The 72089-nt window shown below is 35.9% G+C and overlaps 2 protein-coding genes and 3 long non-coding RNA genes across 10 annotated transcripts; 3 read left to right on the top strand and 2 right to left on the bottom strand.

Moving 5' to 3' along the window:
• Positions 1-10990: 10990 nt before the first annotated feature.
• Positions 10991-12002, top strand: LOC145114452 (uncharacterized). The gene is made up of 3 exons (XR_013711019.1): positions 10991-11150; positions 11773-11825; positions 11966-12002. It is a non-coding gene; the product is annotated as an uncharacterized LOC145114452 (long non-coding RNA).
• A 164-nt stretch (positions 12003-12166) lies between these two features.
• Positions 12167-17843, top strand: LOC145117182 (uncharacterized). 3 transcript variants are annotated; one of them, XR_013712540.1, is made up of 12 exons: positions 12167-12213; positions 12287-12444; positions 12565-12622; positions 13709-13817; positions 13908-13984; positions 14056-14163; positions 14237-14368; positions 16129-16202; positions 16329-16419; positions 16498-16561; positions 16659-16704; positions 17759-17843. It is a non-coding gene; the product is annotated as an uncharacterized LOC145117182 (long non-coding RNA). The 3 variants fall into 3 exon arrangements; XR_013712539.1 differs by lacking the exons at positions 12167-12213; positions 12287-12444; positions 12565-12622 and adding an exon at positions 13264-13630; XR_013712541.1 differs by lacking the exons at positions 12167-12213; positions 12287-12444; positions 12565-12622; positions 16129-16202 and adding an exon at positions 13264-13630.
• Positions 17844-26324: 8481 nt separating this feature from the next.
• On the top strand, positions 26325-27917 carry LOC145112870 (uncharacterized). Its single transcript, XR_013710670.1, has 4 exons — positions 26325-26383; positions 27093-27252; positions 27544-27646; positions 27729-27917. It is a non-coding gene; the product is annotated as an uncharacterized LOC145112870 (long non-coding RNA).
• A 3011-nt stretch (positions 27918-30928) lies between these two features.
• Positions 30929-33337, bottom strand: LOC145114096 (GTP cyclohydrolase 1-like). Its single transcript, XM_079050103.1, has 2 exons — positions 32452-33337; positions 30929-32311 (listed from the first exon to the last, which is right to left on the bottom strand). Exons 1-2 carry the CDS (start codon positions 32657-32659, stop codon positions 31167-31169), a joined length of 1353 nt encoding a protein of 450 aa, XP_078906229.1. The 5' UTR covers positions 32660-33337; the 3' UTR covers positions 30929-31166.
• A 22543-nt stretch (positions 33338-55880) lies between these two features.
• On the bottom strand, positions 55881-58897 carry LOC145114101 (cyclin-C1-2-like). Of its 4 annotated transcripts, none has more exons than XM_079050110.1 (10): positions 58737-58897; positions 58465-58571; positions 57899-57938; positions 57634-57678; positions 57405-57523; positions 57172-57280; positions 57053-57097; positions 56819-56966; positions 56630-56738; positions 55881-56197 (listed from the first exon to the last, which is right to left on the bottom strand). In XM_079050110.1, the coding sequence occupies exons 1-9, from the start codon at positions 58766-58768 to the stop codon at positions 56634-56636; spliced, it is 750 nt and encodes a 249-aa protein (XP_078906236.1). In that variant the 5' UTR covers positions 58769-58897; the 3' UTR covers positions 55881-56197; positions 56630-56633. The 4 variants fall into 4 exon arrangements, with proteins under 4 accessions (XP_078906236.1, XP_078906234.1, XP_078906237.1 ...); XM_079050108.1 differs by having other exon boundaries at positions 57172-57286; XM_079050109.1 differs by lacking the exon at positions 55881-56197 and adding an exon at positions 56300-56357 and having other exon boundaries at positions 57172-57286.
• Between the last annotated feature and the right edge of the window lie 13192 nt (positions 58898-72089).

The raw sequence follows: 72089 nt of genomic DNA on the forward strand, positions 1-72089 counted from the left end.
CAGCATTGTCTTTGTCGACCAAGATTTTTAACTCTGCAGTTTGTTTTGCAGTGACACCGGTAACTGCATAGACCTGATTCGGCACAGTTTGAACCTTTTGATAAACCATAGCTTTTTCTTTGAGTTTATGTGGCTTGTCTTTTGACAGGCGAGCGAATTCAACTGAATTTTCAGATATGAGGGGTTTCTCATTTTCAGTTTCGCTCTTCATAAACTCTGAGCAATCAACTACGACTTCTACTGAGATTTCGCTCATCTCACTTTCCTCATCAAATTCAGACGTATTATCTAAGTTCATTTTATTTTCTGAAATTAATTTGGCGTTTGACGAATCAAATGATTGAATAGTTTCGGACTTAATTTTTAACCTATCATTTTCATCTAAAAGATTTTTAAGCATACATTTATGTTCCTTAGAGTCAATGAAGGTCTCTATCTTGTCCAGTCCAATTTTGTAAGAGATGGATGTCTCTTCTGAGGACACTATTGATTCACACTCAGCAATGACCTCATCCTCCTTAAATTCAAGGAAGGGTAAGATCATCTTATGAATCTTCTTCCCTATCTCACAACTTAAATGCAATTGAGCAATATTGGTATATAAGCGCTTAGCAATTAAACAAAAAACATTTCTTTGTTTTAAAAAATTTAAATTGTCTCTTTGCAAATAAATACTTTCATCCCTAGCCCTATTTAATTCTGCCTCCTTTAGCTCAATCCACATCCTTCTCTCCTCACTTTTTGAAGACACCCTGCTGAGTTGGTCAGTTAGGTTAGAATTCGCTAAGCGAGTTTGCATGAGACTACCACTTAAGTTAGAAAATTTAAATTTTAATTCATTTAATTCTTCTTCAAAATCTGTTACTGGAATTTTAAGTGATTCAAGGATTGATTGTACTTTTTTGATCAGCCGATCACAGTCGTTGATCTTCTCGCTCACGGGCTTGGCTGCAAAGCATTTGTCCTCAGTTAGGTTCGGCTCCTTACTTTCACTTTCGGTTGATGCACCAGCTGTGACCATCAAACATCTTCCAGCCGAACCTACATCCTTTGCCACATAAGCTCTTCCATGAGTGGGCTTTCTCACCTCTTCATCTTCAGAATCGGTTGACCAAACTTCAACGCCACCGAACTCATCTTCATCTGCATTCTCCTGCACAATCAAGGCATTCATAGAACTGTTAGTTGCCTTCTTTTTCTTGATCTCTTCCAACTTGCGTATGTAGTACGCCTCATCGTCTTCACCATCTCTTTTCTCAGCCATTTTCCTCAGCATGCAATCTTTGGCAAGGTGGTTCTTGCCGTGACAGTAATTGCAGTCGAACCCAGAGTCTCCTGCAAGCTTGCTCTCTTTCTTGTCTTCATCCTTTTGAGAAGAATTTTTCGCTTCATCCTTCACCTTCTGAGAACTGTAACTTCCCTGCCAGTTTCGATTCTTGTTGACAGGAAATTTTCTTCGTGCAAACTTCTTTGGATTGGTGACCATCATAGCATACTCCTCGCTTGTAAGGTCACACTCAGACATATCCGAATCTTCTTCTTCTTCTGCAATGCTTTTTCCTTTTGAGACAAGGGCCAGCGATCCCACACCAGAAACTACCTTCGCCTCTTTGGTTACTACACTTTCATGGGACTTCAGTCTTTCCACAAGTTTCGCTAGTGAGTAAGATTTAAACTGTTCATGTGCTTTCACTGTTGAAACCACAACCATCCATTATGGTCTCAGACCGTTCATGAAGGTTACCTTCTGCTCGATCAACTTTCTTTCTATTCCATGCTTGATCATCTTACTTAGGAGATGATTGAACCGATCGAAAGTTTGTATTAGTTTTTCTTCTGGTTTATGTTCGAAAACTCCAAATTCTGACAACAACAAGGTTTGAATGGAGTGTTCTAGATCTTCATCGGTTGAATAGAGTTCTTTCAACCTATCCCAGATTTCTTTGGCCGTCATGCATGAACCAACTAACCGAAAAGTGTCAGATTGCAAGGCGAATCTGATCATTCTCATCGCCTTCACATTACACAGCAACTTGTCCTTCTCATCCTGTGGCATCTTGTCTACATCCGCCACCAGCTTATTATATTCCTTTTGGGACTTAACTGTAGTGTTCGTTCCTGAGTGAACAAACGGCCCAAGCGTGATAGCTTCCCAGATGAGATAGCCATTTTCTTCAGATCCAACCACGTAATCTTCAAAGTGATGCGCCCATACTTCATAGTCTTGAGTGTAAAGAATGGGAATCCTGGTAGTGGATCCAATGCTGTTTGAGATGTTGATGGGATTTGTTTGCGAATCTTAGTGAGACATGGTGAGCTGCTAGAATCAGACCTGTAAACTTGAGATTAGGGTTTTATCAGAAACAGAGTTGCCGTCGATAAGAAGAAGACGACTTCTATTTATACGATAAAAGCGGAAACCCTAAAGAATTCTGAATACAGAAGGAATGTGTATTGATCACACAGTCTCCTGCTCTGATACCAATTGTTGAAACAAAGTTCAATTAGGATCGATAGATTCTATGCAGACAAACAATTAAGAACGTAATTATGAACACAAGAATGGCTTTGAATGTGTCGTATGATTAATGAGCTCGATTAAGAACTTCGACTGTAGAGGTGTTTAGGGTTACAAAACAATAAACGATAATAATCACGAACGTCTCTAATGCATACATGCATGCACTATTTATAGTATAACCCTATTAGATAATCACGAATGGACAGGCCCAATCCGGACACAAAACACAAGCCCATGACGCAACACAATAAGACCCAACAAGCCTATAGATAGAGGTGTCGGGTTCCCTCATTCTTCACACCATCCAAACTCTTCTCTCTCTCTAATTTCTCTCTCTAAAGCCCCACACCCCCCCCCCCCCTAAAGTCTAGGTAAACCCCCTAGCACCCGAAGGAAGCCCCGAGTCTCCCAAAGCCCTGATAAAAGAGACTTTCTGCTCGGGAACGCTGCTCCAGCAAAGCCCGGTTTTGCGAAAACCCGCTGTAAGTGAGCTACGCCTACCCTATCTTTAGTATAACTTATGTTTTAATATAGTAATGTTATTAGGACCTTATAATGAGTATTTGGGCTATTATTATGAGTTATATAAGTGTCGTTATAATATATTTTTAATCACTCGCGGTACGTGGAATCTGGTTTGGAGGGCCGCTTGGGTTGCTGGATTCAGAAGTGCTATATGCCAAAATGATCCTGCCCTCCGGTGTATCATGTCTGGCCCCTATCTGTACATAGTGGGTGAAGAGTATTGTTTAACGCTTATATAATAGTAATTAAGCAAGACTATTAATTAGTCTCGTCAAACATTAGACTAAACTCTAGTGGTAATGATACTAGGTTTTGTCTGAGGGAAATTGTTTTAAGATTAACGAAGCGTTGTCCGAGTACCAAGTCACCACCTTTCAAGTGAGTGCATAGTTACTTTCATCTTACACATACATATGAAGTACTTTAATATAAATTACGTGTTATGTGTGTATATTGCCTGAATGCTTGTTGTCTATGTTGGGTGAAAGATTTTTTATACATGTTTTAAATGATTTAAACTGTATATGTATTTTATATCTACAAAATGTGTTGGGTAAAACATGGGTAGATGAAATAGTTGGTGTGTGACAAAAATAAAATGATGAGAGATGATATAGACCATGAGATAAGGGTGATAGGTGAACCATGAGAGAAGCCTTTTACCCAAGTGTTGGCCCCGTCATCTAGCAGAGTATGGATGACAACCACGGACTATTCTAGACAGTCCAGTGGAACACTAGCAGGCTCGCAACCTGTAGGTGTTTATTTGAACTGTGTATTCACCAGCTGTACTCTAAAAACCCATTGACATGTATTGCGAGTGGATTCTCGAAAACGATACTGTTGATAAACGAGATAAACCTTGGCGACTATAAGACTTAGTGCCTAAACCCTAGCGACTATGCGACTTAGTGTCTGTTGTATAAACCCTGGCAACTATGAGACTTAGTGCATAAACCCTGGCGACTATGCGACTTAGTGCCTGTTGTATAAACCCTGGCGACTATGAGACTTAGTGCCTAAGCCATGGCGACTATGCGACGTAGTGTCTGTTGAGTAAACTCTGGCAACGATGGATTTTGTGTCGATTCCTTAGGATGATCCTTAGGAATGAATGAACAAGGGATAGCTAATTCTTAGGGTAGACCCTTAAGAGTAAGGAAGATAATGGGGATGGGTAATTGGGTTAACTGTTTGATGATTAAACATAATAATTATATTATTGTAGGTTGAAAACCCTATGTACTCACCAGGTTTCCCAACCTGACCCACTCAGGCTTATTTGTATCACATGTGTCGATATGAAGTTACATTACATTGAGAGATTAAAGAGATGTAGATCACTAGTGTAAACGATTGTAAGTTCTGTTTATGCTTATGTTTCTGTATTGACGATGACATCCCAAATGCTTTAAAATGAATAAAAAGTACGTTTCTTCGGAAATGATTTAATAACGTATTTACCATGTTTTTTTCTGGGAACAAATTCCGCAACATTTTTATTAAAAGAGATACTATGATTTTTATAAAGCATAAACAAAATCGGTCTTTTCTGGCCGTGAAAATGGGGATGTCACACACGGGGCGGTAAACGATGACCGGAGCAGCAACGCTACAGCGGCGCACATCATCGGAATAGAAACCGGGGGGGGGGGGGGGATGGGAGAGGTTCGCTCTCCATTAGCCACGAACGGCAGCAGCGACAACCACTCGTCGAGTAGACCCTAAGTCCCGCGTCCAAAATCGATCTCTACTCGTCGAGTTGGGCTCCCCAACTCGTCGAGTCCTAGTACAAAACCCTAAAAACTTAGAAAATTAAATGATACCTGAAACAGGCGTTACATAAACAGTTTTTTAAGTTTCGCGATTAATTGGCTAAGATTCGACAGATTTTTATGAATCTGATTTTGGTCGAGATTAAAAATATCATAAAAATGAAATAAAATAATAGACCATAGTCTGAGTTCAAAAACATACTCATAAATAATTTACGAGGCTTGTAGCTATCCCAAACGAAGCAGTGCACGGTTCGTTTCAGAAAAATCAGATAAATACTGATTTTTATAACTTTAAAGAGGTGTAACTTCTTCATACGATCTCCATTTCAGACGTTCTTTATATCCACAGAATCAGGAGAACGTAATATATTCTCATTTCTTATCCATAATTCTCAAATATAATTAATGTAAAATTTTATTTTTTTTAAGTCTCAAATAAATTTAATTTTTGGTGATTTTCGATTCAATCTTCAACGATAGATGGCTTGAGATGTTCTAAAAGAAATTATGAATATAATATATTTAATATGCATTATAAGCATAAAATTACACACAATTGGTCCTTAATACATAGCGGTTCGTGATGGTTTGACCGCCAAACTCTGACAATTTTTTACCAGTTGTTACACCAAATGTCCAAAGCCCAACCGATATCCAAAAGCCCACTGAGAGGCGTACGCTCGGCATACGCATGGTGTACACAACTGATCACCGGTATGCGCAGCGTACCACTCGGTACGCCCAACGTATTGGGCTGCTTGTCACCCTAAGCCATTTAGTGCTTAATCCTTTCAGCCATTAGGTCCAACTTTCAGATCTCGACCAAAATAGGGTTCTAATACATAAAGTTGATAACTTTAACCCTTGGCATAACTTAATGGAACCCAACATCCATTTTTGTCCAATAATACTCATAATAAGGACTCAATCTCTTGCATGGGCCATTAACAACAATCAAGATGACATTTTTATGCATCTATTACATCAAAGGGACCAAGTCTAACACCCCTAACTACTGGAGTTGCCCAAACTCACAAAGAGAACCCATGGGACCAAATAAAGCTCATAAACAAGCCTCTAACTCAAACTATTAAAATGAATCATCAAGATAAGAGTTTTATACCTTCTCAAGCTCCTAAAGTTGATGAAGACTTTGGATCTAGAAGCTCAATCCTAAACAATGCTTGGTCACCAATTTTTGCTTCTTGAATACACACCAAAAATGCGACATAATCACTTCTAATGCTCAAAATGCTCAAAGGATGAACTAGGGTTTCAATAGGACGTAATGAATAGTGGAGGCTGATGAGGGTAAGTGTTCAAAGGCCATAATGATGATTAAATAGGGTGCAAACCCTAAAAATTAGGGTTTGACCCAGGCAGACGTACGCCCCACATACACCACGTATGCCCAACGTACGTGGTTAAGTTCCCCAACTCCATGTGTGTATGTATGCTAAGCGTACCAAACGTACGCCCAGCGTACGAGGGACCATTTTCGCAAAAATTATAAAACTTAAAGGACCAAACAAGAAATACCTAAAATCGAATGTTACATTTATTCCTGAATCATGTTGATATATTGTTGGGGTTTTAAATGGTGTTTTTTCAATTATTATGTCTATGTTTCTTCCTACGAACAAATTTTGTGTATTGATTTGTCAGCAATTGTAATTTTTAACGGTTTTTCAAAATTTTCCAATGTTTTAATATCGTTTTTCTTCCAAAACATAAAGTAGCTCATGTATCTATATATGAGATTAATTCTTTATTTTGTAGATTAGTTGTAATAAATATGCTATTAGGATTAATATTCGTTTTTCTTCTATTCATTCGTTTGTATTTGTTTCAAGATTAGAGTCGGTTGTGTATGCATATATTTCTATTCTTTATTTTATATATGTTTCTATAAGTTCATATCCTAAATCATAAGCGATTTTTAATAAATTAGTTTCCTGTTCCTTTTTATTCTTTCTTGGGCATTCAAAAGCTTTGTGTCCGTCTTCCTGACATATCCAACATTTACAATTTTTCTTTTTAGACGGACAATAATTTGTTTTAGGTTTATATTTTTGCTTATACTATTTTCTATTATGAAAATATTTTCGTTCACCCTGTTTGTAATATTGTTTATATTTAGGTTTATAAGTTTGTTTTTTCCAAATCTTCTTTTTATATCGTGGTCGCTTACTGCTTTTTACAACCATATTGATTAACTTTGTTAGAAAGATTTTCACAGCATAAATTAATTTTTGCATCTTGCTTTGTTTTTTGTTTTAACCATTTCTTTTGCATCCATGCTTTTAGTATACTAATTTGTGCTCCCAAAGTACATGCTATTTTATTTTCTTATAAAGCTTCTTGAAAATCTTTTAGTACACTTTCACTTAGTAATGATGATAATTTTTTATAAAACATATCTAATGCTATCTTTTTCCTAGCGGAATCTAGATTGTAGTCATGTTCATAATATTTACATATGAAAGGGTCTAAATAGCACATGTTACAAATTCGTAAATTAGTTAATGTCATAATGATTCTAATTGAATGGCTTCTTGGGATGCTTTATCTTCTATTTGTTTTCCTATAAATTCTTGAATAAGGCGCTTTAGCACATTTTTAAATGTTTCTATAGCGTCAGTAGTAGTTATCATAATTGTTTCATTTCATTGAGAGATGAGAGGAAACGATACACATTTCCTTGTGTTTTAAGAATAATATAATTAAGAAAACTTTTTGGATGTAAATTTCTTAATTCATCAGTTAATTAGATTTGAATTTCCATTTTATTACTCCATTCTTGAATTTTGGCTTTGGGATTTTGATCACAATCAATAAAAAGAATATCTAAATTTGTCGAGAATGTAAATAATTTAGGTACGTATTGGGGTGGTACTTTCTCCCATTTATCGTATTTATTTTTAACCATTCATTGGCGATATAAAAAAATTTCTTCTAAGGAGGGTGGTCCATAAATATATTGATTTTGATAATCATCTTCTACATAAGATTGTTTTCTTTTTAGTCTCAAATTATTATGTGAATTTTTATATGGGTTGGAGTAGGGATTTTCTTCATCAGATGAAAAATCATAAACTACTTCAGCATCAGTTTCCGTATAATTTTCTATATCGGTATTTATTTCGTTATCCCGTATTTCAGACTGGATTTCTAATGCAGCGAATAATTTAGTTAATGTTTCTACTTCTTTTTGTAAAGTTTCCATTTTAAGAAGTTATGTTTGTTAGGATAGTTGAAACATTATTTATTGTTTCTAAATTACGATTTTGTGATTTTTTATATATCTTAATTCCTTTTGTTAATCTAGAGACCTTTTTTTATTTGGTTATTATACTCATCACTTTATGGTTGTAATTTTAATAAATAGTTTTCTTCGTATAATAGAGTATCTTCTAAATGTTGAATATTTCTAGATATGTTAGAGTTTGTTTTCCAATGTCTTTTTAATATACTAGTCCAAAGTCTATTATCTTTGGAAAAATTAATATGTACTTTTGAGCTCATTTAACAAATTAATAAAGTATTTGAAACAAAGTTAATTGCAGTATTAAGATTTTTTATTACTATTCTTAAATGATTAATTTCAATTCTTAGTTTTCTGATTTTAATTAGTTGATATGCGGTACAGTTTAGATTTTTAGACATTAATTCTTTTACTTTGGATTCATTTTCTTTTAAGTGTTGTGTTAATCTGTCTAAATCTTTCCATAATTTTTGAAGTAAATTAACTTTATAATTGTTATTGGAATTACAATATATTTGAGTTTTATTATTCATAATTATTATTTATTTTTTTCGTTTTACCATGTTAAAGGCGATTTAATAGTAGGTGGCTCTTCTTTGTTAGTTTTTATTTTTAGATATTTTTCAAGTAATTTTTTCTGTTGAGTTATATTTTGTAATAATTCATGAATTTGTTTGAGCAAAAGTAAACTATCTATTTCTATAATATTGTTTAGTATTTGACTAATTATATTTAATTTATCTCCTACTGGTTTATCTTCTTCAGAACTAAGACTAATATTATATAATTTTCCTTGTGGTAAATTTTGTGGTATTTCTATAATCATTTCTTTATCTGATATGCATGGTTTTGAATTTTGATATGGACCTTCAAGTGTTTTAAAATATTTTAAAGAATTATTAGACGATTCCATCATATTCGTAGACTTAAAGATCTAATCATTTCTTTGATATCTTCTAATTTTTCATCTTTATTTTCAGAAGATGTTGAGAGTTGGGTTTCCGAAATGGAAGATCTGCCAATTATGGTTGAAATTAGAGGTTCTATAATTGTATTTCTTTTTATTAAAGGAGTGGTTATTATTGGTTGAAAATTAGCTTCATTAAATATTCGATTATTTGTCATTTTTGGTGATTCAAGGGATAATAAAAGGGTAAATAGTTTATCTATGTAGATTCTATCTTCTGTTTTAAATGTAATACTATGATGAGAATTTGTTAATATATAATTTATTTGATATGTAATAGTAAACGGATGATTACCTTTTAGCATACAATTTTGTCTTAATAATTTGTATCATACAGTAATATTGTTACTTAAATTTTTATCTTTAAGACTTAATCCTAAATGAATATTAATATTAAATTTTATTTTTTCTTCGATTAAATTACCTTTTCCTTTTACAATAATACTTTCTTGATTATTAATTGTACGATCGTCTCTTATTTCTAATTCTAGTGGAGTATCTAAATCCCTAAAAGTACTTTTTAAAATTACTTGAATTGTTGATATATGAATATAGACGATTTTAATCTATCTATTTCTTTAATATTAGATAATCGATTTCTTATTTGTTGTTCATTTCTTATAGGTACGATAATATTTACTTGAGTTTATTCTATAGGTATAGGTTATTCTCTTATAATTTTTCCATAATATATAATATTTTTTCTAAAAAATAAGTTCTTTAAACTGTTATATTTAAAATTATGTTTTTCTGATAATGTAAAAATTTGTTTTTCGTATAGCATCTTTATTAATATTGTTTTTATTAATGAGGGCATCAAAAGTATATCCAGATTCATTTTATTCATTATTAATAATTATTGGTGAAATTTCTATTTCCTAAGATATATTTAACAAATTAAATTTGTTATTTTATCCTCAAGACTTATTATTTGTTCTTGTTGCCAATTTATAGTATTGTTTACTATACGTATTGCTTCAATATTATATATGCTATTAGGTATTGATGTGTTATAATATGTTTTTAAAGAAAAAAGAAGATTTTTAGCTTCTTTTATTACTTTACGAAAAAAGTTTAATTCTTGTTTACATATTTCTAGACTAGAAAAACTCATAATTCTAGCCTTGAAACCAAAATGAAATCAGTATAAATTATGTAAATTAAACAAAATGAAATTAGTATAAAATATGTATAATAATAATAATAATAATAATAATAATAATAATAATAAATATGATAATACATAGAATGTCTAACCTGAATGTTGCGTTTATAATTGATGATATAAATTTGAATACGAACTCTGTTATTCAGAAATATAAATTTCAACAGAGGAAAGCTTTGAGAATACTCAAGTCTTACACAAAATAACTCTGATTTATTCATAATGGGCAACACTCTATTTATATACATATAGACTCTTCGAGAGTCTGGCATACAATATGATTATAAATGACAAACGACAAACGTAGATTATTACAATCTATTATTGCAAGATACGACAAAATTACATTATTAGAATCTATTATTGTAAGATATTATTCTAAGATGACAAACACAATTATTCTTCTCACATATTACGACAAAATGACTCACATTGAAATTAATAGAGAAAATAGAAAAAACAAATGAAATTAATAGATAAAATATATAAAAAACAAATGAAAATGATAAAAACAAATGAAAATAATAAAAGAGTCATTTCATATTGGTCATGGACCAAATCCACCAAAAATTTATGATTTAGAACCAATGATGCAAGTAAAAAAACCTTTTGGACCGTTACACTTTTTTCTAACCGACCAAACTTTTTGGACCCGTTACTCATTTTACAAAACTCACAATCCGGAGACGTGCAAGTTAGAATGTTTTTAATTTTGGAAAGGTTTTATAAAAGACCGTTGGAATTGGGAAGCCAAAAGGTTTGGGTCGGTGTATTGGCGCATAAAATATACATTCTCCACTCTTCCTTCTTCACTTCACTTATCCCGCTTCGCTCTCCAAACACTGTCGGAGACGACTCATCGCGACCTCTGTAACTCAGCTCACCGGAGACACAAGCACCCCCACCCTTTGTAGGACACTCACAACCATGTCGGTAATCCTAAGAAGTTATCTGTAACTTTTCATTCTTATCATTTTTCTCTTTTCCCTTTTATTTTAGTTCTCTAGGGTTTTCTGTATTTCAGATGTTGTAATCTTCTCTGTATGTATGCATAAGAGAAAAATCAAAGCATAGTTGCGTTTTTTTTTTCAGTAAACTCTGGTTTTCTAATTGCACAAGTTGTATTGCAAGTTAAAAACATAAGGAAACCACATAGTTTTTCTGTAGTTTTGTTGATCGTTTCGTTAGGGTTTTCTCCTTTATCTTTTTATTGATTTTTTTTCTCTGTGAAATCTGATTTAGCGTGTTTGGTACGCTTGTTTCAGAATGTGTTCTTATGAATAACCAATTTTATCAGATCAGATCACGAATGTGTTACTCAAATCTCTTTTTGTGAATAACCAATTTTGGCTAACAACAACATTGTCATCATGGGTTATTATTAGGGTTACATAATCTGCCACATTTATCAACACATAGATTGACTCCCCATGGTACATAAATTTCTGAAGCTTAAGAAACCAATTTGTACTTTGCTAATTACTTAATATTAATATACATGCAAAATGTCTATTAGGGTAATAATGAAAAGCCTTTCCATATTGTTTATAGGCTTCAAATTGCAAATGTTGTATGCATCAGATGTTGGACAACCAAATGTTGAGGTATAAATTAATTTATTTGTTTACATATTCACAACATTCATCACATGTTACAATGATTTCCTATTAAGTAACTTGTTTACTAGCCAATTTACCCTTGTAGTATAAGTTGTTTGATTTAAAACTGGTTATTGCTGATGCAGGAAACAATGAGGATTCAGACTTGTACTTAGAACCATACATCACCTATATATATATATATATAAACTATACCCATCTGTAAGTTTTTACACACAATTCTAAGAGTTTAAATTTTATCATTTTAAAATTATTTTTAGTCCCTGCAGCTTCTCAACCTGATTTTGTATCAACATGGCTCCAATTTTTCAATAAAGAATTTGTATGCAATGTATCCTTTGCAGACCATGAAGCCTTTGATCATCTATTACATGTAAGTTTTTAAAGTGCATTGTTGCTCATTCTCCCATTTAAATTACACGGCTTTAATAGTAATGAATATGCAGGCCTTTTGGTTGTTTCTTCAAATGACACGGATCCTATCAACAGGTTTGTGGATCTTTTTAACATGAACCAAATTACCCCTGCTTCTTAATGATGGTGCAATGGATCCAAAGATTCCATTTTTTTTGGTCCACGACAACAAAGATGGATCAACAGAGAGGTTTTTTTCACTCCTTACATATCAACTTTATTATGATGTAAAAAGTATTGAATATATATGTGTGAATTTCATAATTGCATGTGATAAAGTGAAACTTGAATGACATGGATTTTTTGACAGATGTCTAATGCTTCTCCTGGTCAGCATCTTGGCTTTTTGCTCAGCAGAGAGGATGTGGGTGAGGTTCTTTCTGAAAAAAAAACAATTTTATATAATAGAATAACTATCCATAAATATAAACTTTTTAACCTTTCTCAATTGCATTAGTTGAAGGACATTATTCCTAACATGACCTGTTCTAAATCAGCATGTTGTTTTTCTTTCCTACGTTTTCTATTTTAATCCTAAGTGCAACTTAGGGCATGTGTGGTTCATGGGTTTCATAGAAATTTGAAGGAATTGGAATGGAAGATTCCTTAAGTTACACACTTGGTTGACAAAATGGATGGAATTGGATCCCATTAAACTCCCCCAAAATCTGTAATCAAAGGATTTTCCATATCTAGGGAAGAATTGGAATTCCTTTATTTATTTCTTCATTAAAAAGACTAAATTTGTCCTTACAACCCAAATATTGTTTTTTCAAATCTTGCGCCTTCTTTTTTCTCACCCCTAATTTATCTTAATATACAACTCTGTAAATGTAGATATTTATATTCAATTATTATATTATTAGTTATTTATTTTTCTTCATAAGTCATTTGTAATATCATATTACTTTTTCTTTTAATGTTTATGAAATTAGTGTATGCATGTTTGATGTGTATATAATTTGTGTTTAATAATTGTCTTATAAGTAAATCTTTTCCAGTAAATAGCAATTCTATTATTTTATAAAAAAAAAGTCACTAAATGGTGTTTTGGTCATTTAACATAATTTTCACTTCAAGATTTACAAACCAAACGCAAAACAAAACATGAATGGAATTGAAATCCTTTCCATTTCCTTTCAACCATACACATGACATATTCCAATTCCTTTGACAAATTCCATTCATTTCAAAATTATTTTGCGAACCACAAGTTACCTTACATTACTCTGAGATTAATTGCTATTCTTAATTCCAATCCCTTTGAGAAATTCCATTCATTACTCTGCAACAAGAAAGGGCTTTAGAAACCAATTACAAAATTTGGGGTTTAGAAAAGGAAAAGAAGATGCCCCCGAGAATCAAAGTGTTAACATGTATGTTTTTACCCTTAACACTAGAAAAAACTTCATACTTTTTATGTTCTTATTTAGTTTTTCTGTTAATGCTTAAAGGTACACTTTTAGTTCCATTGAATCTCAAATACCTTGCTTTATCAAATTACTGCCTTCAATCCACTGGTTACAACCTGACAAAGCATGGAAATGATATACAGGTGTACAGGTAGCTATAGCTATGAGTCTATGACCCTGTTTGTGTATTTCCAGAAATACCCCTCTGTTCCTAAAACTTGTGCTTATTTATTATCCTCAGGAAATGATGTGCTTATTTATTTAAAAGATGCTAAATATTGCATGGAAAATGTCTTCAGCACTTATTTAGTACGCCTGGTAATTCTTTACAGTTTATATTTGTTATTTGGTCAAGATTTTACTTATCTAAAAAGTGTACTTTCTTTTAGCAAATTGAGACATCAGGGAAGGGAAGGGAAATGGCACATGGTGTGGTCTTTGGTGGGATGAAATGTTAGAAACAAGTGGTCAATATAAAGAGGGTGCTGGTGTTTAAGGTAATAATCAATTCTCTTTTGTGAATAAAAATATAAATATGAGAATTTTGTGAACAACTTCAATCTTTTGCAGGAACCTCTTCGTTTAGCTGTGATGCTTGAACAAACATCTTATTGCTGTTACCTTTTAGCCAAACCAATTATATTTAGGAAGTATGGATTTCATCTCAATCTTTCTGATGATCTATACAAGAAATGTGATCAGGTATTGCAAATTTTGTTAATATTTTAATTGATAATTTTGTTTTACTATTAGTATTTAATAGATAATTTTCTTTAATATTTACTCATAATAGCAATGTATTTATAGCTTTTCATCCAAAAACAACAATCATTAACTTGAAAAAACACTAACAGGTTATTATTATTATTATTATTATTATTATTATTATTATTATTATTATTATTATTATTACTATACGAATTTCCGCGCGTTGCGCAGCGAAGATTAAAAATATATTGTTAAAATATTGAAAAATATATGTTTAAAATGGTTATGTAATTGACATTAACTTTGAGATAATATTTTTACACTAATTTATATATATATATATATATATATATATATATATATATATATATATATATATATATATATATATATATATAATCTCAATTATTTTGAACAATAATATTCATTGAAATCAACCCACATTCATCATTAATAGAATTAAATATAATTATCTATTTAGTATTATTTTTAACAATTATTATTATTGATTAATTATATTTTTACTGATGCAATCATTTTCTAATTTTAATAATGATGTTCATTTAAAATACAATTTATTTTATAGCTAAATGTAATTTATAATTTGATGTTATTATCATTTAAAATTGTTATTCATTAATTTTAAACCACTTATTATTAATAATAAGTTAAAGAAGACTTTTAAGAAACAATTAATATTATTATTAAAATGTGAAACATACACTAAATAATAAAGTGATAAGATAGACAATTTGCATTTTAAAAGAGACTTGCATGGATAATATAACATATCCATGTAATTTGATTTTATTATTTATAATTATTGCTTATTAATTTTAAAACCACTTATTATTATTAATAAGTGAAAGAAACATTTAAAAAACACTTATTATTATAATTAAAATGTTAAACATATACTAAAATATAAAGTGATAAGATTGACAATTTGCATTTTAAAAAAGGCTTACATGGATAATATAGATAATATGACATATCCATGATTTTTAATTAATTATTGTTTTGAAGCAACATGAACATACAAACATGTATACAATAGTTAATTAAATATTATATATATCACCTTCCATAACATATGATCGATAACATGAATCTAATCTAATTTACATTAAAATTTCAACCACAACATACAATGATTTTCTTAAAAGAATACTTAAATCAAGAAAATACAAAAAAGAATTAGTATATAACAAACTTACAAATTAAAAAATTTAACATAGTAACATGGCTCAAAAAATTGTTCAAAGCCCTCAAACCAACACAAAAAACTTTAGACTTGTTTTCTTTGTGAATTTTGTATGTGATTTGTATTTGTGTGTCTACTCAAAAAGATTGACCTTTTTATAGTAGAGTATCCATTAATTGTTTATTAAATATATTATATAAGTTATAAAACCTTTGAATTGTTAACCATTATTAAGAGACTTTTGAGTGGTATTCATTAACATAGGAGGTTTCCAAATGCATGAGGTGTTTGCAAATTTTTATTGGGGTTTCAAATGCATGAGGTTCAAGGAAAAATACTAGCTTTATAAGTATGTATGATTATTATTATTATTTTTAGCGGACGACAAGGGTTTTTCAAGAAGAGCATATTAGAAAACATCATATGCCAAGTGCAGTTGTGGTTGTGAATGTTTTATGTATGGGATGACTATGATAGATTGTTTTTCTTTTTACATTTGTTGGCAAGCAACTTAAGGCATAGTAATAGTGTATATGTATCTGGATTATAGGTCAAATCTTGGATACATACGTTTCACACATGGGGTTAATTTTGGGGATTATGTTTTAAAGGACCCTCACGAAGGTTAGGATTTGATACAAGTGGCATACCTTGGTATATAAGGTTTTAAAGGACCCTCCAAGGAAAATTAAGTTCATGACAAAACTGCTCTTTCTTTTTGGCTTACTTACTATATTTTCATTTGTGTAGGTCAACAACTTGAAATTGTTGGATGACATGGCAGAATTGAGTTCAGCCTACTGTGTTCCACAACTATATAACAGAGTATATGATGGATGGGGTATAAATGATTACTTTATGTATCTTTCAATCAGCAAGGCATATTGATGCTCAGTTACATGTGTGGTTGTTATTGTAGTGTTATAAATGCAGTGAAGAGGCAAGCATTATTTAATGAGGAGGCAAAAAGCAGTTTTTTAAAGGTAAAAATTTACAAAACTTCCTTCAGCACAAGGGAAGGAGGGTGCCTTGTAGTATTTAACAAAATAAAAGACAACTTACTTTCATTTATGCTTTCAGGTGCATCACCCTCCCCTTGTCTCCTGATGTCATGGATTTACTTAAGGTGTAAGTTATTTTTAGGGCTAAATGCAATATATAACAACTTGCTTTCATTCATTTGTGTTTTATTTCAGCATCCTAGTTTCATTTCTTTCTATTACAGTATTCTACTTTCAACTTTTTCATATGAAGACATTATACTTTAAAAAATTTACCCAATTATATAGCATACTACTTTTAGCTATTTTATTATTAGGACATTATACTTTTATAGATGTTTATAGCATTGTACTTTCATCTTTCTTTTTATTAGGGCATTTTGCTTTGAAAATTATACCCAATTATAGCATTTTCTTATTGTGACATTTTAGTATTGTACTTCCATTGTAATTTCAACTTTTTTATTATTATTGTTATAAAGGTGTTGCATTATGAAAGTTCTATGCATTTATAGCGTTGTACTTGTAATATTTCTTGTTAGGACATCATACTTTCAAAAATCTATCCAATCATAGCAATGAAAATTGCTCTGCTTTGTATTTTGATGGCATTGGTATAATTGGGTGGATTTTTACAAGTGCAATGCTATATATATAATAGAAATAAATGAAAGTAGGATGCTACAATACACAAATCAATGAAAGTACACATTTTTATTTCTTGCATTTAAACAAATATTGATGTATATATATAGTATTCATGTTTCAGAAGTAAAGTTTGTGGATCTCCCTGAGATATTAATAGTTACTTAAGTAATTCTTGAAAGATACCATTATTATTGAAGAAAGAAATTGCAATTAATGTTTTTTCTCGTTTCTCTTTCACTGATTTGCAATTTTGCTAGCAAAATAACTCTGGTCAAAATCTTGGATTAATCATTTGGTCCGAATGTGTTAGGTCTAACATATTGTAGTTGGTTTGTTTATGAGGTTTAACATATTGTAGTGTTGGCTGGCTAACAACAACACTGTCATCACAGGTTAATATTAAGGTCACATAATCTGCCTGCCACACACTTATCAACACATAGATTGATTCCCCATGTTATATAAATTTCTGAAGGTTGTAAGTAAAGCTTTATTTATGTATTTAATTTCTAATTTGTGGTTATTTGATAGGAAAAGATGGAGAAAAAGCTAAATGACCATATACGATGCCAAGGTAAATATATTGTCTCATACGTTTGTATGCTGTAGTTGAATGTTATTTAGATGCTAAGCTATAAAATCTTATATTAAAATATTATACTTTCATAATCTAACCTATGATATGAAGACATTGTCATTTTATTATTTTTCCTATTAAGTCACTGTACTTTGAAAAACTAAACATGTTTGGTTTTGGATACCATTTATAACATTATAAATTCAAATTTTTTATTATTAAGATAGTTTACTATCAAAATCTAACCAATTGCATGCAACATTATACTCCAAATCGTAACATTATATTTTCAAAATCCACCCTTTTAAGACATTGTAGTTTTAATACATTCTACTTTAGAATCTAAACTTGTTTAACCATGGTTACCAATTATAACGTTATACTTTATTTTTATTTTATTTTTCATATTAAGACACCATAGGTATTCATTAACAATCAATTTTTTAGTTTTTAACAGGCTTTGAGTAATTATAGTTCTCGTGTGTTAGTGAGTAATAAATACACTGTTAAATTTTTCATTTCTCTTATAGGAAGTTGCATGTTTCCATAGAATTGAATCTCACTCAAAAAAATGTTTAAGTGAATGAAATATATTTACGATGGTTTTTTTTTTTGGGTAATTATCATCCTAACGTTCTCTGGAAGGGATCCAAGAAGGTAACCATCATTTTGTAATTACTATGAAGCTTCATTGATTTAAATTTAGTCATGTAATGTTTTCTGTGTTGATTTTCATATTAAAAACATTAATTCTTTTTGAATAATGGCAACAAGAGAGGCAAAGATGAATCTATTAGACTAGTCTGTTTTTGTAATTATGTTATATTATGAGGTGGTCAAATGTAATGTTGTTTTGTATATATATACACCGATATCAATGAGAGGGGGATTGATTTTGGCCTTATCACATATTCTATTATGGTATCAGAGTATTACGTTCCTTCCTAATTAGCGCTAACCCTAATCGCCTCTCTCCCTCTCTTCTCGTTCTTCTTCTTTTGATCACCTCCACCACTCTCTAATGACAGGACCGACAGCCCCTCTTCACCCTGCACTCACTGTCACGAACATCAAGAATTACATACCAATCCTCCTTGATACGGATGACAGCCAATACACATCTTGGGCCGAACTTTTCAAGATACACTGTCGTGCGTTCCAGGTTCTTGATCATATCATACCACCTGCTTCATCTACTTCTGCCAAAGAAAAAGATCCTAAAGTCGATGAACAGTGGTCACACCTGGATGCCATTGTGTTACAATGGATATACGGGACGATTTCTAAAGATCTCCTCATAACCATTCTCTCGCTAGGAACCACCGCTGCCGCCGCCTGGAAGGCCATTGAAAACATCTTTATAGACAGTAAACCAGCCCGTGCTCTCCAGCTTCACCAGAAATTCGCAAATGTCAAGCTCGAAAACTTTCCTAACATGGCGGCATATTGCCAAGAAGTTAAAAATCTATCTGATCAGCTAACTAATGTCGAGGCTCCTGTAGAAAATCAGTGGCTTGTTCTACAGCTTATCTTCGGGCTCTCGGATCAATACGACAGCATCGCCACTCTTCTCCAACAATCCACTCCGTTACCCGACTTCTACACCGCCCGCTCTAAACTTTGTCTCGAGGAAACCAGAAAATCGCTGCATAACCCACCCGTCACCGCCCTCATTACCTCCATCACCGCACCAGCAACGAACGTCGTCGGCACAACCTCCTCTGATCAGCGGGACAACGGAACATATTCTCAGTCGCAGCAGCCCCGGTCCTCTGGTCGGGGCCATTCGGATGGATCTTATCGTGGGCGGGGTCGAGGTGGACGGGGCAGAGGACGGGGACGCGGACGTGGGCGCGGTTTCTCCTACTCCCAACAACCTCCATGGTATTTCTGGAATGCACCAACATGGACCACTCCACCGGTTCCTTATCCCACTGCACCACAACAGCGATACCCGATGACACGCCCTCCTGCCGCCGACATTCTCGGACCTTCTCCGGCACATGCTTACACCTCAGAAGCTTCGTACACCCCTACCAACATTGAGCAAGCCATGCATACCATGACACTCAACCCCGACCCCAACTGGTACGCTGACACGGGCGCGACAAATCACATGGCAAACACGACAGGTAAAATCTCAACTTACTTCAATAATAGCGGACCAAATCGTATCGTTGTTGGCAACGGCTCTTACATTCCGATACATGGCTCCGGACACACCACACTTCCACCTCCCTTCCCTCCTCTCAAACTCTATAATATCTTACATGCTCCTCATCTTATTAAAAACTTGTTATCTATTCGTCGCCTTACAACAGATAATTCCGTTGCCGTTGAATTTGACCCTTTTGGTTTAATTGTGAAGGATTACCGGACGCAGATTCCTATCCTGCGATGTGATAGCACCGGAGATCTTTACCCTCTCACACAACTAAATGCACAAGTTACTAGTCCGTTTGCTTTTGCTGCTCTGTCTCAAGACCTTTGGCATCGTCGTTTGGGACATCCCGGCTCCTCTTCTTTATGCATTTTGAATAAAAACAACTTTATTTCTGTTCGTGATTTTTCTGATAAAAACATATGTCAGTCTTGTGTGTTTGGAAAACAAATAAAATTACCTTTTTATGCTTCTACATCTTTTACCTGTTTACCTTTTGATATTGTCCATAGTGATCTTTGGACCTCCCCCGTGCTTAGTTCGGGAGGTCACCGCTATTATGTCTTGTTTATTGATGATTTCACAAATTACCTATGGACTTTCCCCCTGTCTAACAAATCACAAGTTTTCTCCATCTTTCTTGCTTTTCACAAACATATCACCACTCAATTTGAACGCCCAATAAAAACCTTTCAATGTGATAACGGCACGGAATACAACAACCAATTCTTTCACAATTTTTGTACATCCAACGGCATGGCTTTCCGATTCTCTTGCCCTCACACATCACCTCAAAATGGAAAAGCCGAAAGAACCGTTCGCACAATTAACAACATGGTTCGCACCCTCCTTTCTCATGCATCTTTGCCCACCTCCTTTTGGCACCATGCCCTTCAAATGGCCACATACATTCTCAACATACTTTCACACAAAACTAAACACTACTCCACCCCTACTTTTCTTCTTTTTAGCAAACACCCCACATACAATCACCTTAAAGTCTTCGGCTGCTTATGCTTCCCTTTAACACCTTCCACTTCCATCAACAAACTTCAAAACCGGTCCTCCCCCTGTGTGTTTCTCGGATACCCCTCCGGGTACAAATGCTATGATCTTTCTTCCCGTAAAATCATTATCTCTCGACATGTCATTTTTGACGAACATGTCTTCCCATTCGCCAAACTTCATTCGTCTCCACCAACATATAACTTTCTCCATTCTGACTTACATCCTACTGTCTGGGATTCAGTTTCTTATCCCACCGCCCAAACTACATCGTCCCCTCCTACTCTTTCTCACACCTCTCCTTACAGCAGCCCACCACCCTCTTCCTCCAAACCTACAACCCCACCTCCTTCCACCACAGTCGGCGCACCACCCTTACTCCACACCTACTCACGACGCCGACCATCTCACACTCATTCGACTACTACCCAAACACATGTCGAGCCTTCTCCTGCCTCCCCTCCTCCTCTACCCACTCGCACCATGACCACCCGCAGCATGTCTGGGATCACCAAAACAAAACAACCCACTTCTCTTCACACCTCCACTACCACCGCCATAGCTCCCTTACCCAGCAATCCAACCGAAGCCATCTCCGTACCGGAATGGAACCATGCCATGACTGACGAGTTTAACGCTCTTATCGATAATAATACTTGGGATTTGGTACCTCGGCGTCCAAATATGAATATTATTCGCTGCATGTGGATTTTTAAGCACAAAACTAAAGCTGATGGGTCACTAGAGCGCTACAAAGCGCGTTTGGTCTGTGATGGCAGGTCACAACAAGTGGGGATTGATTGCGATGAAACTTTTAGTCCGGTAGTAAAACCGGCTTCCATTCGCACGGTGCTTAGCATTGCTTTACATAAACGGTGGGTCATAAACCAACTCGATGTAAAGAATGCATTTCTTCACGGACACCTTTCTGAGACAGTTTTCATGCACCAACCTCTTGGGTTTCGGGACTCTACGCACCCTAATCATGTTTGCAGGTTGAAGCGCTCACTTTACGGTCTAAAACAAGCACCCCGTGCGTGGTACCAGCGCTTCACTGACTATGTTACCACTATTGGTTTTCAACATAGCACATGCGATCACTCCCTCTTTATTTACCGCCACGGCCCGGATACAGCATACCTTCTCCTTTATGTGGACGATATCATCTTCACCGCCTCTTCTACGTTATTGTACACCCGGCTATTTTCATGTCTGTCATCTGAGTTCGCTATGAAAGACCTCGGGCCCTTACACTATTTTCTTGGCATTTCTGTCAAGCGAGACGTTGCCGGCATGTTCCTCTCTCAGGAAAAATATGCCTCGGATATCATTTCTAGGGCCAAAATGGAGAACTGCAATCCAGTACAAACCCCGGTCAATATAGCAGGAAAACTAAGCAATGACGCAGGCAGTCTTATCGATAATCCCTCCACCTATCGTAGCCTTGCTGGGGCTCTTCAATACCTGACTTTCACCAGGCCCAACATTTCTTATGCTGTCCAGCAAGTGTGCATGCACATGCACGCCCCAAAACATGCTCATTGGGATGCTCTCAAACGCATTATCCGTTATGTTAAAGGCACCGTTCGCATGGGCTTACACATGTCTACGAGCTCCCCAGCCAACCTCGTCTCCTACACCGATGCAGACTGGGCAGGTTGCCCAGACACCAGGCGCTCCACTTCTGGCTATTACGTTTATTTAGGGGACAACTTGGTCTCCTGGTCTTCCAAACGCCAAACAATTATCTCTCGCTCCAGCGCCGAGGCAGAATACCGAGGGGTCGCTAATGTCGTAGCTGAAATCTATTGGCTGCGTAACCTATTACTTAAGCTTGTTATGCCACCAAAACACGCGTCACTGGTTTATTGTGACAATGTCAGCGCCATTTATCTCTCTCAAAACCCGATTCAACATCAACGTACAAAGCACATTGAAATCGACATTCATTTCGTTCGTGAAAAAGTGCAACGTGGCCAGATTCGGGTGTTACATGTGCCCTCCCGGTACCAGTTCGCTGACATTTTCACGAAGGGCCTCCCACGAGTTTTGTTTAACGATTTTCGGTCCAGTCTAAGCATTTGTGAACCTCCACCTTAGACTGAGGGGGTATATTAGACTAGTCTGTTTTTGTAATTATGTTATATTATGAGGTGGTCAAATGTAATGTTGTTTTGTATATATATACACTGATATCAATGAGAGGGGGATTGATTTTGGCCTTATCACATATTCTATTAGAATCCTCAGATGATGCATCAAGTTTCTTTACCAATGATGATGGATATCACCAAATTGGTTATGATAACAACAAGCCTCAAAACTTATGTTAAATTTTTAAGGGAAATTGTGGGAAATAACAAATAAGGGTGTTATCATTGAATCTCAAATAAGGTTAATTATGCCTTCATGTTAGGAAATTGTGAACTTGCTTTATCAACCTACCACCTTTTATCCACTGATTACTAGCTCACAAAGCATGGAAGCGATATGCAGGTAGCTACAAGTCTATGACCCTGTTTGTGTATTTCCAGAAATACCCCTCATTTTCCTAAAACATGTGCTTATTTATTACTTCGGGAAATGGTGTGGTCTGTGGTGGGTTGAAATGTTAAAAACAAGTGAGTAATATAAAGAGGTAATAAACAATTCTCTTTTGTGAATAAAAATATTTTATACGAGAATTTTGTTAAAAAAACTTCATTTTTTTGCAGGAACCTTATCATTCAGCTATGATGCTTAAACAAGCATTTTATTATTGTTACTTTTTATCCAAACCAAACCAGTTATGTTAAGTACGGATTTCATTTTTAAAATCAACCATATTACGACATTGTTTTAATTTCTTTTTTCTAGTAAGACAATGTAATTCAAATTTCTTTACTGTTTTGATTTTTTTTTTTTTTTTTGAAAATCTAACTACTTTTAATATTATACTTTCAAAATCCAACCTATTAAGAAGTTGTATATTTTTCATGTTAATCTAAAGGCTAAACTTGATTAGCATTATACCTTCACTTATTTTCTATTAAGATTGTACTTTCAGTTTTAACATCATACTATTCTATATGGCATTATACCTTCGAAATCTAATATATTAACACACACTTGACCCAATGTACCTTTTTTTTATCTTCTATTATGACTTTTTATTTTGAATGTTAACCTTTTAAAGATATTATACAGTACTTCTATAAATCTAAATTTCTTTTATTTTGGTCATTTCTGTTGCGTTTCTCCCCGTTTCATGACTCTGTAACCCAATACCAATGAAACTCTAGGAACTTGGTATGGTTGAGATGATTATGTCTGCTAAAACCGGGACTTTAACTTGTGACAAAATGGAGTTCATGAAATACTCCATGAAGAGGATGCTAAAGCAGCTATTGCTATCTCTGTATCAGAAGCTACACAGATGGATTGAACTTACCTAATTTTTCCTTATACATGTTCATATCAGTTTATCTTTCTAATGTTCTGATTTGTTAAATGTGCAGACAACTGAGATTCTTCATTTGTTAAAGCAGATCAAGGAGAAGCTGATCAAATGGTAAATAATTAACAAATTTAAACAGTATAAAATGCAACTTTATAATTTAAACTAAGACAATAGTACAGTTCCTTTATGATATTTGGCATGCCATAAAATATTACATATATTAAAATGGAAAAAATGCCATAGGAACGAAATACATATATGTATTTCCATCCAGGTTTTTGACTCTTTACTTTTAAGTCCAACTGAATTTTGGAGAAAAAAAAGATTATATCAGATTGTGTATTTTTCCAGATATGAAGCACGTAACCTTTTTATTTTTTTTCTCAAGAAGTGTTGGCACTGATAATGTGCTACCTGGATTTGTGTCTATATCTATGTTTGACCTAATAAAAATGCTTTTATTTAGCGAAGAGTTCAATCTATTTTTTATGTTAAAAGTTAACTTAATTTAAAAGTTATTGATGTGCAATTGGTAGTTAAGTGATGCTTTCTTGTGTGTGGGTTTTGAAGTGTATAAATCTTTGCTAATTAATGTGAATATGTAATTGTAGTTCGGTAGTTGAAATTCATGCAACTTTGTTGCAATTCGCATGCTATTCTTTTCACTAACCGAAAATTATGCATACAGAAATGGAGATTATAAGTAATAACAGATAGTAGTATGTTACTTAATCAGTTCATGTTGCTTTACCTTGACTTTATTTCATGGTTTCTCAACCACTTTTGGTACCTGGCTCATCACCTAGATGTTAAATTTATGATGAAGTTTAAACAAAATTTCATCATAAATTTATGACTTAAAGTAAATATTTAAGAACCTGGATGGAAATCTATAAAGTCAATGAGATTAAGAACACTGGTTTCTTTGATATAGAGGCAAACTTTGACATTTTTTGATTTTAATTCAGCCGAATATTAAATGTACAAAGACCCTTTTCAACACCACCAACTCTACAAATCCCATCACCTACCCCCACCCCTCGTTGGTACTACTTTTCTGAATGGTGTTGGTGCTTAAATCTTGAAATGTCAAACTGTGTGCATCTTGTAGCTTTTCAATGGTGATGAAGAATTGAAATATATTTTTTTTATAATAAGCACAAGTAACTTGTTTCAATTTTGGTAACTGATTGTAATTGTTTTTTTTCTTCAATTTTGCTCCTTATTTGAGGTTTGTAACATTTTTTTTATCCTTTTTCCAAGTAAAATGACAATAAATTGCAAAAATCAGCTATACTTGACCAAAATTAGCCACAATACTAGGAACAAGGACCGGAAATGTTACAAGAATCTCAAATAAGGACCCAAATTTATAAATTTGTTTTAAATAGGGGCCAAAAGTGTATTTTTCTCTTTTTTCTAAGTTTGTGTGCTTTATGTTCTTCTGACAAGTTTTGCCTTTTTGTATCAGATAAAATATGCAATTTGTGCATACAAGAAATGCACTTTCTTTTTTTGTATAAAAGGAACAACATGGAATCATATCTAAATGAGTTATTAAAGTCTTGATATAATACGCCAAATTGGTTGAAAATTACGTTATTTCAGGTTTCCACTAAAAGCTGTGAAAGTTATGCATGTTGTGGCGTTAAGAAGCGAATAAAGTTCCACGATCAACACCAACCCCCCCCCCCCCCCCCCTCCCTCTTGTGCAAGGTATGCGCTAATCAATGGTATCTCTCATTAAGGCATAAGAATAAAAAAAAAAATTATGCGAATATACATGATATTATATATTATTACAATGTATGTATACTATACTATTATACCATGTATATTTTGTATTTTGCCAGCCTTATTTGATTTTCTGATTTGAAACAGCTCATGTGCTACTTTGAGAATAGATTGATCGAAAGTGTTCATGAGATACTATTTCACAGAAGGCATGAATGATTAAGGAAATTTGAAGCTTTGGTAAGTTGTTATATTTAAGCCTTATTTCATGGTTTCTCAACCGCTTTTGGTACCTGGGTTGTCACCTAGATGTTAAATTTATGAAAATGACCATTTTGTCTCTGTCTTCTTCGTCTCTTTCATTTCCATTTTCAAGGAGCATGATGAAATTTCAACAAAATTTCTCTCTTTCCTTAGAAACTATTGTCATATATGTTGAAGGAGCATAACTAAACCCTAAATCCTTAAAAGTAGAATCTTTTTGAAAATATGGTTCTCATTTCATGTTGTGATAATCTTGTGTTTGGTCTCTGGGTCTCAACTTTAGCAGCCCATCTGTTAAATTTATGATAATGACCATTTTGCCAATGTCTTCTTCTTGTTTTCTATTTCCATGTTCAAGGAGCATAGCTTAACCCCCAACAAAATTCATCATTTTTCTTAAAAAGTATCTGTCATATACGTTTAAGGAGCATAACTATATCCTATAATCCCTGAAAAGTTTCTCTAAAAAGGAATATTTTTTGGTACTCATTTCCATGGGTCGTCAACTTTAACAAAACAGATATTAAATATTTCAACATGACCATTTTGCCCTTGTCTTCTTCATCTCTCTCGTTTCCATGTTCAAGCAGCATGATTAGCACCCCAACAAAATTCATCTCTTTCCTTAAAAAAAGTTGCATATGATATCTGATATGCTTAAAAATTATTGTTGTTTTTGTTTCAGATCATCAGAAGACACGAATGTATTTCCTGTGAATAACTTTCATCTTCAAAACAACTTTGTCTTCATTGGAGCTTCCAAGATCTCTCTCTTGCGAATGGAACACCTTCATCTTCATTCAGAGGCTCTCCCTATGATAACAATTAGAAGATACTTCCTTAAAGTATGTTTTTGTAACACTTTTACTCCTTGTCAAACATGAAATGACTATAGTACCCTTATCAATTCTTTTTGAATTGTTTTTATTATTTTTAATAAAAAAGAGTGAAACGGTTAAAAAAGAAATTGCTAAGGTTATTACAGTCAATTGATGTCTGATAAGGACTAAAAGTGCTACAAAAACATAAAATAAGGACTGTTTGTATCCAAATTGAAAAGTCAGGACTTGATTCAAAAAAATTATATAACCACATGGACCAATTTTGTAATTTACCCCGTTATTTTTGTTATACAGTGGTCAAATTTTTTGGTATATGAAGGCCGGGTCATGGGTCATGGATCCAGATGCTTTAGAAAAGAGAATATTCTACGGGGGAGTGGAACACTTGCAAAAAGAGGTTTTCTTATTTGGTACAATTTATGCGTTTACCCTTTTGGCTAATTTTAACGAAATTTATTAATAATGACTTGTAATTCCAGTTTTTTGGCACTTTTAACGGGATCTTATTCATACGATTCAACATACGGAGAGATGAAGTATATATGTTGTCTCACATGACTATATATCAAAACCAATGGCAGGCAAGGCAAATGACTATTTCACCCCCATCCTTGAAGTCCAAAATTCCTCAATCTCCATCTTAAACTCTTATCAAACCACAACTAAAACAAAATTAGGATCAGCAAACTAAAATTATTATTAGGTTGGATTGTTTATTTATTTATTTTGTTTTAATTTTTGAGTTTTTATTGAGTTTCGTTTGGTTTTTATGATTTAAAATGAAGGAGATTGAGAAGATGAAGATAAGGGCAAAAAAGTCATTTTACTTAAAACTAATCAGTCATTTTTTTGAACACCATCAAGTGACATAGACGAACCTTGCAACAAAGTTAAATTTGTTTGTACAATATTTAATATATATATATATATATATATATATATATATATATATATATATATATATATATATATTTTTGTCACAGGGCATGAGTGACCTTCTCTCTCCAATATCATTAATCATGAAAGATGAATTATAATCTTTCTGGTGTTTTGTTTCTTTAATAGAAAGATTAGGTCCAAATTTCAACCATGATCAACACGGCATGCACTCAACTCTTTGCACCATCGAAGGTCCTCGATTACTCCCTCTATCAGAATATATACCAAGGGTATTTTGGTCATTTAATAAAAAAGAAAGAAAGAAACTGAATTCCTTCCACCTGCCCTATGAAATGGTTGAAGTCCATCAAATATGAAATTCGAAGTAATTTGACAATGTTGAATTCCGTCCAATTTACAACCAAATGCACCATTGAACGGAATGTCGAATTCCAATTCCACAGGAATCCATAATTCCAATTCTTAGCTGCAATTATTAAACATGGATTTCAAGAAATCCGACAGAATTGAATTTCATCTAAATTGGCAACCAAACACGTCGTGAAATGGAATCTCGAAATCCAACCCTGTCGGAATCTGCGATTCCATTAAACAACTAGTTCAAACAATATGACTGCTTGAATTACTTCTGTTTCCGTTGGATTCTGATCCAATTCAAAAGGCAAGTAAATTTACTCTTCTATCTTAACAGCATGATTAACACCCCAACAAAATTCATCTCTTTCCTTAAAAAAAAGTTGCATGTGATATCTGATATGCTTAAAAATTATTGTTGTTTTTGTTTCAGATCATCAGAAGACACAAATGTATTTCTTGTGAATAACTTTCTTCAAAGAACTTTGTCTTCATTGAAGCTCCTTCCAAAACCTCTTGCAAGTTGCAAATGGAACACCTTCATCTTCATTCAGAGGCTCTCCCTCTGATAACAATCAGAAGATACTTACTTGATACAGTTACTACTTCATAAGACAATCATTCGGGCAGCGGGCAGCAAAACAACTACCCAAGATCCTTCCATTAAAGTTTCTCTCTTATGACAAGGTTTGCCTGGGAAACAACTTCCCAACTCTTCTAAGACAACATTGTTGATGGTCAAAGTCAAAGTAAGAGTCAAAATGAAATAAGGAGAAATAATTGGGCTTCCAAAGACCACCAGCCTCTTGAAATGGCCCTCCAAGGAGAAATAATTGAGGTAATTTGATAAGGATTAACAAATTAGGGATGAAGCAATGTAAAGGAAATGAGACACAATAACAATGGAGGAAGGAATATCTTGATAACAAAATGCAAAATAAGAACATAACCAGGGAAAACGTCCCTCTCTCACACACACACAAGAATGTGGAGCCAGCACAATCATGCACACAAAATAACAGAATGACCACTAACAAAATCCTCCTGCTCTATTTATTCTTACATTCTCACTCCTCCAACTAATCAGCCACTTTTCTCACTTGACCCTTTTACCCTTCTGGAATATACTTTCCAGATCCTTGGTTTATTAACATCGTGACTACCCAAGTATGAATTTGCATCATAATTCATATCAGAAAATAAATTAAGAAAAGCTGCTTTTGTATCAAAAATAATTAGGCTGTCTCATATAATTATTATTTTTCATTTATTTTTGGAAGTTTGATAAATTATCACTGGTCTTATGAAGAGGTAACACACATTTGTTTTTAATTTATTTATACAGGAAATTTCAGGAAATAGCAATATACTTACTTCATTCTTTTTACCAATGTAGGGAATATACTTTATGTTATACCCATGTTAGCGATGTGTAACCCATAATAGCTACATACTTGCATTTTTTTACAGATAAAAGCATTGTACTTGCAGTTATGGCAACATACTTAGATCTCCTTACCAATAATTGCAATATGCCAATATGTAACAAATAAACTACATTGCCCACATCAGTAGGGAAATCAAATTATATTGTTATTGCAGGTAAAAGTTTAAGTATGCTTGCTAATATGGATAAAGAATAATGTACATTGCCTATATTGGTAAAAAGAGTAAAGTATGTTACAATTTTGTCCTTGTGATATTTCAAAATACAGTTATGGTTTTGATCTAGACATTTCATTTGTTGCACAAGTGGTCCTTAAAGTATAGTTTTGTTGCAAGGTTTGTCCCTGGTACTAGTACTGATAGTGTTACAAAATGTCCTTCAAGTCCAAGTAAAATAACTATGTCTTAAACTCCTCAATTTCCATCTTAAACTCTTATCAAACCAAAACTAAAACAAAATTAGGATCAGCAAACTAAAATATTATTAGGTTGGGATTTTTTTTTTTTGGGTTTTGATTGAATTTGGTTTGGTTTTTATGATTTAAAATGAAGGAGATTCAGAAGATGAAGATAAGGGGAAAAAAGTTATTTTACTTAAAACAAATCAGTCATTTTTTTGCACACCATCAGTGACATGGACGAACCTTGCAACAAAATCAAGTTTGTTCATTAATTTATTTTTTGTTTATTTCAAAAAAAAAATTATATAAAAAATCTAGTTTGATGTTTGTTGTAGTTTTTCCTAAAAATTGTGGAATTTTGGTTTGGGTTTAATAAATCTAGTTTAAAAGAAATAGATGTCATTTTTAAACATGTTTGAACTTTCCATTTAATTCTTGTTTATACATTTAAATTGAATTGGCCATTTAGATTAAGATATTTTCAAGGAATGCTAGTAAGATTTTTGAATAACTTAATTAGTTTTACCAAAGTAACAAATGATGTTTCATGTTTGTGAACTTGCGAGAGAAGGAGAACGTGGTCGGAAAACATGTTTTCTTTTAATACAATCTTTCAGTCAACTTTCAAAAACCTGAATAATGATACCCCATACCTCATCAAGAATTTGAATAAAAAAACCCATACCCATAAAGTGGTTGATAGAATGAATAATGATCCATTGCAACAACAGGACCAGCATCAGAATATCTACCCTAACAATTTGATGAATTCCCACAAAATAATGATACAAAATATATGCGAAATTGAGCCCAACCCTACAACGAGTCTGGAATCAATTCTAAAAACTCCGCTCGTGCAGCCGGGTCATGCGAAAACCGACCCAACACCGCAATTGTACCCGTATTACTACCAAACTTTTCAATCCCTCTTGAGATCATACACGTATGATTCGCTTCCACTACAACAATTATATCTCCACCCAATAATCGAGAAACAGTCTCAGCAATCTGCCTCGTGAGTCGTTCTTGAACTTGGAGTTTAAAACCATGAAAATGTACAACCGATTGTAGAATAGATTTCAAAATCGGGCTCACTTCTTCACTCGATACATACCCAATATGAACCGACCCGTAAAACGGAAGTAAATGGTGCTCACAAAGCGACCATAACGATAAGTTCAACTCCGATCTAATCTTGCAATTCGTTGGGCTTGTGGTTTTCAATGGGCCCAAACCAAGCCCGTTTAATTTCATCTCCAATTTTGAATCTTTAAAGTTAGATAGCCATTTTACAAACCGGGTTGGGGTTCCCGTGAGTTCTTTTCGACCCGGGTCTTGACCCAATGACCGTATAATTGAGGTGACCGCGGTATCCATGGGTGAAACACCGGGTCCGGTTTTGACCCGTGACAGGCACGGGCACCAAGAATCTTTATTGGTGGTTTTTGAATGGATGTTATCTAAAGTTATGTCCCGGCGTCGTAAAAGACCGAAAAAATCGATCCAATTGGCGGAATCTGGTTTTCCGAAAGAGCCGGAACCGGAATTGACTATTACGTTGACCCATCTTTTTTGGTTGGAATCGAGAAAAGCGGAATGGGAATCAGGGAAGTGGATGTGTGAGCAGTGGAGAACAACAGCAACACCGGTTGGGTTGATTCCGTGTTGTAAACCGTTGCAAATCTCGTCAGCTAACCGTTGTGGATCTTGGAGGCGTTTTGTGAAGATATCGGCTACACGGGAAAGTTTGCTAAGGCCCACAACTCGTTGACCAGATGGAATGTAACCTATGTGACATTTGACCTGGAATGGGAGCAAACAAGACTCGCAGTATGAGAAGAGATCGAGATCTCTAACAAGAACAAGTCCACCAGCTCCTCCGGCATGGCCAATTCCGGTTTCTAATCCCAATTCCGGGAATAACGCACCTTGGACTATGTCTTTCACGTTTTGTTTATAGCCTGGATAAGAGCAAGCATACCCAAAAAAACATTACAACCAAACATACATAAAACACCATTTTTGATTTTCCCTATTCGAAAAGGAAACATTCAAACCACAGTAATTCAACATATATCTTCACAATAAGAAAAGAGCTAACCTCTGGTTCCTTCACGAAGGGCTTTAGCAACACGAAGAGGGGTCTTCCTAAGACCTTCTCTATTGATGTCTTCACCCAAACCCTGTAACAAAACCTTCACAGCATCTTCAATGGCTACAGTCTCTGGTTCTTGCTCAAAACCACAACCACCAAGCTTCACTCCATTTTCTAGCACCACATTGTAGTGACCCTCATCCAAGGCTCCCATTGAAAGAGAAGCCTTAAAACCCAAATCGGATCTAATCTAAAATCTAAATATAATAAAAACCCTTTCTTGATTTATCAATAAAGATTGTATCTTTGAGTAAAAAGATCCAAAAATCGAAAACCCAGATCGAAAATCAGAAGAGCAGGTTAAAGAAACGTCAAGACAAGAAATAAACCAGCCAAATAGAAGCACTTTTTGGAAGATTAAGATAAAGAAAGGTGGCCACTGGTTAGGGATATGGAGGATGGGGTTGTGAAAATTACGAGAGAAATGATAAACAAGTTGGAGAGAATAAGAGTCAAAGATGTGCGTTTTGTGAATGTAATTTGTGTGAATTATATAGAGATGAAGGGTATGTATGACGTTGATTTTGTAATGGTTTTTATTCGTTTATTAAATTGAATAATAAAAAATCAAGAAATAGATCCAATCCCAACCTTGGATCTTCTAACTCCTTGGTGAATGAAGGTTATCGGCGGTTGTGTCTTTTTTCACCAGTCTTGAAGTGGGACCCTTGTGCAAGATCTGGGGTTGGTGATCCATCGTTTTCAATCTGTTACACACTTGCATGGTGTTTGTGCCTGTGGATATATAGATACATGGATGTATATGTATAGGTATAATGTGAGAGAAATAGATGGAAGAGATTGGGGGTGGTGGGAGGTCAAAAGGTGGGATGTGTGCTGGAGTGGGGTTTATAGGACTCACCCACCGCCTGATGGGAACCGGGTCGAATAAACGCGTCGGGTCAAAGAGATGATGACATGATGACCATGATCTTGATGATGGAGGCCACCAACCCACCATAGAAATGGAGTTGGACTTTAATAATAGTGATTGGGTATTTGGAAAAAAAAAAAAAAAAATCATTCCCATAGATTCCGGATCAGAGAACAGTAAATACTCCAATAACATTTTATTTTATTGTCTTTGTTTTTATTTTTTTTAAATATTACAAAAGGGCCACTATCTCTCTCTTTCTCTCTCTCATTTGAAAAAATAGAGACCGGTCTCAATAAAGAGAAAGAGTTGGGGCTGAGAAAAAGTCATCTTCAGAATGAAGAGATGAGGGAAAAAGTGTAGTTCCATTGACCTAACTCTTGTCTATCACCACTCAAACCACACACCTACACAGTAAGTGCCCTTGTAGGAACTAAGTGCCATTATTAATCAAAGGTGGGATTTGGATGTGTTCAAGATGTTCAATTGATGGGATTTGGAAATAGATTTAGGGTCTGTTTGATATTGTGCTGACCAGGTCCGATCAATGCTTTTTGGCTGATTCGGTCCGGTCAGCGTGTTTGATGCATGCTAAATATGCTTCTGACCCGATCATTACTTCCTGACTCGGTCCTAGAGAAAATAGCAGCTGACCGAGTAGGTGATGGAAGAAAGACATTCGTGCCCCAGTAAAAAACATAAACATGTCTCCTCCTTCCAACGCCTTCACAGAGCCCATCAAACGACTCTTCTTCCTTCAAAACGTCCCGCCCGCCAGACACTTTTGCCGCCGCCGCCGCAAGTAGCGTCTCTGACCTCCGCCTCTCCTAATGCAAATTCCTCCCGCCATCCTCCGCCTATCCTGATGGTTGCAATAGATGGTGAATTTTGATCGAAAATTTCAGAGGGAGGGAGCTATCAAGCAACAGAGGGAGATCGTGAGTACTGAAGTGGATTGAAGCTCAAATAATTGATTAATTAACCTAGCAACCAAAGGTATGATCTTATGCCTTTTGTTATTGCAATTCTGAGAACTGAAGTGGACCTCGTTTGCATCTAAGGGTTGAATTTAAGCTAGAGTTTCATTAATTTGCTGAAATTGGATTGTTGTGGAGTTTCATTAATTTTACTTTGTAGCTCTTTTTGGCACTTTTGATCTATTATGCAAATTTCGAAATGTTTAAGGCAGATTTGGTGATCTTATGTTAAAAAATTCACCATTCTTACCTTGGTATTTGTCTATTTTATGAATTAAACTCAAAAAATGTAAGGTAAAATCCTTCTTTGTTATTGTTGGGTTGTTTGATGTAGATAAAGTTATGTATATGCTTTGTAATTTCTATTTTTATAATGAAATTCTATACAGATATCCATGAATTTACACCGGTTAGTATAATTCAACTATTGTTAGGTAACTCAAGGTATACAGATTTTCATAGCAGGTGATATTTATGTATAGGAAACAGTTGACTACTTTTTTTGTTTCGAAGATAGGACTTTACTATGCAGAAAATGTGATGTTGCAAAACATACAGTCAACACTTTTGTTTCATCAGGTGCCCGATGCCTCTTGGGAAGTTCCACAAATCTGTTCACCACCAACTAATTTAAGCATAAAGACTTGGATCTAATTGCAACGGCTGGTTATTTAGAGGAAATTATGTGATGTATTCAAGATCAAAGGGGTTTTTTCATGTAACTTTTGTCTAAATGGATGGGCAATTTTGTAATTTTGCTTAGGGTTTAGTTTGGCCTTTGAGATATGTTAATCGCTTATTGTATTGTAGGTTGTTTCTTCATAAGTGATACAGGGCAGTGTGTCAATCTTTTTTTAAATGTGCATATATTCATGTTTAAAACTCAAGATATGCGTAATAACGAATAGCCTTTGTATTACTTGAATTGAATTACTGGTTAGCATCAAATTGTCTTTCATGCACCTCATGTTTTGTTTGACATGAACATAAAAGTAAATTGATTTTGCTTATTAAATTATCTACTTTTAGAACCTCATTCTTTGGAATTTATGATTTCAACTGTCGATGTGTTATATATTGTTGACATAGGTCTAAAATCCAAACACCCAACCATTATCGGGATAATCTATTAGCGGTTGTTCCGTTGGTTGAACGATTTTAATAAAAAAATGTAATGTTATAAATTGAATGGTAAATTGTAAGGGAATATTACAAAATAATATTGTTTGAGGGTAATATAGTCATTTTTCACAGTCAGTCAGATGCAAAATCAAACAACAAGTTTCAGTCATAAGTTAATTCAGTCAGAACTTCTAACCCAATCAGCTTCTAACTCAATCAGCTCTAACCCAGTTAGCAACTATCAAACGACCCCTTAATTGGGTTAATCGGAAGTGGGACTTTGGATCTTCGTCTTCAATCGATGGGATTTGGATTCAGAGATGTTTATCGGAGTGGGTGGTAGAAATGGAGGGGGAGTTTTGCGGATAGGTTAATCGAACATACGATTTTTTCAAGGTGCAGATTTTTCAGGTTTAATCGGAGGTGTGTTTCGGGATTAGTAATATATATATATAAGAAAGAGAATAAACTATATTATTAAAGGATAATATATTTAAAGATCATCTAAGCATTAAAAGTAACAAAAGATAACTAAATTATTAAAAAGGTAGCAAAACATGTCACTTAGGCTAAGCGGAGTGGCACTCGCCGAAGCCACTCGCTTAGCTCGCCATTGATGTAGAACACCACCCCCTAACTCTCGCTAAGGGGCTCGCCAAAGCATGGTCGCCATCCTTATAGCATGAAGAAAGAGAAAGAGTAAATTACACGAATCGTCCCTGGTCCAAGTGCCAAATTGCACGTTCAGTCCCTATTTTTGAAAATTAACTCGGACCGTCCCTCATGTATTTAAATACTACCCGCCCAGTCCCTATTGTCGTTAGACGTTAGTTTTCTCCGTTTGGGTGCCCCACGTGCCTTGCACGCAGGGGTATTTTCGTCATTTCATCTTGTATGCCCCTATTAGAGCCGTTGCCCCTCCCCTGATTTCATTTATCTTCGCCGGTCTTCTTCCCCATTACTTTTTCCCCCTTTCGTTCTTCGATTACCCTTCTCCAACCAACAAAAATGGCAATTAGATGCAATTGTGGAGTTGAAGCTGTGATTCGTACCTCATGGAGCAAGAACAACCCTGTAAAACGTTACTATGCTTGTTCTAACCCGGTTAATTTCGATTTGCTGATAAATCTAACCTAATCTCCTAACTTCTTCTATTTTCTGTAAATTTTAGCATTGTTAAATGTTTCTACACTTATTTTGCAGGCTCGTGGTTGCAAGTTCATTGGTTGGGTGGTGGAGGATCAGAAATGTGCTTGTATGAACATTAGGATGAAGCTTGAACAACAAAATCTGAAACTGAAGTTGTATCTAGCTATTAGTTGGTTTCTGTTTGTGTCAATTCTAGTGTACAAAGTGTATGATTACCTTTTAGTTGTACAAACTCAAGTTGGATGTATCAGTTTGCATGTTAATGAAAATTGGGTGTTTTTTTGGTAATTGCCAAACATGTATTCATACCAAAGTATTCATACCAAAACAACAATTTATATCATACCATTAAGTATTCATACCAAAACAACAATTTATATCATACCATTAAGTCATCAAACCATTACAAACATGGATTCATACATTAACAACCTAATTAATCATTAAGTCATTCAAAACATTACAAACATTCATCAAGTCAACATAGTTTGAAGTACATCACCATCATAGTTAAAGAAGTAGCAGAACATTAGTTCACAGCACCAAAAGACATGAAAGAACATTATTTCAAGTACATAAAAAGCATTAGCCAACCAAAAGATAAGAAAGTAATACACAAACACTAAACCATCAGACTTTTTCCCTTGTTCACAGCACCTGAGTTCTGTCCCACACCAGCATTCTGTCCCACATCACTACCACTGGCCTGTGATCCTCCCACTGTCTGCCCCTTGCAGCTCCTACCCTTATGCCCAACATTTCCACACTTTGAACATCTAACTGTTCTGGTCCCTGTAGCACCATCATCTTCAGTAGCAGATCTTCTTCTTTTCTTTTTTGGCCTACCAATAGGCACATGATGTTTTGGTGGTAGTAACTTTGTTGGACAAAGACTTTTTGGCCACATCATCCTACCATTAATTGGTTCAATTTTAAAGGCATACATCTCTTGCCATGTCTTCAACCAGTATGTTGGGTGAACCCATGTTTCAGGTATCCCAACATTCTCATTATTTCTCCTCATATCCCATATAGCTGCAATTGTATGCTTGCATGGTATGCCAGTGACCTCCCACTTGTTACATGAGCATGTATGTTGTGTTATGTCAACTACACATTGGTCCACACCTTCACCACCTGTAACCTGATACTTCCCATTTCCACAAAACACAACCCTATACTCTGCAGCTTCACCTTTGATCTTCTCTAGAGTCTTGGTAGCTGTAGGAGTTAGTGGGCCAGAACATTTGTCAATTGTCTTTTGGATAATAACAAGCTTCTTCATTATGTACTCTCTAATAAATTCCAAGCAACTTATAATTGGTTTGTCACGACCCTATGTCTCACAAAGGTTGTTTAACAATGCATCACAATGTGCTCTTCCTGTAGAATAACAATGTTGCATCATAATTTTCAGTAATCTTTTAAGATGCATACTCAACAATGTTTAAGAATTCTAACATGTATAACTGACCTGTGAAGTGAGACCTGGACCAATGTTGGGGTGTGGAATGGCTTTAAGCCATTCATATGCATCATTGTTCAATTTCTTCAGTTCCTCCATTGCATGATTGAATTGTTGTACAGTTGATGTTGTTGCACATTTCCAGAGACAATCTTTAAACTCCTTGCCCCTCCACTTCCGCTTCATATTCTCATAGATATGTCGAAGGCAAAATCTATTTTCTGCACATAGAAACAATTTTGCAATTGCAGGCAAAACACCCTACAACATAAACACAATCAATTTTATATAATTAGTACAAATAATATAAAGGTTAAGTAGTTAAACTGTGTATACTATTACCTTCTGCCTATCAGTTATAAATGTGAAGTTTGAATTGGTAGTCAAATCCAAATCATCACCAAGATTTTTTAGAAACCATGTCCATGAGCTGTAGTTCTCAGACTCTACAACACCATATGCCACTGGGTAAGTGCAGTTGTTTCCATCTAATCCCTATAATAGTAAGAACAAATTAGGTTAACATCTATAAGTCATATATAAGATTAATTAGTTAATCTATGTATAAAATTACTTACCACTGCAATTAGAATCATACCAGGGTAGGGACCCTTCATGAATGCACCATCCAGTCCAAGAAAGTCCCTTTTCCCTGCTGCAAATCCTTGTTTCAGTGGACCAAGACATATATATATACATCTGAAAATCCTAGTATCTGATGCAGGGTTGGAAGAATTATCCACTTGAAGCTTGACTGTTGTGTTTGGGTTTCGACTTTGAACCTCCAGTAGATAGTCCCTCAATATAGAATATTGACCCCCAAAATCACCCCTAATAGTTTCTAGGGCTTTTGCTTTTGCCCTAAACACTTTCATGTCCGACATCTGAATTTGGTATTTCCTCTCTAGCTGCTCCTTTAAAGCCCTGATTGGTATTTTTGGGTTAGACTCCAACTGCTCAAGAATTTGTTTGGAAAGAACTTGTAATTACAAGCTTTGATTTTTCTTGCTTGGAGACATTTATGCTCCTTTTCATACGTTTTCACAGTCCAATCATCATCCTTTTTCCATTTACTTACTAAAAGTTTCCAAGGGCACTTATTGCTTTCATCTACTTTCACTGCACTTTTCTTTTTACTTGGTCCTCCTTTTTCACCCGTTTGACTGGGTCCACCATTTATGTTCCTTTGACTTGGCCCACCTTTCCCACTAGTTTTACTTGGTCCACCTTTTCCAGAAGTCTCAAGTATCCCCATATCTGGTATTGTTCCTTTACATACTACCCTGACCCTGTTTTTATCATTCTTGACAATATCCAATTCTCTTCTTGTCTCTATTGCATGCAAGTAAATTCTGTCTTTTGCTTCCTGAGAACTTGAGAATGTTTGAAGTATGTAGAAAGGGTCACTCACTTGAGTTGCATCATTTATATGTGCCCTTTCAGCAGCCCGAATTTTATTTCTTCTTTTACTCATTTGCCCTTCATCAGATGATGACTCAGATTGCAGAACATCAGTGTTGATCACCCCCATCTCCTCATCAGACATTGCTACATTCTCTGTTGTAATAGGGGCATCACCAACCCACTCCAAATTATCATCAATGTTGAGGTAGAAATCATGCATGTCCACCTCAGGATCATCCAACAAGTTATCCTCATCCACAATGAAATCACTATCATCACTATCACTTGAATCTCCACTACCCTCACTATCACTAGATCCACCTAGGGCTTCACTAAAGGGTTCCATAATAGGGGGATCCATGTTTGGTTCTTTCACAGATTCAAATTCAATAGGGGATTCTATTCTAGGGGGTGAAACATGTACAACATCAATATGACTAAGGGATTCCATGTTAGGTTCCATTGTAGGGGTTTGCATACTTGGTTCTAAAACAGGGGGTTCAAATGTGGTTGTGTCAATCCATTCGAGACACAACCTTCTAGAACAAGAAGGGGGTTCAACAATCTCTTTAATCCTGAGTTTTGAAGGGTTAGGTGACATAGCATATGTATGCAAGTTGGTACGCCAAAATTCTGTATACACTTCTATAAGCTTATGTGAAGCAACGTAGGACCTTAAGTGGTTGACATCTTGATCACTACCCAATGCAAACAACCCAAAATCTAAATCCCCTAACGGTCGTTTAAAGTGATAATACATAACCTTACCTTCTTCAACACAACCCAACTCCTCCATTATATCATCAATTTCGTGAACAGAGAGCAAGTCACTGTCGATCAAGTCCACAAATTTGTGTTGTCCCTTGATGTATTTTCTCCCAGGAAATTTGGTAAACTCTCCTCCATAGTGCAAGCGTATACTAAAAACAGTTGGATTCCCACCTTCACAAGAAAAAAACAACAATATTTTCAAAATCAGAGACAAAATGATCAAGAACAGAGCATAAAATGGTTGGCTTTCCTTACCGTAACTTGCTTCCAAATCGATTTCATCCATCTGTGGTCGTATTCGCCACCCACTCATCTTCACTCTTGACGGAAAACTAGGGTTTTTGTGAGAGGAGAAAGGTTTTGATCGGGGATTGGGTATGCAACGTTTGGGTGAACTGGATATGGCGCCATACGCAGTTGATAATATACACGCGACATGAAATAACGAAAATACCCCTGCGTGCAAGGCACGTGGGGCACCCAAACGGAAAAAACTAACGTCTAACGATAATAGGGACTGGGCGGGTAGTATTTAAATACATGAGGGACGGTCCGAGTTAATTTTCAAAAATAGGGACTGAACGTGCAATTTGGCACGTAAACCAGGGACGATTCGTGTAATTTACTCAAAGAGAAACAAGTGAAGGCTTTGATTGGGTGAAATGGTTTGTTTGGGATTGCAACATGCGTATTCTAACTCCTTCCAAAATAATTTATGGATAAAATTAAATATCTCAACAACCTAAATAATTTATGGATAAAATTAAGAGAAATTAAATATGCTCCTACTTTTTGTTCCTACATATCCTCCTACCCAATAAAATCGTGACATGTGTAACATTTAATGCTAATTTAATGATATTTTAGGATACTAATATGACACATGTCATCATTTAAATGGGTAGGAGGATTGGTAGGAACAAAATGTATGAGGATATTTAATTTCTCTAAAATTAAATATCTCAACAACCTCAAGAATTTACTTGTGATTTAATTAAAAAAATGTTTTTAATAATATATATATATATATATATATATATATATATATATATATATATATATTCAACTACCATTCAATTAATATAAATTAAACCACACTCTCACCAATTTACACACACAAAATAACATATTTTTTTCACAAACTCTCTCAATTCAAGAAAAAATGTCTTCATATCAAACAAAAAAAACCCCAAGAACCAACAAAAGGAAATCTTCAAACCTTCCATCACTACACCTTCCACCTCCAAACACTCAATCGCCAAACCTTCCATCACCACCATGTTATCGACCATCATTTGATCAACCAATTCACTCTCCCGCTAACTTCTACTTTCCTACAATGGCTCCGCAAATGTTTCCATTTAATCCGTGCTTTAAGTTATTGTAATCATTTTTATTTAATACGAAGTGTTTCTCGTTAAAAAAAATTATGTCATATTAATTAAATAAATAAATGTTTGTGTATTATTAAAAAAATATATATTATTTAATATTAAATAAAAAATGTTTGTTTATTAAAATAAAGTAATTAAATTAAACTACAAAAAGAAAATACAAAAAATATATTATATATAACATTAAATAAAAAATGTTTGTTTATTAAAATATAGTAATTAAATTAAATTAGAAAAAGAAAAATAAAAAAATGGAGTGCTAGGAGTGTTACCACTTCCTACCAAATGTTAAGTTTAGATGCTAAAGGGAGAAAAATGAAGTAACACTTAAAAATAGAGTGCTAAGAGTGTTACCACTTCCTTACTTTAGACATATTACCAAAATAGCAAATAAAAAGAAAGGAAGAAAATTGGAAATGCTCCTATTTTGTGGACATACACAAAAAATGAACTTTTTTGGTAAAAAAAATAAAAATAAAATATAACTTTGTTCTCATTTGAGAAAGAGGGCACTAGGAGAGGAAATCGTTGTGCAGCACGGAAGCAAGGGAGGTGGGGTGTACAACGTTTTCTAACTTGCAAATTGCATCATATAATAAGTCTTCAATACTAAAGTTAATATTCAAATTAAAAATTAGATTTAAATCAAGTTCTTTAATATACAAAAAGGTCCCTAATCTTATATAAAATTTCATTTCATATTTTTTATATTTTAAGGTAAAACCAAGGTTCTAAATAACGTAAGGAGTGACTTAAGCGTCAAGCTTTTCCAAGCCTTGGCGCGCCACGTCGTTTGTAAGGCGTGACACAAGGCGGCAATTTTGTATATAATTAATATTTTTATATGTATTTTCAACTATTATTCATTTTTATACACATATATGAGTTAAGACGGCGTTTTGGTAAAGCTTGCCGGCAGGTACAAGCCTTGGAGTCATGGCGAGCTTTTTAGAACATTGGGTAAAACTAATAGCTTAACAAATATTTTATACATAGTGTGACAACCCGAACCTTTTTCTATCAACGTTAATCAAATTCCGTTAAATAAAATTTTGAATTTTATTTGTTCCGTTAAATTCTTATGGTTTAAAAAATCGTTTTATTTATATAAATAGATTTTATATAAGAGTCTGAACCAAAATCGCGAAAACCCGAGTTTTTCTTCGAAAATCAGCAAAGTCCGGTCAGGCTGGTGTTCACGGCCGTGAACCCGATCACGGTCGTAAATCGTTCACGGCTGGTGGGCCCCACCACCGACCATAAACCCAGCCTATATATATGTGTGTTCTACCCTCATTTATACTTTTCTGGCCGAAAACCACTCTCTCTCTCTAAAAACCACCACCCGAAAAACCCAAGATTTCTCTTCATCTACCACTCAATCCACCTTAGAACTCGTTTTAGAGCAGCAAACATCCGTCTTTTCGTCGAATCAAGCATTGTTGTTCTTGAGATCACGGCCGTAAACCCTTCAAATCTTCAAGGGACGAAATCAGTTCACGGCCATGAACCCTTCAAACCATCATATTTCCTTCAAGAACACCAAGAACAGACCGTAAACCCTTCAAAGACCGTGAACCCTTCAAGGGCAGAGAACCGTTCACGGCCGAGAACAGTTCACGGCTGTAGTCCTTTCACGGCCGCAATCAGCCCCAATCGTGAATCTTGGCTGCAAACCCACGTTTCCACTTCAATCGAGTCTCAGTAACATTCTCTAACCAAAAACAAGTGTTTTTCTAACTCTTTAACTAATGGATTCACTAATTTAAATACAAATATGTGTTTAACTATCATTAGGATTCCGTTAACTCCGCGTGCAACAACTCGAGGGTCCTCATTTCCAGTCTCGTTATTCGGCATACACGCATCCAACTGTGAGTTCATGCCCCTACACTTTTATTATTTTTAACGTTTTCAGGGGGGATACAAGCTAAATACAAATAGTTTTTTTTATGAACTTTATACATAGAATCACAAACAGGATCAAAACTTATGCAATTGATACAAACAAAAGATTACACCTTTTATAAAATGTTTAGATATCTTATCCCTTTTGTAACATGCTGAGCATAAGGGAAGTTTTCAACTCGCAATTATAATTGCATAGTTTTCAGAACAATACACAAACCGAGTACTTAACATGCATACGAACTATAATAAGTATAGTTTGGGAATTCAATACACACTTTTACCATTTCAGGATTATACATTAACTATCATATAAACTATGACAAATATAGTTTATGGTATACATTATTGCTTTCTGAATACAAGAGTACCATACTAAATGATTATTTAAATATAATTATTACTACTCTGTAAAGCATACATACGATTCCAAGTATAAGAGAACGATACTGTGACATCCCCAATTTCACGGCCAGAAAAGACCGATTTGTTTATGCTTTGTTTTAAAATCAGAGTAATCTTTTAAAGAAAACAGTTGTGGAATTTGTTCCCAAACAAAATAAGATAAAACTTTATCAAAACATTTTTCAAAGAGAATGTACTTTTCATTAAATAATAAAACCTCGGGATGTCATGTTCCGATACAGACCAAAAAGCATAAACAGTAAAATTTAACCTTATAGCAGTTATTTACAACTACTGGTCTATAATCCAGAATCTCTCGTCGAGTCAACCAACTTATACTCTTGTGCCATTACCTGTAATGCAAAGAAAACTGAGTGGGTCAGGCTTGGGAGCCTAGTGATCATATAGGGTTTTCATCCCACAATGTTACATCATATATATATATATATATATATATATATATATATATATATATATATATATATATTTGAACTCACAAACTTATATAATTTCACCATATAAAAGCAACTCTTATCCCACCTCATCAATCCTCACAACGATACGATCTAAACTCTCGTATCTAGAACTTTCCTCTTTACATGATCCCTACTCACGGATCTAAAACTAACCTCTTCACCTGATCCATACTCACGGATCTAAAACTAATCTCCTGATCTGATCCATACTCCCAGATCAATAACTGTGCCCAATCCATACTCCCGGAATAGGGACAATTAGCTATACCTAAATCATGATCTGATCCATACTCCCGGATCTAAAACTGTGCCCAATCCATACTCCTGAACTAGGGACAATAAAAAATGTCTTAATCCATACTCCTGAATTAATAACAAGTTTATCTCGTTTATTGACAGTATCGTTTTTGAGACTCCTCTCGCAATACGTGTCAATGGGTTTTTTTTAGTACACCGGTGAACATCAAGTCCACAACACCTAAAAGTTGCGAGTCTGCTAGTGTTCCACTGACTGTCTAGAATAGTTTGTGGTTGTCATCCCTACTCTGCTGAATGACGGGGGCCATCGTTTGGGTAAAGGTTTCACTCATTTTCCACCTGTCACCCTCATCTCAAGATCTATATCACCTCTTATCTCATTATCCAACTCATCTTTTATCACACACCAACTATCTCATCTACCCATGTTCTACCCAACATATTTGTAGATATAAAATACATATACATTTTAACTCATTTAAAAACATTCATACCACACCCATCTCAAATAAACAAAAAATATATAAACACATAGCACGTATTTCATAGTAAATACTTCATATTTATGTGTTAGAAGAAAGTAACTATACACTCACATGATAAGACGATGTTCGGACAGCACCTCGTCTCTTAAAATAATCTTTTCCGATGAAACCGGGACGTTTTCTCCAAAATCGGGCTTTACGCGGGCAGAGTTTTGGCTCGAAAACTATTTTTCTCGGGATCTTCGGGGCTTCGGGACTTGCTTCGGGTCTCGGAAATGATACCGAGGCTTCGGGGTATTTCTTGCACGCAAACGATGCAAAAATGAGAGAGAAAGGAAGAAATTTGGCAAAAAGATCGGCAACCCTCGAATTCTATTTATAGGGGCTGAAACCCCGAGTTACGCTGGGCGTAACTCCAAATTACGTTGGGCGTAATCCTCCGTCGACATGTACGTTGGGCGTACATCTAGGTACGCTGGGCGTACCGGGTGGATAGGGCCGGATGAGTCACGGGTTTGGTATTATCCGATTTTATAATTAAATAAATATATTTTAATTATTTAAAAACTTCAGAAATTCATATCTTCCTCATACGAACTCCGTTTTCGACGTTCTTTATATCCACGCGTAGGTGAGACTATGCTCTACAACTTTCGTTTGGACTCCGTCGGCTAATTTTGGCTTTATTTTTATTATATTACTTTTAGTAGGCCGGGACAGGAAATGTTCGTTAAAAATTCATAACTCCTTCATCCGACGTCCGTTTCCGTCTGTCTTTTTACCGTTGCACTACTATTAACGAGATCTTCGATTCTCATTTAGATTGTTTTGGCTAAAAATCACTCGATCTCATATTCGAGTTTTGGGTTGTACACTGCTAAGCTGAAACTTAGAAAAATCATAACTTCTTCATACGAAGTCAGATTTGGACATTCTTTTTATGCACGCTCTCGGTTTAACGAACTCTACAACTTTTGTTTAGATCGCTAAATCCAAATATCGCTCTATCGTAAATTCACTATTTACGTCGCGCTGTGTCGTGCCGGTTCTGTCGTGAAACTTCGACATGTCATAACTTCTTCGTTATAACTCGGATTTCGGCGTTCTTTATATGTACGGAATCCTTGTAACATATACTACAACTTAGTTAAGATTAATCCTTCTAAATAATCTTCCATCAAAAAGTCATTTTTGATGCTTATCGTCTCTAAATTGACTAGCCCTGATCTACGGGCGTTACAGATACTAAACAACACGTAAACTAGTTAATACAGGATTGTGAGACACTACTTCAATTTGTATCCTTCGGGGTACTGAACTAAATCCTAACATAGTATAACCAGAGTCTCCTGGAGAGAGAGCGTGAGATTTGTGAATAGATCTATTCAGGACTGACAATCCCACACCTGAACTGACAATCCCACATCTGAACTGCTAGCTACAATTAGGCAGGCATGCCTGAGGTGATAAATGTCATATATCCGACACTTGAAGAACGTCGTAAAGGTCACTAGTCATATCAAGCATGGTTATGCAAACTCACAATAGTATAAACTAACCATTTGTCTGCGGAAATTCATTTCTTCAATTAGTTTTATTTTCATTAATAGAACTATCATACATTACAACTAGAGAATTCCAGGGAATTTGAATACATAGTTTTGCTTTAAGTAACAAAACTACTATACATACTGGTGGTAGCCAGGGTTTTTCATACAGAACATTCTATACAGGATTTTCATATAGAACTCATCATACAATACATCTGGTTGTAACCAAACAGATGTAAATATTTTAGTTATTCAATGTAATGGTTGTGTTTACTTTGATTACTATGATGCAATTGTTATGATACTACACATAACGTCCTCCACCCCCGAACGTTTCCGCCGTTTCGGTTTGGGGGTGTGACAGACTGGTATCAGAGCTATTGTTTATAGTAAACTAAGTATACTGAACCTTACATGGTATACAACTATAAACACTAAAGGGGCCGAAGCGCTCTAAAACTAAAAGTATATTTTTAAAATTTAAGTATTTTACAAGAAGTATACAAGTATTCATACATACTAGAAGCTGTAACATAATAAGAACTACATAAAAGTATTTAGGATGAGTTGGGAACTACGGTTAAACCTGAATAGTTATGCAATCATATATGGGGCCAATATAACCTGATCAACTATATTTGTCCGAGATATGACCAACATGTGTTTGGGAGTGACTGCGGTGTTGCGACAAGTCTAAAACTCACCAAATCCAATACTAATGAAGCACGTAGTTAAAATACTATAGGAGTATTTTATAACTCTATAACACTATACAGAGTCATTACAAGTAGTACTAATCCTCACAAATGAAAGACCTGCAATTCCTTGTTTATGTTAGTAAACCTTTATTGTAGATCTCTGTTAACGTTGTAGAATTAAGATATATCTTGTTCGAAAGTATCCGACTCATGATCAATATAGAAGGCTTATCGTCATTTTCCCATTGTATCTTTTAGAGAAAGATGCCTCCCAGGAAGAGACCCAACAAGAAGAACAACGATCCTCCACCCCACCTCCTCAGTTCGATCTTGTCATGTTCCAGGCAGCAGTTACAGCCGTTGTGGCTGCCGCAATGTCGCAGATGAATCCTAGCGGCACTGGCGGATCGGGAAGTGGACCCAATCCCCGTAATCTTGATGGTGGCCAGGGACACCCAACTTGTTGGTTCGAGAAGATCGAATCAATTTTCGAGATCTGTGCGTGCTCCAAGGCAAACAAGGTGAAGTTTGCCGCCTGCACCTTCACAGATAGAGCACTGACTTGGTGGAATAGCCGAGTCAAATCCCTAACTCTGCCAGTGACCAATGCTATGAGTTGGGAAAGTCTGAAGGAACTAATGCTCGCTAAGTACTGCCCAAGGGGCAAGATGCAAAAACTGGAGCACGAGCTCTGGAACCTGAAGATGAAGGGTTCCGACATTGCTGCGTACATTGCTAGGTTCAACGACCTGGCTCTTCTGTGTCCCGGGATGGTCACCCCGGAAAGCAAGAAGATTGAGAGGTTTATATGGGGATTGACACCCCCAACTCAAGGGAATGTCTTGGCTGCTAAACCTATCACATTTGACAGCGCCAAGTGTCTAGTATGGACTCTTATAGATCATGGGGTTGATCATGAAACAGTAGCAGCCGTTCCCGAACCACCAAAGGAGAGTGGTGGGAAGAAAAAGTTTTGGAACAAGCGTAAGGGCCAGTCTTCGCAGGAGCCCTCCAAGAAACAACAAACAGTGGCAGTCCACGCTGCTACTACTCCTGCTGCTGTTCCAATCACCCAAGCACTTGCCAGTAGATATGTTGGTACTTTTCCAAGGTGCGACAAGTGCAACTTTCATCCGCACGGACCCTGCCGTGATTTGTAATGCAATAGCTGTGGCAAGAAGGGACATACAACTCGTTTTTGCAAGACTCCAGTTCAACAACTAATCAGGCCTCTGGAGCTGGAGTAGGCCAAGCTTGCTATGGTTGTGGAGAAACCGGGCACTTCAAGAGAAATTTCCCCAAGGCAACAACTCCTGGAAACACAGGGAGGGTGTTAGCGATGGGCCAGGAGGAGGCAGTTGCTGATCCCACCGTAGTTACGGGTACGTTCCTCCTCGACAACTCTTATGCATGCATTCTTTTCGATAGTGGTGCGGAGAGGAGTTTTGTTAGTCATGCATTTAAACATCTACTCAAACATAAATCCCAACCTTTAACCGAAACATTTACCGTCGAGATGGCTAACAGAAAGAAAGAGAGCACTAACGACGTATTCATAGGCTGTACCCTTACCCTGAATGATCATTCTTTTCCAATCGATCTCATGCCAGTTTCCATAAAAAGTTTCGATGTCATCATCGGCATGGATTGGTTGAGCCCCAATCGTGTTGATATCCTTTGTTATGAAAAAGCCATTCGCCTCAATTTGCCATCTGGCGAAGCCCTTATTATCTATGGTGATAAACTCAGTTCAAACCTTCGTATCATTTCGTGCATCAAAGCCCAAAAATATCTGCAAAAGGAGTGACATGCATTCCTAGCCCATGTCGTTAACGAGAGACAGAAAGTTAAAGACCTCGAGAGCATCCCCGAAGTCTGCAACTTTCCTGATGTCTTCCCCGAAGATCTTCCCAGAATTCCTCCCAAGCGCCAAGTCGAGTTCCGAATCGACTTAATCCCCGGAGCTACCCCCGTAGCCAAATCCCCTTACCGTCTAGCGCCGACATAAATGCAAGAGTTATCCAGCCAGCTCAATGAACTACTCAACAAGGGATTCATCAGACCAAGTTCCTCACCTTGGGGAGCCCCGATCCTATTCGTGAAAAAGAAGGATGGGTCCTTTCGGATGTGCATAGATTATCGCGAACTGAACAAGCTTACCATCAAAAACCGTTATCCCCTACCCAGAATCGACGACCTCTTCGATCAACTTCAAGGAGCCAGCTACTTCTCCAAGATAGACCTAAGGTTAGGGTACAATCAATTACGAGTCCATGGGAGTGATGTTCCTAAGACAACATTTCTGACTCGATATGGTCACTACGAGTTTGTAGTAATGTCATTTGGTCTAACCAACTCACCCGTGGTGTTAATGGATCTGATGAATCGGGTGTGTTGCCCCTTCCTAGACAAGTTTGTGATATTATTCATAGATGATATACTTGTCTATTCTCGGAGTGAGGAAGATCATAGACAGCACTTGAGGCTAGTGCTAGAAACTATGAGGACGGAGAAATTATATGCAAAATTCTCTAAGTGCGAGTTCTGGATAAGAAAGGTAACTTTCCTCGGTCATGTGGTTAGTGAAGAATGCATACACGTGGACCCTTCCAAAATCAAAGCGATTGAGAATTGGTCATCACCGAAGACGCCCACAGAAATCCGTCAATTCTTGGGTCTTGCTAGCTATTATCGCAGGTTTATCCAGAATTTCTCCAGAATTGCTAAGCCTCTAACCGCCCTGACTCAGAAAGGTGTAGCCTTTAGTTGGGGAGAAAAGCAAAACACTGCATTCCAAACATTGAAGCGGGCCTTATGCAGCGCACCTATCTTGTCTCTGCAAGAAGGGACGGAGGACTTCGTTGTCTACTGTGATGCATCCAATAAGGGCCTAGGCTGTGTGCTCATGCAACGATGAAAGGTTATTGCCTATGTCTCGAGACAACTGAAAACACACGAAGTCAATTATACAACTCACGAATTGGAGTTGGGAGCAGTGGTCTTCGCATTAAAGATTTGGAGACATTATCTCTACGGAACCAAGTGCACTGTCTTCACTGACCATAAGAGGTTACAACAAATTTTTGACCAGGAGGAGCTGAACATGAGGCAACAACGATGGGTAGAGCTACTCAATGATTACGAGTGTGAAATTCGCTATCATCCGGGTAAAGCCAATGTAGTAGCAGATGCCCTCAGCCGGAAGGAGTACTCAGGTCGCAGAGTGAAGGCACTCACAATGACTATCCATCCCCATTTGTCCGCACAAATCAGAGAGGCTCAACTAGAAGCCTTGAAGCCAGATAATGTGGCAAACGAAGCCTTGAGAAGAATGGGCAAGAACTTCGAAATCAAGGAAGACGGAGTTTATTATTTCATGAACCGGATCTGGACCCCAAAGTTCGGGGGTTACAGGGAAGTTGTCATAAACGAAGCTCATCGGACTAAATACTCCGTTCACCCAGGTTCGAATAAGATGTATCTGGACCTCAAAAAGCTATATTGGTGGCCAAACATGAAAGCAGAAATTGCTACCTTCGTGGGCAAGTATCTGACTTACGCCAAGGTGAAGGTGGAATATCAAAAGCCCTCAAGTCTACTTCAATAGCCAGAAATACCTGAGTGTAAGTGGGAACGAATCACAATGGACTTCATTACCAAGTTGCCAAAGACCCAGAGTGGCCATGAGAGTATCTGGGTAATCGTCGACAGATTGACTAAGTCTGCCCACTTCCTGCCAATTAAAGAAACATACAAGATGGAGAGACTGACCCGAATACACATCCAAGAGATAGTTCAACTGCATGGTGTACATGTGTCCATTATCTCTGATCAAGATAGCAGATTCACCTCGAAATTTTGGCAGTCTTTGCAGAAGGCTCTTGGAACTAAGCTGGATATGAGCACAACTTACCATCCACAGACCGATGGGCAGAGTGAGAGGATCATCCAAACCCTAGAAGACATGCTGAGAGCGTGCGTTATCGACTTTGGTAAGTCGTGGGATACCCATTTGTCCTTGGTCGAGTTCTCCTACAACAAAAACTATCATACCAGTATCAAGGTTGCGCCGTTTGAAGCCCTCTATGGCCGTAAGTGCAGATCCCCTCTGTGCTGGGCTGAGGTGGGTGACACGCAGCTAGCTAAGGGACAAGTCCCCGATAGCACTCTCACAGGCCCATAAATCATCCATGAAACCATAGAAAAGATCGTACAAATCCGGGAAAGACTAAAGACTTCAAAAGATAGACAAAAGACGAAAACATTTGGAGTTCCAAGTTGGTGACCGCGTCCTGTTAAAGGTCTCACCCCGGAAAGGCATGATACGCTTCGGAAAGCATGGAAAGCTAAATCTGAGATACATTGGACCATTCGAGATCCTCGCTAGGATCGGTCCCGTAGCTTACAAACTTCGTTTACCCCAAGAACTTAACAACGTACATCCCGTCTTCCACGTGTCAAACCTCAAAAGTGTCTATCCGACGAGACTCTTGTAATTCCATACGATGAAATCGAGGTCAATGAGAGTCTTAAAATCGTGGAAGAGCCAGTCGAAATTATGGATAGGGAAGTCAAACGAACGAAACAAAGTCGCATCCCGATAGTGAAGGTTCGCTGGAATGCCAAGCGGGGACCTGAATTCACTTGGGAGCGCGACGACCAGATGAAACAGAAGTATCCACATCTCTTTCCCTAGTCCATAATTGTATTCGTTTTAGAATTTCGGGACGAAATTCCTCTATCGGGGGGATGATGTGACAACCCGAACCTTTTTCCGTCAACGTTAATCAAATTTCGTTAAATAAAATTTTGAATTTTATTTGTTCCGTTAAATTCTTATGGTTTAGAAAATCGTTTTATTTATATACATAGATTTTATATAAGAGTCGGAACCAAAATCGCGAAAACCTGAGTTTTTCTTCGAAAATCAGCAAAGTCCGGTCAGGCTGGTGTTCACGGCCGTGAACCCGATCACGACCGTAAACTGTTCACGGCTGGTGGGCCCCACCACCGACCATAAACCCAGCCTATATATATGTGTGTTCTACCCTCATTTATACTTTTCTGGCCGAAAACCACACTCTCTCTCTAAAAACCACCACCCGAAAAACCCAAGATTTCTCTTCATCTACCACTCAATCCAATTTAGAACTCGTTTTGGAGCAGCAAGCATCCGTCTTTTCGTCGAATCAAGCATTGTTGTTCTTGAGATCACGACCGTAAACCCTTCAAATCTTCAAATCTTCAAGGGCCGAAATCAGTTCACGGCCGTGAACCCTTCAAACCTTCATATTTCCTTCAATAACACCAAGAACAGACCGTAAACCCTTCAAAGACCGTGAACCCTTCAAGGGCAGAGAACCGTTCACGGCCGAGAACAGTTCACGATCGTAGTCCTTTCACGGCCGCAATCAGCCCCAAATATGTGTTTAACTATCATTAGGATTCCGTTAACTCCGCGTACAACAACTCGAGGGTCCTCATTTCCAGTCTCGTTGTTCGACAAACACGCATCCAACTGTGAGTTCATGCCCCTACACTTTTATTATTTTTAACGTTTTCAGGGGGGATACAAGCTAAATTCAAATAGTTTTTTTATGAACTTTATACATAGAATCACAAACAGGATCAAAACTTATGCAATTGATACAAACAAAAGATTACACCTTTTATAAAATGTTTAAATATCTTATCCCTTTTGTAACATGCTGAGCATAAGGGAAGTTTTCAACTCGCAACTATAATTGCATAGTTTTCAGAACATTACACAAATCGAGTACTTAACATGCATACGAACTATAATAGGTATAGTTTGGGAATTCAATACACAATTTTACCATTTCAGGATTATACATTAACTATCATATAAACTATGACAGATATAGTTTATGGTATACATTACTGCTTTCTGAATACAAGAGTACCATACTAAATGATTATTTAAATATAATTATTACTACTCTGTAAAGCATATATACGAGTCAAAGTATAAGAGAACGATACTAAACAACACGTAAACTAGTTAATACAGGATTGTGAGACACTACTTCAATTTGTATCCTTCGGGGTACTGAACTAAATCCTAACATAGTATAACCAGAGTCTCCTGGAGGGAGAGCGTGAGATTTGTGAATAGATCTATTCGGGACTGACAATCTCACACCTGAACTGCTAGCTACAGTTAGGCAGGCATGCCTGAAGTGACAAATGTCATATATCTGACACTTGAAGAACGTCGTAAAGGTCACTAGGTCATATCAAGCATGGTTATGAAAACTCACAATAGTATAAACTAACCATTTGTCTACGAAAATTCATTTCTTCAATTAGTTTTATTTTCATTAATAGAACTATCATACATTACAACTGGAGAATTCGAGGGAATTTGAATACATGGTTTTGCTTTAAGTAACAAAAGTACTATACATACTGGTGGTAGCCAGGGTTTTTCATACAGAACATTCTATACAGGATTTTCATATAGAACTCATCATACAATACATCTGGTTGTAACCAAGCATAAAAACTAACATTTTTCATATACCACAACAGGATACAGTAATAAACATACATCGTTAGTTCTATAATTCTTTAGTTTATGCATCTGGGTTATGTATGAAGAATATTCGATAGACTGTGGAATGTGTGGTTTCCGCCTCATTTCCTGTTCCTTGTTTGGTTGTGGGCTTAAGACAGAACCACATAATCAATTGTCTGTTCGATATTGGTTTATATATAATTAGTATGAACGAAGTAGTCATAGAAGGAACTGGTATTATCACACTTTCATTAAAGAAAATATTGGATTTTCTTGGAAACATACAAACATTTTCACAGATTCATCAACAGGTTTTCATTACAAAGACATTGCTTATGAACTCACTAGCTTTAATACTGATACTCTTTTCAAAACCGTTTGTATTCTCAGGAAATCAGTAGACAGATACTCCCGCAGACTTTTGAGAAGACGGAGCGTATAGAGTTACGTCTTTTATATTTTGCTATACTTTTGATGTATACAAACTATGTATCAAACAGATGTAAATATTTTACTTATTCAATGTAATGGTTGTGTTTACTTTGATTACTATGATGCAATTGTTATGATACTACACATGACGTCTTCCACCCCCGAACGTTTCCGCCGTTTTGGTTTGGGGGTGTGACACATAGTTCGATGTAAGTGAATCCAATTTGATACATTGATGGTTTGTTTGGATGTGTTAAATAGTTGGGTGGCAATTTTGTTAAATTATACTACTTTGACAATCCTAAAAAAAATTAACCAAATGATGGTACATCAAAAAAAAAATTAAATAAATAAATAAATAAATAAGTAAACATCAATCGATGTAGTTTGTTATTTATTTACCAACATATGGTAAAAATACTCTCCACCTCATATTTCTTTATATCAAAAGAAAACAAATAACAAATAGAACCTACCATTACTAATGAGTTTACTTCTGCAACTACATGTCTATTTGTTTCACACATTTCACAAACTTTCAGGAAAACGGATGAAGATAGTACACCTATTAGTTGAGAGTTGATATATCACATAAAAATTTAGAAAGCATGACGAAAATAAAAATACGAAAATTCGTTGATGCAAAACACTATGCACGCGTAGGAATCCGTTATTCATGACAATGAGCATAAAAAGGTGTTACTATTTTTTTGACATAATCTTATTTGGTTTATTCATCAAAATGATTAAAATGAAGATCTTTGGGGTTTATGGTTGATGTCATATACTTTTCAGTTTTCACATTATGATTTTACCATTTGAGATATATCTCCAAGGATGTTGCATGATTCGAAAAGATTTTTTATTGTTCGCTTAAAACATGTTTGGGTAAGATAATGTTTTACAAGATACCACTTTCTGAATAGCTTTCCTCCGATATTTGTCACTTTTCATAGCTTTCCTGGTAGTTTTTTCTTCCCCATTAAAAGTTGGAACAATGAGAGTTTCTAATATGTCCTAAATATAGATATAAAAAACATTAATTATGAAAAATATTACCATAATTAAATGTAAGATGTATTAATTATAAGGAATATTTTTCATAATAAATACATTTCATATTTTTAAATTAGAAATGTTTCCTAGAAATAATTCATTTCGTATTTAATTATCGTAATAATCCCATAATTAATATTTCATATATGTGCCCTTAGGGCATATATTAGAAAATCTCATTTAATCATTTCTGATTTATTGATTTTGTTTCAATTTCTTCTCTATCAAAGCAACCTATATGCGACTAACCTGTCGTATAGATTGCAATTCATTTTTAAGATCTATATTTGTTTCAGTTTACCAATTTTCGATCCATTTTCACATATTCTTATTTAATCTTTGTTGTGTTGTACCAATGGCTAATTGATATGGTTCTTCTAATCAAACTTCAATATCGACAGATGTCCACAGAATTCTATCAAGGGTAATGATTGTTTTTCAAATAATTCAAAAGTACTTCAAGTTGTAAACCCTTCCAAAAAGTTTCGTCCCCCACCTATGTAGGACTTGGTTTGTTAGTTTAAAGAAAATACTCCAACAATCCCCCACTTAGACTTTATCAGCATTATGCATACATTAAGGTAGCTTTCGCTTTGAACCTCAACTTAGTGTATATCTCTTAAATAGTCCAACAAAATCAACGGTGGCTTACAACATTTGAGCCATGATTCATGTTCATGAATAAGGGAGCACTATTATGGTCATGCGCTCATCCCATTTTCATAGAAACCTACAAAAGCAAAAAATGAATTTGCATGTGCTACACTCCTTGTGTCTAAATAGGTGAAGCCTCTTTAATTATCAAAAAAGTATTTCATTAAGAGTATATAACTTACCAAAAAAGGAAATTGAAGTTGCGATATAAATAAATATGGGAATAGGTATAATTGCTGTTTCATACAAGACATTGAAAGATTATGCTGGTTGTTACTATAAGTTATAACAAATAAAGGGTGGATGCGATATAAAAGCCCATAATTCAACCAACAAGAGGGTTTACTAATTAATGATTCTTTCAAAAGGTGAAAAGAGAAAAACATAGAAACTTGAAATAATTGACACTCTTGAATTTTGTATAAAATGGGAGGAATGTATACTAGTTCAAATATAGTAGCCATTTTAATGGATGTAACAAAAAAATCAAAATCAAAATCCAGCTGACCTTTTTAAGTTCTTATGGTGAGCTTGTGCATTGCAGCATTCACTCTATCATCAGTTATCATTTTATGGGCATCATAGAAATCAAGTATTTCCATTGCTATGTTCTTCACCTATCAAACAAAATAACTCAATAAACACTTTCAAAACATTCATAATATCACCAAAACAATTATGAGTTCAAAGCTTTTACCACATTCATGTCAACTCTTAGATCTTCAAACCAAGCAGTGTTCTCTTTTTCCCTGAGTACACTGGCTACATAAATGCAGGCTAATCCAATCAGATGTGGTGGATGCACCAGAATTAGATCTGTCTTATATGTGTCATTCACAAGTCCCCTGATCAACAATTTCATAAAAACAAAATCAAGATTGATGTAAAGATGTTAAAACTTTAAACCAACATGTTCAAAAAAAGTCAATACCAAGTCAACTGAGTTGCATCACTCATCCCAGCATCTTGAACCAACCTGTTTAACACAAAACTCAAAACTTTCTCAAAATATATTTTTAATAAAAAAGGAAAAAAGAAATGGGGTCTTACTGAGATAATGCACGATAAGGATGGAAGACAACAAGATAATAGTTGAGAGCTTCCAAGATTTTCATTTCCATTTCAAGTATTTCTTTTATTTCACATCGGTACTTTTCATCTGCATCTACAAAGAAATGACATATTGCTCAACACCACCATTTTCCATAGTTGAATGTTTATTAAGAGAAAGTTATAAAAATATATATATATATATATATATATATATATATATATATTATTACAGAATTTTTTTATGTAGAATACAAGAAGTCTTGCTTGCACAGTGCTTTCTTCAGATTTTGCTGCCAGGTACAAGCAAGATGGAGCAAGTAAACGAGGGTCATATTCAGTCATACTTTTCCTGTAAAGATTGAAAAAAAAGACGAGGGTATTAACGTCTTTTGTAAAGAGAAAGTGGGACAAATATTCCTATATAACAAAAGGGGCCTCAAAGAAAGTAGAAATAAATACCTTGTATAAACACGTCTCATATATGTTACAGCAGTTGCAACAACCCTGAAATAGTAACCAATGAAATGATGATATACACTACTGCAACATAATAAATAATTTGAGAAAACATTGTGAACTACATGATAACATGCCTAGACTAAAGATCATGATCAATGACAAATGGGTTTTATGGATGGATTAAAGGTCTATGACAAGAAGACATGAAAGAGAGAAGCTAATACAGTGAAAAAAATATTTATAGCAACAAAAACTTGAGGCTAACCTTTGCCTCACTTTCACATTTTGAGCCAATCTCGCAATGTCTGGAAGGAAAAACAAAAAAGAGAAGAAATACAAAGATTAAGAGACTAAAGACTAAATATTAGACGTAAACAAGAGCATTGTATATCAATCGAGAATACAGTTCTTGATATTATCTTAATAATCGTCTTCTTAGTGAAAATCATAATTACGAGCAGTTTTTTTTTTCAAACGCTCTAAACTGATTTTTGAGGCTTAAAGGTGCATCCAAATCCATCTTATACGAGCTTAAGAATCCAGAATTTTTCTTACTCGATCGGATATATACACAACAATGCATAGTTATATCCAAAAACCCCAAACTGGATTTGGCAAAATCCGCAACTTTTGGCTAGTAATAATCGACACAATCCAACAGCTTATGATCAATAGTAATGCAGATAGATGATCAACTACTTATGAGTTTAACAAAAATGAAACAGATAGACAGAAACAAAACCCCCCAGAATGATACGATGATTCAATCAATTAAATATAAACTTAAAGGGAATTAGACCTAGATATACACACAGATAGAGAGGTACATACAGTTGGTCATCTGCAATTTGATGAGCTTGAAATCTTCGAGGGTAATTCCCCTCTCCCTATCGAGGTTATGCACCACATCCACTTCTTCTTGGTCCAATAATTCCTTGCTACGCACAAACAAAACCATAAACATAATTATCAATTAGCAATTCCGATTTGTTTATTTGAAAATCGACCGACTGGAGTAATGTTACGATCAAACAAAAATTCAACACACGAAACCCTAACATTGAAGGTGATCGAAGGGGGGAAAGCGGGCAACGGAATCTTACTAGTGTGTGGATGCCCAGAAATTAGTCGCCATTTTTGTTTCTGGTAGGAAAGACAAAAGGAGGTTGGAGAAATTGCAGGTTATGGAATCGAGTTATGGGCTCTATCAATGCAAACTGAGGTAAGGCCTATATCATAACTCATGAGTCTTGAAAACTGGAAAGTGGTATGTGGATTATGATACTTTAATATTAGCCCATGTCTTTTATTTATACTTTTTTGTTGAGATATGCACGTTTGGGGTTCCAAGTTTAAACTCCATATGTGTTTGAAGACAATTGTTTTAAATAGTCTTTTAATATTATTTTATGGATTAAGTTTTGAGCTGTTCCCTAAAAAATAATACTTGAGATGTGTATATGATTTCAAAGTTTTTATCATATCTCATAAAAAGACCTGATTAAGGGTTGTTTGGTATAAATCGAATGATTCAGTGCTAATTCGTTAAGAGGTGATGTTTGGTAAAGTTATTGAACAGATCTATTGAATTAGAAAAACTATCATTTTAACTTTCTGACCAAAACAACTTCAAATAACACAAATTAACCAAAATCATTATCTGTCGAAATCCAAAATTACAAAACATAAAATAAAAGAGCAAAGATCTTAATTACTAGTTCGTTTTCAAATAACGATTAACTAATTACAAGTCATCCATGAAGGCTGACAAAGGTGAAGAGGTTGCAAGTTCGACCGATACACCAAAGGTGAATTATCGTTGTGAAGACGAAAAATGTCTTTATTCCATGCTAAAATAGATAATCTCAAGAATTACATACCAACAAAGGTAATTATTGTTGAGAAAGGTGAAATATTTCTTGTTTCTACTTATTAATCTAGTTATACTGTCCATATTCAACAAACACTCAACCTGACATACACTATACAACTTGGAAATATCAAAAGTCGGTCAGTTGAGTTGGAAACTTGGTAAGCCGATATCTAGAACTCAGACAGCTAAGATCAAGAACTCAGTCATCCGAGTTATCGAAACTTAGGTCGTTGATTTTTCAATTCTTATAGAAAATAGTATTTAAATTTCTACAACTTCTCATCGGATCATCATGTAAGCATCTAAAGTTTATATTTATGAATCTACTAAGCTTGTTGTATGATGTTATATGCTACATCTAAATGTGCTGCTAAGATGATGCATAAATTGATGATGGTATTATAGTTTCATTACTACATTGTTATGTGTTATATTTATAGAGTATATTCCTATAAACTCTAGATACTAGTGTTATAATTAAACATCCAGTTTAAGCACATTAGCTATGTAATGTTAAGTTTTAGAAACACAAAAATACCCCATGACTGCACATATCACATGTACCAGAACCGGTAGCACCCTAACAAACAAACCAAGAAATCATAAAACTCAATTTACTGGGTTATGCAATCACTGTTTGATCAAGATACTATTTTTGTTAGAGCACACCTAATCGTCATGTGTCATTGTTGGTATTCTGGGTTGTTTTGTTTCTTATGCAATCTAGAATCCTTTTTCTTTTACATGACAAGGGTTTTTGATGATTTAGTTTTGTTCTTTTGATGGATTTGGTGAAACCAAACATAAATATTGCCGTAAAAAAAGAAACAAAATATCAAATCATACTATAAACAATTGGTTTTCAACCAAGCTTTATAATCACTGATAAAAATCATAAGAATTAACAAATTGCTTATCTCAAATGTTTCCCTATTGTTTCTTAGTTATCGATAATAAAAAAAACCCTAGCTTCATTCTTCTTCATTTCAATACATCATAATCTTTTTCAGCTATCTTACGATCAATGTAACTATGTGAGTTATGAAAATCTTAATTAGATTTGTTGTGATGATAGAGGAATGGGTGGGCATTATGCATTTATTTGCATTGATGTCCACATATCGTATAAATATTATATTTGTTGGTGTTGTATCTTATGACATTACTATTATAGGGTTATTTGTTGTTGAAATGTTGTGTTGTTGTATAACATTGTTATAAATGATAATTTCTATACTTATTTTTGTTATTATCTTTAACATATTGAGTCATGTCCAGGTTCTTGAGGATTATCTTGTTTCTTGATATCACCTCATATATATATATATATATATATATATATATATATATATATATATATATATATTACAAAAGGGGTCCCTACATTATACAAAAGAGTAAAAACGTATATAAACTAACACAGCCTTCAGTTTGAACATGGGGTTTACAAATGTTTTAATTGTCCTGAAAATCAAGAAACAACTGAGTAGGAAGACCCTTGGTAAAAATATATGCAAACTGTTGAGTTGATCACACATGTAAGACACACACATGTTTAATAGAAACAGACTCCCTAACAAACTGTAAATCTATTTCTACATGCTTTGTATGTTGATGTTGTACAGGGTTAGAAGATAAATACATGACACTCACATTATCACAAAACACAACTGTAGCTTTACATAATGGACAAGATAACTCGAGAAGAAGATTGCGAAACCAAGAAGCTTCAGCAACAACATTAGTTACCCCACGATACTCAGCCTCAACTAAGGATCGAGAAACTACATGTTGACATTTGGACGACCAAGACACGAGATTATCACCAAGATAGACATAAAACCTAGAGGTAGACCGACGAGTATGAGGACAACCGACCCAATCAACATCAGTATAGGAGACCAAGTGATCAACAGAGGATGGTTGTCACACCCCCAAACCAAACGGCGGAAACGTCCGGGGGTGGAGGACTTCATTTGTAGTATCACAACACATGCATCATAGTAATCAAAGTACAAACAACCATTGCATTTAAAATTAAAAGTATTTACATGTGGTCAATCACTGTATATTGACACTAAAATAGTTATAGCAAAACACAAAAGATATGACTCAAATAGCTCCATCTTCTCAAAAAGCTCAGGGAGTACCTGTTTATTGTTTCCCTGAGAATACAAGTAATTTGAAAAGAGAGTATCAACATAAAGTTGAGTGAGTGCATAAGTATTTATGTTTAAAAGTATGTTTTCTGTTCCATAAATCTGTAAGCTGTTCCAGAAAAGCCTATATTTTCTGCTGTATATCAAAAATAGTTTTAATCTCATAAAACCGTTTTGTTTGTAAACCATTGTTCTGTGTTTGTATCCTTTTGGTAAAACTTGTAAAAGTGAGAGTGTCTGGTTCCAGCAGCTGTTATTGTAAATTGTATTGTAATACTGTAAACTGTATCTCTGTAAACTAGTACTTTGAAAATATACTCATGTTTTAGTTAATTATACACTAACATATTGTTAATACCCTTTTAATGAGTTATTATAATCATACTGAGACTAGATGGCCTGAAGCAAATGCTTTGTAGGTGTTTAAACTGTTGATAACAATTGTCACTCATTGGCGTGTATGCCTTACTGTAGCTAGCAGCCTGAGTGCGGGGTTGTCAATCCCAATATAGATCTACACACAACTTGTTTCGATCCCCTGACCGGAGATTCTGGTTATAATATCAGGACTTTAACTATATTGTTTAAATGAATTAAACAACCTGAATCAAATGACTCATAAAAAACATATAGACGTTACGTGTATAATAGTTATGAAAACCCAATCATCCCGAAATAATGATTGATTGTATACTCCTGATTTAGTATTCTTAACATGTATCTGTAAGTTGTATATCCTTGATTAGTTTTGAATCAAACCCTTGTCTCTTGTAAAACGGTGTATTGTAGTATACTCGAATCGTGAATTAATGTTCTATGTATCATAAATTATACTTATTATAAATTATATGTACTTTCTGAATTTGGTATTAACTGTTTTTGAATGTAACCCCTTGCTCAACATGTTACAAAGGGTATTTAAATTGAATGAAATAACTTTTATATGTATATACATATACAATTATATATATAAGTAATATTTGAACGATATTCAGACAAATGACTGATACTATAAGTCCACATCCAGACAAGGAAAAGGACCCAAAATGAGTTATCAGTCCTAAGCCTTTTAAATCTTATATATATATATATATATATATATATATATATATATATATATATATATATATATATATATATATATATATATATATATATGATTTTTGGGGAAAAATATAAGTTTATAAAAGAGTTTAATATTTTGAAATATTTTTGATGACTTAATGTCATTTTATCACAAATTGGAAATCATTTGTTTGTAACACAAATTTTTTTTGTTATACTTGTATTCCCCCCCCCCCCTCCCCCCTAAAAAAGTAAAAATTATGAAAATACGGGGGTATGAACTCACTTGATACGTGGTGATTTGGATAGCGTTTCGTTTTCTGGAAAGGAGTTTATTTGATGAAAAACCGGCTTTACTCGGGCAGAGTTTCGACTGGAGAAGGTTGTTTTTATCGAGAATCTCGGGGCTTTGAGGCTTGCTTAGGGTTTTAGATATGATACCGGGGCTTTGGGGGTTGTAAGTAAGTTTGTGGGAGTGAAAGAGGTGAAAAAGTATGAAATTTGGGGTGAAATTGGTGTTGGAACCGGGAGATCTCACAAGGCCGAAGTCTTGGACCGAGGGAGAGGAGGAGGCCACGCGTCGGGCTGCATGCGAAGGAAGGGGCACGCGTCGGATAGCAGAGCTGCACACGCGTCCGAGCTCGAAAGACGTCACAGGTGCGAGGCGCGTCGGTCTCCCATCGGACCGCAGCTTCGGCCGAATCAGTGACTGAAACGAGGCGGAAACTAGGCGGCTGGGGTGCGAGGTGACGTGGTGGTTACTGTTCATGCGAAATTACCCGGTTTTCAAGGATTTCTCGATATTTGTGCCTAAAACTTGCGAAATTCATAACTTTGTCATACGAGCTCCGTTTTCGACGTTCTTTATATGCACGCGTAGGTAAAATTATACTCTACGACTTTCGTTTAGACTTTGTCGGCTAATTTTGACTTTATTTTTAATATTATTATTTTTAACAAACCGGGACAGGAAAATCTGTTAAAAATTCATAACTTCTTTATCCGAAGTCTGTTTTCGTCTGTCTTTTTACCGTTGTACTACTATTGACGAGACCTTCGATTCTCGTTTAGGTTGTGTCGGCTAAAAATCATTCGATCTTTATTTCGAGTTTTTAGCTGTATACTGCTATACTGAACTTTAGAAAAATCATAACTTTCTCATATGAAGTCAGATTTTGACGTTCTTTTTATGAAAGTTCTCGGTTTAACATATTCTACAACTTTCATTTAGATTGTTAAGGCTAAAAAACCTTTTATTGAAAACTCACTTTTTGCATTGAACAGTGTTTTGCTGGTTTTGTCGCGGATTTTCGTTTGGTCATAACTTCTTCGTTATAACTCGGATTTTAGTGTTCTTTATATTTTTGGAAACCTTGTTACAATCCCTACCACTTTGGTCATCCCAATCGAGATTGTTTAATACTTCATTTTTGAGGGTCGATTATGTAAATGTACAAAGTATGCTAAAATTTCTCTTTATTATTTTAAAAAGAACTACAAATTAGCCTATATTATTACATAGGTTTGAAATAATGGTTTGTTACATTATCCCCCCGTTAGAGAGAATTTCGTCCCGAAATTAGCATTACAGATAGATTAGGGAAAAATATGTGGATATTTCTGTCGCATTTGATCCTCCCGCTCCCAAGTGAATTCAGGTCCCCGTTTTGCATTCCAGCGAACCTTCACTATCGGGATACGGCTTTGTTTGGTTTTCTTAACTTCCCTGTCTAGAATCTCTACGGGTTCTTCCACAAAGTTGAGGCTCTCGTTTAACTCGATTTCCTCGAGTGGGATCACAAGAGTCTTGTCGGATAGACACTTTTTCAAGTTCGAAACGTGGAAGGTAGGATGAATGTTACTTAGTTCTTGGGGTAGTCGAAGTTTGTAAGCTATAGGACCGATTCTGGCAAGAATATCGAATGGTCCTATGTACCTTGGATTCAGTTTGTCACGCTTTCCAAAGCGTATCATGCCCTTCCAGGGTGAGACCTTTAACAAGACCCGATCACCAACCTGGAATTCCAAGGGTTTTCTCCTTTTGTCAGCGTAGCTTTTCTGTCTATCTCTGGAAGCTTTAATTCGTTCCCGAATTTGAACGATTTTCTCTGTAGTTTCTCGAATAATTTCTGGACCAGTGAGAGAATTGTCAGGAGTTTGACCTCTAGCTAGCTGCGTGTTACCCACTTCAGCCCAGCACATAGGGGATCTGCACTTGCGACCATAGAGGGCTTCGAATGGAGCAGCCTTTATGCTAGTGTGCTAACTGTTGTTATAAGAGAATTCGACAAGGGGTAAATGAATATCCCATGCCTTTCCAAAGTCTATCACGCAAGCTCGCAACATGTCTTCTAATGTTTGAATCGTCCTCTCACTTTGTCTGTCGGTTTGTGGATGGTAGGCTGTACTCATGTCCAGCCTAGTTCCCAGGGAGTTTTATAAAGACTGCCAGAAACGAGAGGTGAATCTGCTATCTCGGTCAGAAATAATAGATATTGGCACACCATGCAGTCTAACAATCTCCTTGAGGTAAGTTCTTGTTAGCTTCTCCATCTTGTCAGTTTCTTTTATTGGTAAGAAGTGTGCGGATTTGGTTAATCTATCGACGATTACCCAAATAGTATCATAACCACCTGATGTTTTAAACAACTTAGTTATGAAATCCATTGTAATCCGCTCCCACTTCCATTCAGGGATTTCAGGTTGTTGTAATAAACCTGAAGGTTTCTGGTACTCTACCTTGACTTTGGCACAAGTAAGGCACTTGCCCACAAAGTTAGCGATTTCGGCCTTCATGTTAGGCCACCAGTATAGTTTCTTGAGGTCCAGATACATTTTGTCTGAACCTGGATGAATGGAGTATCAAGTTTTGTGTGCTTCATTCATAACCATGTCTCTGTAACCACCGAACTTTGACATCCAGATCCGGTTCATGAAATAATAGACTCCATCATCCCTGACTTCGAAGTTCTTATCCATTCCTCTCAGGGTTTCACCTGCCATGTTTTCGGGTTTCAAGGCTTCAAGTTGAGCTTCTTTGATCTGTGTGGACAGATGTGAATGAATTGTCATGGTCAACGACTTTACTCGGCGTCCCGAGTATTCTTTTCTGCTAAGGGCGTCAGCTACTACGTTTGCTTTACCAGGGTGATAAAGAATTTCACATTCGTAATCGTTCAGTAGCTCCACCCATCGTCGTTGTCTCATGTTCAGCTCTTTTTGATCGAAGATATGATGGAGACTTTTATGGTTCGTGAATATTGTGCATTTCATGCCATATAAGTAATGTCTCCAGATCTTTAGAGCAAACACCACTGCTCCTAGCTCAAGTTCATGTGTTGTATAGTTGACCTCATGCGTATTAAGCTGTCTTGAGGCGTATGATATAACCTTTCCTCTTTGCATAAGAACACACCCAAGCCCTTGATTAGAAGCATCACAGTACACTACAAAGTCCTCTGTCCCTTCGGGTAAAGACAAGATCGGTGCACTGCACAAGGCTTGTTTGAGCGTTTGGAATGTTGTTTCTTGCTTCTCTCCCCAACTAAAAGTTACACCCTTTTGCGTCAGGGTGGTAAGCGGTTTAGCGAGTCGAGAGAAATTTTGGATGAATCTGCGATAGTAGCCAGCAAGACCTAAGAATTTTCGGATTTATGTAGGTGTTTTGGGTGCTGGCCAGTTTTCAATTGTCTTGATTTTGGAAGGGTCCACGTGTATTCCTTCTGAACTGACCACGCGACCTAGGAAATCAACCTTCCTGATCCAAAACTCGCACTTTGATAACTTCGCATAGAGTTTCTCTGTTCTAAGAGTTTGTAATACTTGACGAAGATGTTGGCCATGTTCCTCTTTGCTTCTTGAGTATATAAGGATGTCGTCGATGAAGACTATGACGAATTTGTCCAGGAATGGACGACACGCTCTGTTCATTAGGTCCATGAACACAGCAGTTGCATTCGTCAATCCGAATGGCATCACTACAAACTCGTAATGACCATAACGAGTTTTGAACGCGGTTTTGGGAATGTCCTCCTCCAAAATCCGTAACTGGTGATACCCGGATCTTAAGTCTATTTTCGAGAAGTAGTTCGCACCTTGAAGTTGGTCGAACAGATCGTCAATGCGAGGCAGAGGATATCGATTATTGATGGTAAGTTTATTCAGCTCGCGGTAGTCTATGCACATGCGGAATGATCCATCCTTCTTCTTTACGAAAAAAATCGGTGCTCCCCAAGGTGAGAAGCTTGGTCTTATGAAACCTTTTCTTAGGAGTTCGTTAAGCTGGCTAGATAATTCCTTCATCTCAGAAGGTGCAAGACGATAGGGGGATTTGGCTACAGGGGTAGCTCCAGGGATTAAGTCGATTCGGAATTCGACTTGTCGTTCGGGAGGCACTCCTGGAAGATCATTGGGAAATATATCGGGAAAGTTGCAGACCTCAGGAATTCTTGCGATGTCTTTCACTTCTTGCTTTTTGTCTACCACGTGAGCTAAGAAAGCACAGTACTCCTTGCTAGAACGTATCATAATACGAACAAAACAAAAGCATTTAGATGTTGAACACTACAGTCAAACCTGGGCAGTTATGTAATCATATCTGGGATAAATATAGCCTGATCAACTATATTTATTTGAGATACGACCAACATGTGCTTGGGAGTGAGGGTAGCGTTGCAACGAGTCTAAAACTTACCGACCTTACATGTAAAGGAGCATTAGAGCCAAACCTAAGGTTTAAAATACTATAGGAGTATTTTATGATACTAAACAATAACAACAAGTCTAAAAACGTATCGATTTCGTACATCAGGAAGCCCTAGGATCAAACATGTAATACTATAGTAGCATTTTAGAATACCATATGACCTCCACACTTAAATCTTCTACATGTATCTCATACCTCCACTCTCGCGAAGGCAAAATGACTGAGCTTCACCCCGAAGACCCCTACTACCCTGCAGTAATAGCCAACGAATGGACCGAGGGAGAACCAGAGGAAGTGCAAAGGGAGAACCCAGAATTGGGTCCTGAAAAATACCAAGAGAGGAACCCCGAGTGAAAGGATTCTGATGAGGAGTCAGACATGGATGAAGGCGCCAGAGAGATCCTTAGCGAGCCTTACCCCCTCGGAATGCTATACCGAACCAACACGCAGAACAGGAAGACCTTACCAATCATCTCCGCCCCTTAGAAGAGGAGGTGACCACCCTAAGGCAATAGCTCATGGAAGCTGAGGCTAGAGCAACCTTAGCAGAGCAGAGAGCGGAAAAGGCCACTCGTGAGATGAGCGAAATGGTTGGACACCTTTACGCTATTTAGACATATGAGGGTCATCACACTAAGTCCTAGGTCTACCATGTAATTCGTCACAACTAGTAGTAGTAAATCGAGAGAGGTACGCCCTACGAGGACTCATGTAACCTGAGCCAGCTTAAGGATCTTATATCTATAATCTATTAGGGTAACTTAACATTTGTACAATACCTATTTCTACATACTACCATTAATACATCATAGGGATGTAGGTCGAAACCACGAGAATCGTACAACAAAACATGTGATTCATATGCGTACATGCATAATTTCATATCTATAATCATAGATGAGATACGACTAGATATAACCGTAGTTACTCACGAACCAGTTTCTCATCATGCAACAGAACCATGTCTTCCCATGGGAACAACCAGCTAGCCGGCGAAACACCAGTTCTGCAGATGGACCCTGCAACCTTCCAAGCCGCTGTAACAGGTGCCGTGACAGCCGTCATGGCGCAACTCAATGCCAACAATCCAAATGGAAATGGAAATGGTGTCGATAACTCCAACCGTAGTAACAACCAAGGAAACCAACGAGGGACAACTTACCCGGACACCCCAAACTCCAAACCTAAGGTCATGAAGCGAAAGCAGGGGAAAAAGAAAGGAAGCGGATCGACTCAAGGGCCTCCCAAAAGGCAACAAGTTGTAGCAGCCCCTAACCCCACTAGCCCCCAGTACCGAGAAAACCGTATCATGGATACCTCCCACTCTGCAGCAAGTCCCGCTACCATCATCATGGAGTCTGCCGGGAATTGCATTGCAATAGGTGCAACAGGAAGGGGCACATCTCCCGCATCTGTAGGGCCCCGGCCCCATGCGTCACTCCAACCCTCAACCCAGAAGTAAGTCCAGTACGCCACGCATGCGGTGATACAGGACACTTCAAGAGGAATTGTCCAACAGAGAAGGATGACGAAGGACCAGGAGGAGTTTAACAACAGGACATGATGAAGCAACAAGGAACCCTACTGGGATTACCGGTACGTTTCAAAACAACAAAAATTAAGCATCGCATTTTCAAAAAAAAAATTTGCCAATTAAAAATCATAATCATAAAGTACTCCCTCATCTGAACTAATCTTATCCTTCGTAGGAAAAACTAGAGATCCTTGCGAAAGTTCTGATAACTTAGTGTAAACGTAAGGCCGTGTGTAATTAAGATTCTACAAACTTAGAGTGCGTGGAACCGCCTTAATTCTTATTCCTTGGTTGACTATGGAATTTAGGGCATAACCACTCAGTTTACAACCTTTTCAATCTTGAATTATGTACGACTAGGCTACATCAAACCATCATAGAGAGGTCTAATAGAAATCAGACTACGAAATCACATCATTTATATCAAGGCACTCGTATTGCTCGGGCACCCAAAAATTCAGAACGAAACAACCACAATAGTAATACTAAAAACGAAATGGGCGACATTACAAATGTGTACATAGAACACACTATCATTTAAAACAATTATCCCTTTCAGATCAATCCAACACCTATTACAATAAGGAGCCCAACGATGTCAGTTGACATGGGCTGACTTGATCCTCACCATACGAAATTCATGTACCAACGAGACTCTTCACCTTACAATCGATCAATGAAACCCCTACAACTTGTAACGACAATCCCCGAACTATCTCGGACATCTAGACCTTTAGGTACCCGTGCAAGTAATACCACACTCTTTCCTAGCCCTTAATAGGGATAAGGAAACAAGGAGCAAAGGACACCGAGGGTAACCTAGAGACTTATAACCCCCCTAAGATGTTTCCAAAGCTCTTCCGGAAATATCACCTACATGCCCAGTTGAGTTCGGAGATCGACTCAACTCATGGAACCATCCTCGTAGCCAGACCACCAAGGCCACTTAGCACCAACATAAACACCGAAGGTATCCGGTCGGTGGAACGACCCAATAAGTATGAGAATTATCAAACCAAGACTTGAACCTTAGAGAACGTCTATCCAACTCATAAACTAGAAAGGCTAAGTGTCCATAGGACCACTGACTACTAAGAATCAAACGAAACCATCCTCAAGGATCGATATCCCTTATCCCGAATCCAAGATTTACTCGACCTACCCGTAGAAACAAGCAAATATCAACCTCCCACTAGTTCAAAATCTCTTAGTATGAAACTCCCATGGCAACTTAAGAAGTATGAGGCCAACTATACCGCACAAAACTTTAACTCTAGTAACAAACGTGTTCGCCCTAAGATTTAGAGACACTACTTTTGGGGCTTCAAGTGGCTGACCCTCATTAACCGTGACCATCCGTTCACTTCACCATATAGGGCGCAAAGGCAGAATACCTCTGTGTTGGGCCGAGATGACCAACACCCAACTAACCAAAGGAGCACGGTCAAGGGCCAGTAGCAAAGGTCCACTAGATCACTAAGCAAGGACTTAAATTCTCCTAGGAACGAAGAGACTAGACAAAACCAGGATACCCACACCTTTTCCTTAGTACTTAGGATGCTGCTTTAGAACGAATTTCGGGACAAAATTCCCTCTAACGGGGGGATGATGTCACAACTGGCAAAAATTAGATTAAGATGTGAATTCCTAAACAATGTAATCTCCTTGTATAAGCCCAAAACTCTATCCAATAAGCCAAGCCCAATCATTTTTGGGCTTTAACTTGTAAATTCTCAAACTAAAACCCTTATTGGACCAAGACTCACTTATTGGACCCAAATGGGCCGATAACCCCTCCTTTAGGCTTTAATGGGCCGAAAAACCTTATTTTAGCATTAATGGGCCACGATTTGTTATTGGAGCTTCTATTTGGGCCGAGAACCCCATTGGGCCAAGCCAACAACCGAACACTCTAATTTGGGCTCCCAATTGGGCCGAAGAACCTCCTTGATTCGGTTGGGCTTTCAAAAAAAAAATGTAATGGATAAAGGAGATGATGTTGGATAAGGTGTCTAAGTCCATAACTTATTTGGTATATACTTGACCCGACCCGGCATGGTCCATTTGGGTTGCACTTCACCCAAACTGTTTATGGATAATTTTATGAGAATTGTATACTTACGATTTATTAATATATTATAAGTTATAATATATTAATATAAAGTCATGTTATTTAATTAGTTTTAATCTTGAATTAATTATGAATTGATTTAGTGATTAAAAGGAAGACTAATTAAATCATGGGCTATTGTATTTATATGGTGTGGGCTAATGCTCATTTGTTAATGGGCTAAGCTTATATGGAAGTCCATGGATGATCCATGGAGCTTTTAACCCATGGATCCTTGGAAGAGGAAAAGACATGGGTTATTAGGGTTTCACCCTAACCATGCACACTATATAAACAAGCTTATGTTGCATGAAAAAGACACTAATGTGTGTGTAAGTGTGGTGGCCAAAATCAAGAGTTAGTATACTCTCTCATACATTTTCCAAGTTTGTGGTGATTTGTGATTTCCATTTGAGGCATTCACATTATTGGTGTTTGGCTCTCAAACTCCAAGGAATCAACAATCAACAAAAGGTATGTAACTCATCTAGTTCTTTTATGTTTAAAAGTACCCCATGCCATGCTAGATAGGTTATAAACCTTGGAAAATAATATTTTGCATGTATCTTAGACAAACATAGATCCAAGGTTTAATAGGGTTGCATGTACACTTAGGAAGTGTTAGAATGCTCAAAACCCAACAGTGGTGTCAGAGCCTAGGCTTGTTTGTTTGATACTTGATGCAAAATAGTGATAAAAAGTCGATTTTTTTGCTGTCTGACTGATGAACTCGCCGAGTCCATGGGGGGACTCGCCGAGTTCATGTGTAAACTCATCCTACTCGCCGAGTAGGTTCGTGCACTCGGCGAGTAGGAGCCTCAGAATGCAGATTTTCGACTTTTGCTGTTGGAAATGGACTAGAAACATTACCCTAAACTGTTTTGGTGTTTTAAAACTTGTTTTAGTTGGTGTAATGGTAGTTCTAATCCATTTACAATAGCTTATATCAAAATTTCATGATTTGTATGTGTTCATATAATTCTTGAAACTTTGATGATCATGTTCATGTT

Source organism: Lactuca virosa, chromosome 5, assembly GCF_052849685.1.
Source record: "Lactuca virosa cultivar CGN04683 chromosome 5, Lactuca_virosa_CGN04683_v6, whole genome shotgun sequence".
NCBI lineage: Eukaryota > Viridiplantae > Streptophyta > Magnoliopsida > Asterales > Asteraceae > Lactuca > Lactuca virosa.

Excerpts from the sequence above, each read along its gene's own strand:
- LOC145114101 (XM_079050108.1), bottom strand. The coding sequence starts at position 58,768 with ATGGCGACTAATTTCTGGGCATCCACACACTA. Across the intron at positions 57,098-57,171 it reads CCTTATCGTGCATTATCTCA|GTTGGTTCAAGATGCTGGGA; the intron begins GTAAGACCCCAT and ends TGTGTTAAACAG. Across the intron at positions 56,967-57,052 it reads GATGCAACTCAGTTGACTTG|GGGACTTGTGAATGACACAT; the intron begins GTATTGACTTTT and ends ATTGTTGATCAG.
- LOC145114096 (XM_079050103.1), bottom strand. The coding sequence starts at position 32,659 with ATGGGAGCCTTGGATGAGGGTCACTACAATGTGGTGCTAGAAAATGGA. Across the intron at positions 32,312-32,451 it reads CCTTCGTGAAGGAACCAGAG|GCTATAAACAAAACGTGAAA; the intron begins GTTAGCTCTTTT and ends GCTCTTATCCAG.